Source organism: Elephas maximus, chromosome 2 (assembly GCF_024166365.1).
Source record: "Elephas maximus indicus isolate mEleMax1 chromosome 2, mEleMax1 primary haplotype, whole genome shotgun sequence".
Lineage (NCBI taxonomy): Eukaryota > Metazoa > Chordata > Mammalia > Proboscidea > Elephantidae > Elephas > Elephas maximus.
This window is the reverse complement of record NC_064820.1, coordinates 12645542-12717630: the sequence shown is the minus strand read 5'-3', so window position 1 is coordinate 12717630 and position 72089 is coordinate 12645542. Positions and strand designations below refer to the sequence as shown.

General features: G+C 46.4%; 1 protein-coding gene across 1 annotated transcript; it reads left to right on the top strand.

Annotated features, from left to right (window-relative positions):
- The first annotated feature begins 30971 nt into the window (after window positions 1-30971).
- ZDHHC11 (zinc finger DHHC-type containing 11) lies at window positions 30972-58634 on the top strand. Its single transcript, XM_049859063.1, has 8 exons — window positions 30972-31004; window positions 31144-31356; window positions 36723-36898; window positions 38682-38783; window positions 45849-45973; window positions 47583-47738; window positions 58245-58297; window positions 58506-58634. Exons 1-8 carry the CDS (start codon window positions 30972-30974, stop codon window positions 58632-58634), a joined length of 987 nt encoding a protein of 328 aa, XP_049715020.1.
- Window positions 58635-72089: the final 13455 nt, after the last annotated feature.

Here is a 72089-nt window from a genome sequence, read left to right as displayed (position 1 = left end):
TGGCGTAGTTCTGCTCTGTCCTGTAGGGTCACTGTGAGTCAGAATCAACTTGATGGCAACGGGTTCGGTTTTGGGTTTTTTATAAATAGAAATGAAGTTCTGATACATGTCACATGGGCAAATGTTAAAAACATCATACTGAGCAAAATAAGTCAGCTGCAAAAGGAGTAAAACTATTTGCTCTCCCTTATTTGAAATAAGCCAATATATTATCAGTGGTTACCAGGGATGGGAGGAGGGAGAAGGAGAGTTTTTGCTTAGCAGGCGTTGAAGTTATGTTAATGGTGGTAGAACGTTTTGGAAAACGGTAACAAAATGGTTGCACGACATGAACAATGTAACCAATGTCACTGAATTATAGATGTAGAAATTGTTGAATTGTGTATATTTTCATCACAATTTTTAAAAAATCTAGGGAATGTTTTCTTCGCCCAAATCACTGGGGAGGCATCAACATAAACCTGTTGGCATAGAGTTGATTGCGATGCATAGGGAACCTACGTTGTTTTTGTCAGGTGCCATCGAGTTGGTTCCAACTCACAGTGACCCAATGTACAACAGAACGAAACCCTGCCCAGTCCTGCGCCATCCTCATAATCCTTGTTATGCTTCAGCCCATTGATGCAGCCACCGTGTCAATCCATCTCACTGAGGGTCTTCCCTTTTTTTGCTGACCCTCTACTATACCAAGCATCATGTCCTTCTCCAGGGACTGGTCCCTCCTGATAACATTTCTAAAGTATGTAAGATGAAGTCTCGGCATCCTTGCTTCTAATGAGCATTCTGGCTGTACTTCTTCCAAGACAGATTTGTTTGTTTTTCTGGCAGTCCATGGTATATTCAGTGTTTTTTTTGCCAACACCATTATATAATTCGAAGGCATTGAGTCTTCTTCAGTTTTCCTTATTCAATTGTCCAGCTTTCACATGCATATGAGGGTTTCCAAGGCTGTAAATCTTTATAGAAGCAGGCTGTCACATCTTTCTCCCGAGGACTGGCTGGTGGATTTGAACTGCTAACCTTTTAGTTAGCAGCGAAGCACTTAACCACTACACCACTAGGGCTCTTTATCAACATAAAAACCCAAACCAAACCAAACCCATTGCTGTTGAGTTGATTCCAACTCATAGCGGGTCTATACTAGAGTAGAACTGCCCCATACGGTTTCCAAGGAGCCCTTCGTGGATGTGAACTGCCAAGCTTTTGGTTAGCAGCGAAGCACTTAACCACTACACCACTAGGGCTCTTTATCAACATAAAAACCAAAACCAAACCAAACCCATTGCTGTCGAGTTGATTCCAACTCATAGCGGCCCTATAGGACAGAGTAGAGCTGCCCCATACGGTTTCCAAGGAGTGCTTTGTGGGTGTGAACTGCCAACCTTTTTGTTAGCAGCCGTAGCTCTTAACCACTACACCACCAGGGTTTCCTATCAACGTCAGGTGAACATTGAATACATGTGTTCACTTGTAGGAATGACACTGAAGGAAGGTTATAAGAGAGTGAGTGTAGTATGCAACCACTGCATATACGTAGATACAATCGAAGTATCAAAACCAGGAGAGACACACGCTGGCCCTGCTGAAAAGAAAGGAGAGAGAACTCAGCCTGGAGTCCCCACCACCTGTGGCTTAGACAGGGCAGGTTTTCTCAAGACCTGAGGACAGAGGAAGGGGGATTGGACTGAGACCCCCTTTGGACCTGCAGGTACCTCCTCTGGCCTTGGAGGAAGGCTCTCTCTCTCTCTCTGAGGCCCCTTGGGCTTGCTCTAGCCTGGCTGAACAAGAGACCATGAAAGGTGGGCAAAGGGAGGGTCCTCATCTCCTTAGAGCAGGGAGAAAGAATGTGCTCTACTCTTTGCAGGACTCAGAGGGTGAAACTCATCCTCGGATCCCGACCCTCTCTTCTGGACCATACAGGATCCCCATGGGAACCAAACACACGGGGTGGAGAGGCCGAGCAGAGTGACTCCTGGCCCCCATTAGCCCTGCCTGAGTTCCTCAGGGTCCTGCCTGAATTCCTCAGAGCCCTGCCCGAATCCCTCAGGGTCCTGCCCTCTGAGCCTGGAGGGGATCAGGTCACAGCCTCTGTCCAAGGCCAGGCTGCTCAGCAGCCGCCCATCCCAGAAGATGACAGGGCACCTTCCAGAGTGTGGCCTGGGTCCCCTCTTGCAGGATCTCTGGAGAAGGAAAGGCAAGCAGCTGACTCCTTGCAGGCCAGGTTCCAAAGCGTCCCTCCCAGGGTGATGTCTGCATATTCAGGGTTCAGACTTGGCTCAGAACTCACCCAGAAGCTCACCCTGACCAAAGGAGGGTCCCATCAAAGATGCCCAACAACAGACAAGCAACCATGAGTCTGATCTGGCTCTACAGAAGCAGGACACAGGCCACCAGCCACATGGGGGTGTGTCTTGCTTTTATCCCTTCATCCATCCATTTGCTCCTCCATTTTCCAGGTCCCAAGCATAAACCCAGCATCCTGGGTGCCAGGCGTGGGCGGGAGCTGGGCAGCAGAGGATGGAGCAGAGCCAGGCAGGGTAACCAAGGATGCCCAGCAGAGAGTAAGCAGACCCCACGAGCCGAGTCTCAGACCAGGAAGTCTGCGTGCAGGACTAGAGGGGGTGGGCACCTTGGCGGCAACTTCTGACTCCAGCAAGAGCCTCCTGACCCATTTGTCCCTCACAGGTACCCCCACCCCCAGACTTGAGGGGCATCTTGTCGACTGCTTTGAGGGGCTTGGTCTTACTCTGGTCCCATTGCTGGGAGGAAGAAGAAAAAAAAAATGCATCCTGCTTCATAAAGCTCCAGGCCGCTTCCCCGCTGGCAGGTTTATAGGACAGGAGAGACACAATGCCAGCACACATGTCCCTGCCGGCCCTTGGAATGTGGCAGGAGCCAGAGACAAAGGAAGCAGGCAGATCTCTCCTGGGAGCCCATAAGCCAAGTCCTTCCCCTCCGCCCGCACTTCCTCCAGGCTGAGCCCCCTGCTCAGCAGGTGGACGAAGAGCCCACTGCCCAGGGGTCAGAAGTTGCAGAACAGTGCGGTCCTCCTGCTGCCCAACAGCAGGCCCGGAGAGAGGCCGAGTGAGGCGCTCTGCCTCTCGGAGGCCCCAGCACTCTCAGCAGCCCACCAGCCCCGCAGATGCAGCGGGAGCACTACTGAGCCACTTGGGGGCCCCAGTCCCGGGCGGCTCAGGCTCTGACCTGGTAATGAACACCTCCTGCACCCCCACTGGCTCTAGGTATTCCCGCCCATCCCTGGGCCACAGCTTTTCTGACCCGCCGACCCAAGGGATCCCTTCACGCCCTGACCCCGGCTCGCCACTGGCCTGAGACCCATTCCCATCGGGCGAACTCAAAGGTCCCGCAGCCTGGCCGCCGCCCCGGCATGGCAGCCAGGGTGCACGGGGACCATTACGCCTCCTCTGCCTTACAAGGGAGGGTCCCCGCAGGAGCGCGGCCCGGGCTCACGAGCGGCGTGGAGGCCCCACGGCGGGTGGCGCGGGCAGTGGTTGGCGGCATCCTAACACTGGGGCCACGGGACAGCTGGAACCCCCAATTCGCCGACCCCGCAGGACGCCCAGGGAATGTGCGCTGCGCGAGAAGCAGCAACGAGCAGCCGCAGGCTCCCGGGCCTGGCGGGGCTGGGTCTTGCCGCCCTCCGACGCGGACCTCTCGGTGGCCTCCCTTCGGTGCCGAAGGAAGCAGCCTCGCAAGCAGGGCGGATCTGGCTGGTCTGGCGCGGCTCGACCCCGGGCAGGACCAAAGGAAAGCTGCGGGAGACCCGGACCGACAGACCCAGAGCGCGGAGAAGAGCCCGGCAGCCGGCTGCCCGAGGGACTTCGCGGGGGCGGCCGACCCAACCCGCTGCTTGAGGGGCTCAGCCCGCGCGCGGGGCGGTCCGGGTGGGGGTGGGCCGCGCAGGGGCGGGAGCAGCCGCGTCCGGACCGGGGGGCAGGGGGTTCGGCCCGAGCGCCGGACGGGCCGGGTGGGGTGGGCCACGCAGGGGCGGGAGCAGCCGAGTCCGGACCCGGGCGGCAGGGGATTCGGCCCGAGCGCCGGACGGGCCGGGTGGGGAGTGGGCAGGGGAGGAGCGGGAGCAGCCGAGTCCGGACCCAGGCGGCAGGGGGTTCGGCCCGAGCGCGGGGCCGTCCGGGTGGGGAGTGGCTTCGAAGGGCACCGGCGGGTGTGGCTGACGTCGGGTCGCTGGGAGGAGGCCCGAGTTCATCGGTCCCGGGCACCGTCCCTCTTGCCACCGAGGGTCGAAGCCTCATGGCTGCGCCCTCCCTGGGACGGTCATAGGCTGCGGCGTCCTCCTCCCCCGCGCGGCCGCGGCTCCCTGACCCCTCCCTGCCCCACGCGGGCCTCCCTGTCACCAGTGTGAAAAGCCCGACAGAAAAGTTCTAGTTCTCCTTTCTCTTCCTTCTCGAGGACCCCTGCTGTCCCTCCCAGCCCGCAGGCTCTATGGTGGGTGGGCTTTGCAGGGGGGTGGTCGCAGCCTTCAGCCCGGAGGCCGCGGGGCTGGGGGGTCTCGGAGTACTGCAGTGCCTGCCCACAGGGAAGGCCTGGATTTGGGGTGCAGGGGGGGCTCGGAGGGAAAACAAACAAGCCCATCAGTGGCGCTCATCCTCCAGACCCGCTAGGGGAGGTCTCCGGGCGCCAGAGGCACAGCCCAGGGGGGAAGGTCGGCCTTCAGGCTCTTGTAGCTTCACTGCCAGCTCCTGCGAGCTGACCGGGACCCCCACCCCTCCTCCAGCTGTCGGGCCGGGGGCTGCAGACCCCCTCCTCCCACACCCCAGGCTCCAGGCTCCGTCTGGCCGTAGGCGCATCCGCCTCAGAGGAGCCCAGCGAGGATTGTGGGAAGATGGCGGAGGAGGAGGCCCTCGGACTGACAACCACTGAACTGGCGGAAACTCTTTGAAACAACTGTTTATGAACTCGGGTCTAGTGTACCACTTGAGCATCCAGGGAAGAACTCTTCCATGCAGAGGCTGGTAAACTTCGGTAACTTTCGCCTTTTCGGTAGCGGTTACCATCCCCCACCCCCATCCCAGTGACAGGCAGCCATGGGGACAGGGCCCTTGTTCCTGGGGCGGCTTGCTGGTGTCAGGGTGGGCAAATAAGGACCTTGTCCTCCAAAAACTGGGATTGCGCGTTGATGGTTGATGGCAACTTGTGATCCCTGAGGGGCAGCACAGAGGGCATTCATCCTTTCAATTCCCACAAACTGAAGTCTTCACGTCCCTTGAGAAAGTTAAAGAGACGGTACCTCCCTCCCTTTGCGTCTTTTTGGGAGCCAGGCATTTAAGAAAATATTTGTCAGGTCACTGCCTGACGCGGAGATAAGGGAACTGAAACTTTAGTGACCATACACAACAAAGAATACACATGTACTCATGTTGCAAAAATAATTTGGAAATATCACAAACCCATGGCTCCAAACCTCACCAAGCAAACATCAGGAATCCCTAAGGAATGGAAGAATTAGATTTCAGTAGTTACCATGACATAATAATGTCCAATTCTCAATCAACAAAAATATTATAAAACATACTGTTGTTGATACCTGCTGTTGAATAGACTCTGACTCCCGGTGACCTTGTTGTTAGGTGCCATCTAGCCGGTTTTGACTTATAGCGAACTTGTGTGCACACTACCTGGTCCTGCGCCATCCTTGAAATTGTTATGTTTGAGCCCATTTTGGCAGCCACTGTGTCAATCCATCTCGTTGAGGTTCTTCCTCTTTTTCAGTGACCCTCTACTTGTGCACTAGGTTTCTACTTGACAGATAGTGAGGATGGTGCGTAAGGTTTTCACTGGCTGATGTTTGGAAGTGGATTGCCAGACTTTTCTTCTTAGTCTGTCTTATTCTGGAATCTCTGCTGAAACTGACGCTGCTGGTATTTGAAGTACTGATGACATAGCTTCCAGCATCATAACAACATGCAAGCTCCCACAGTTCAACAAACTGACAAGTGGGTGGTGGCAAAAAGTATCACCTGGTCACAGGAAAAAAAATATGTATCTGACAAAACCACTCCTGAGAAAACTCAGATATTGAAGTTATTAGTCAAAGATGTAAATCAACCATCTTAAATGTTTATTGAGCTAAAGGAACCACAACAAAGAACTAAAGGAAATCAGGAAAACAATGTCAACTAAATGAGATTATTAATAAAGGGACAGAAATTATTAAAAAGATCCAAACAAATTCTGGAGCTGAAAAGTACAATAATTGAAATGTAAATCTCACAGGATGGGTTCAACAGCAGATATGAACAGGCAGAATAAACACACAAACAGATCCTGGGTGAACTGTGGAAAACTGCCAGACCCACCAACATACACATATAGGAATCCCAGAAGGAGATGAGAGAAAGGGGCATGAAAATACCTGAAGAAATAATGGCCCAATATGTCCCAAATCTGATGAAAGGCATGAATATATGCATCCAAGAAGCTCAATAAACTCCAAGCAAGATAAACCCAAAGAGATCTGCACTGCGACACATAGTTAAATTGTCAAAATCCAAAGACAAAGAGAATTTTGAAAGCATCAAGAGAAAGTGACTCGACACGTACAAAGGAACCTCAGTAAGCTAATAGTTGACACCTTCTCAGAAACCATGAAGACCAGAAGGCTGTAGGCTAACATTTAAAGTCCTGGGAAGGGGGACAACTCAATCAAGAATTCTATATTTGGCAAAACTATCCTTCAAGAATGAAGGAGAGATTAAGACTTCCCAGATAAACTAATGCTAAGGAAGTTCATAACCAGTAGAGTTGCCCTACAAGAAATGCTAAAAGGAGTTTTTTTAGGCTGAAATGAAAAGACACTAGACACTAGTAACTCAAAACCATAAGAAAAAATAGACTCATAAAGGTAACTTTATAGGTAAATATAAAAGCCAACGTTATTATACTTTTGGTTTGTACCTTGTCTATTTTTCTTATGACTTAAAAAAACAAATGCATAAAATATTTATAAATATGTTAATAGCATAAAATATATAAAAACATAATCTGTGACAACTGTATAAAAGCAGAGGGACAGAAATGAATCAGAGCAGAGGGCTTGCATACTATTGAAGCTAAGTTGGTATTATTAATGTTATATGTTTAACAAGTTATTTGTAATCAGATAGATAACCACTACGAAAATAATGAAAAACTACATAGAAAAGGAAAGAAGAAGAGAATTGAAATGGTACACTACAAAAAATTAAATAAATACAAAAAAAGAAAAAGGACAGAAATGGAGGAATTGAGGAACAACAACAACAACAACAAAAATAAGCTGTACAGAAAACAAACAGATAAATGGCAGAAGTGTTGTTGTTGTTAGGTGCCATTGAGTCAGTTCTGACTCATAGCAACCCTATGTACCACAGAATGAAACACTGCCCCGTCTTGTGCCACGCTCACAATCATTGTTATGCTTGAGCCCATTGTTGCAGCCACTGTGTCAGTCCATCTCGTTGAGGGTCTTTCTCTTTTCTGCTGACCCCGTACTTTGCCAAGCATGATGTGCTTCTCCAGGGACTGAGCCCTCCTGACGACATGTCCAAAGTATGTAAGACTCAGTCTCACCATGCTTGTTTCTAAAGAGCATTCTGGTTGTACTTCTTCCAAGACGGATTTGTTCGTTCTTTTGGCAGTCCACGGTATCTTCAGTATTCATGGCATATTCAGTATTATAGCAGAAGTAAATCTTTATCAGTAATCACATTAAATGTAAATGGATAAAACTCTCCTAATAACAGGCAGAGATTGACAGATTAGATTTAAAAAAACAGGATCCATCTATAAGCTATGTACAAGACACTCACTTTAGATATATGAGTACAAAGAGGTTGAAAGTAAAAGAAGGGAAAAAAGGTATTTCATGCAAATAGTAAGCAAAGAGAGAAGGGGTCTCTATATTATTGTCAGACAAAATGGACTTTAGATAGACTTAAGTCATAAAAGTTTACAAGAAACAGAAGGGTGTAATATATTGGAAAAAGTTTCAGTCCAGCGAGAAGACATAACAAGTATAAAACATACGCACCTAACAATAAAAAAAAAAAAATAGAGTCCCAAAATTATGAAGCAAAAATTGACAAAATTGAACAGAGAAATAGTTCTGCAATAATAATAATAATTATTATTATATAATAATTAGAGACTTCAATACCTCACTTTCAGCAATGGATAAAACAACCAGCTGGGAGATCAGTTAGGAAATTGATGCTTTGAACAACACTATAACCTCTTAGACTTAATAGACGTATACAGAACACTTCTCCCAACAACCACAGAGTATGCATTCTTCACAATGTGCATGTGGAACAGTCTCCAGGATAACCCATATATTAGGCTACAAAGCAAGTATTAATAAATTTAAAAACATTGAAATCATACAAAGTATGCTTTCTGATCACAAAGAAATGAAACTAGAAATAACAAAGAAAATTGGAAAATTCACAAATATTTTGAAAGTAAACAACACACTCTTATACAACCAATGGGTCAAAGTCACAAGAGAAATTACAAAATACATTGAGATGAATTAAAACAAAAACACAACATACCAAAACTTATGAGATGCAACCAAAGAAGTGCTAAGAGAGAAATTTATAGCTGTGAACACAACTTAAGAAAAGGAAGATCCAAAATCAATAACCTAACTGTATACTTTAGAGAACTAGAAAAACAAGAACAAGCTAAAAGTAAAACTATCAGAAGATGGGAAATAATAAAGATTAAAACTGAGATAAATAAAATAGTAAACAGAAAAATAGTAGAGAAAATCAGCGAAACCAAAAGCTGGTTCTGGGAAAAGATCAATAAAATTGGCGAAACTTTAGATAGGTTGACTAAGAAAAAGAGAAGTTTCACAACTTAGTAAAATCACAAATGAAAGTGAGGACATAACTACTGATCTTATAGAAATAAAAAGGATTATATAAGAATACCATGAACGATTGTACACCAAAAAGTTATTAATTTAAATGAAATGGATATATTCCTAGAAACACACAAACTACTAATTGATTCGACTTATAGCAAGTAAAAAGATTGAATCACTAACCAAAAACCTCCCAACAACGAGAGCCCAGGACTGTATGGCTTCACTGGAGAATTTTATCAAATATTTAAGAAGGAATCAACACCAATCCATCCCAAACTCTTCCAGAAAACTGAAGAGGCAAAAATCCTTTCTAACTCATTCTATGAGACTGGAATTACCCTGATACCAAAGCTAGACAAAGACACTACAAGAAAACTACACACCAATATCCTTTATGAATATAGTTGCAAAACTCCTCAAAAATGCTAGCAAACTGAATTCAGCAGCATATAAAAAGGATTATCAACCACAACCAAATGAGATTTCTACCTCCAATGAAAGAGTTGTTCAACACACAGAGATCAATCAATGTAATACACCCCATTAATATGATGAAGGGGGAAAATGCATACGATTGCCTGAATTGATGCAGAAAAGCATTTTACAAAACCCCACATTCTTTCATTATCGTGATGGTTAAATGTTATGTGTCAACTTGGCTAGGGCAGGATTCCCGAGTATTGTGTAATTGTCCTCTATTTTGTGATCTGATGTAATTGTTCTCCATTTTGTGGTATTGTGTAATTATATATTGTAAATCCTAAACATTTATATGTTAATGAGGCAGGATTAATGTGGGGTGTATCTTGAGTCATGCCCTTACTAAGCAGCCTAACTCAAGTCACAACCTTACTCAAGTCATGCTCTTACTCAGGTCACCACCTTGTTCAAGTAAGGGGAGTTTCCTTGAGGGTGTGGCCCGCATCCAGTATGTATGAATGCTCTAGCAAAGCTCTCTCTCACTCTGGATTCCGCATACCCCTCATCATCATCTGACCTCTGGTTCTTGGGACTTGAGCCAGCAGCCTATTGTCTGACTTGATTCAACAGCTTCTGCAACCCTCTGAGCCAGCAGCCTGCCATCTGACCTGATTTGCCAGCTTCCACAGCCATGTGGGCCAGCAGCCTGTTGTCTGATCTGCCTATTTGGGTTCATCAGCCCCTGCAACGATGTGAGTCGGGAGAAGCCTCCAACCAGACACCTGACTCATGGATTTGGGACTTGGCAGCCTCCACAGTGACCTAAGCCATTTCCTTGAGATAAATCTCTTTACATATATACACGTGTGTGTGTGTGTGTGTGTGTGTGTGTGTGCATACTCACTCTTCAGAAACCCTGGTGATGTAATGGTTAAGTGCTATGGCTGCTAACCAAAAGGTCGACAGTTCAAATCCACCAGGCGCTCCTTGGAAACTCTATGGGGCGTTCTACTCTGTCCTATAGGGTCACTATGAGTAGGAATTGACTCGACAGCAACTGGTTTGGTTTTTATATACACTTCATTGGTTTTGCTTCTCTAGAGAATCTGGTCTAAGACATTTGGTCCTGGGAATGGGGTTCTAGAGAAACAAAATTGTCTGGCCAGTCTTAAAGGTGCTGTTGACTCTGCCTTGAGTAGTAAAGGGTGCTGCTAATCCATAGCATGAAGTGGCAATAGAAATAAGCAAAATATCACTATGATTAGATCAAATATTTATGAGAAACAAGGCTCTGGGTGATTGCATGTTGAATACTTTTGCACAACTTTGTCAGAATAAGAAGTATAAGGAAGCTGACTGGTTGGTCCAACTTTCACTAGACAAAGTAGTGAAAGAAAGAGATGAGCTCAGGGCTTCAGAGTCACAGATCAAGCGCCACATAAAAAGACCTGGAAGCCAATTGTGCCCTGAAAGAAAGCATTATTTTATACAGTAACAGAGCTGATACTGCCAAAAATCAAACCCAGAGTCTTATTGTAAGAGTGGTTGAATTACAATGCCAAATGAATTCCCAACCTTCAATGGTGTCTGAAGTTAACATGAGGGCATTGATGGGGAAGAAATGGGATCCTGAAATTTGGAATGGGGACATATGGGTAGATAATCCGGAAACTGGGGATACTGGACCCCTAAATTCCACTGGATCACTCCTGCCAGCAGTACCATCCTTCCCATCTAAAGAGATAACTCCGTCTTTGTCTGCTAAGCCACTCTCCCTGAGAATACTATTATCCCTTCCAGCCCCATTCGATGAGATTGACCCAGCTGTGCCTGAAGCTGAGCTATCACCTGGGGTGGTCTGGGGAGTTGCCTGGGGCATACATTGCTGAATGTTCCTAGGGCCCACCTCCACCACCCATTTTTGTTTCTCTACCTATAAACCAAAAAAAAAAAAAAAAACCAAACCCATTGCCATTGAGTCGATTCTGACTATAGCGACCCTATAGAACAGAGTAGAACTGCCTCATAGGGTTTCCAAGGAGTGGCTGGTGGATTCAAATTGCCAACCTTTTGGTTAGCAGCCAAACACCTAACTGCCAGGACTCCTCTAGACCTATAACTAGACCCAAATCTAAGCGAGCCCAAAAGGTGAAGTGCAAAGTATGATCCAGTAGGAGTTACACTACACTCCAAAAGAACTGCTTGACTTTTCTAATATGTACAAACATAAACCTGGGGAATATGTGTGGTAGTGACTATTAAGGATGTGGGAAAATGATGCCAGGAGCATAATGTTGGATCAGTCCAAATTTATTGATATGGGCCCACTAAGTACAGATCCTTTATTCATTGTTTCAGCTCAAGAGGCTAGAAAATATCTAATAGTTTATTTGGTTGGTTCACTGTAGCATGAATTAAGTGGTGGCCTACACTAAATCAGGGTGAAGTGCCAAACCTGCCTTGGTATACTGTAGAAGAAGGTATACAAAGGCTTATGGAAATTGGCGTGTGTCTTAGCCATCTAGTACCGCTATAACAGAAATACCACAAATGGATGGCTTTAACATTAAAAAAAAAAAAAAAAACAAACCCAGTGCCATGGAGTCGATTCCAACTCATAGCGACCCTATAGGACAGAGTAGAACTGCCCCATAGAGCTTCCAGGGAGTGCCTGGCGAATTCAAACTGCTGACCCTTTGGTTAGCAGCCGTAGCACTTAACCACTATGCCACCAGGGTTTCCGGCTTTAACATAGAGAGGTTTATTCTCTCTCAGTCTAGTAGGCTAGAAGTCTGAATGCAGGGTGTCAGCTCCAGGGTAAGGCGTTCTCTCTCTGTTGGCTCTGGAAGAAGGTCCTTTTCATTAGTCATCCATTGGTCTGGGAGCATCTGAGCACAGGACCTTAAGGTCCCAAAAGAGGATGTGCTCTGCTCCCGGTGCTGCTTTCTTGGTAGTGTGAGGTTACCATGTCTCTCTGCTTGCTTTTCTCTTTTATATCTCAAAAGAGATTGGCTTAAGACACTACCTAATCTTGTAGACCTCATCAGTATAATTGCCTCTGATCCCTCTTATTACATCATAGTGACAGGGTTTACAATATATAGGGAAATCACATCAGAAGATGAAATGGTAGACGATCATACAAGGGAATCATGACCTAGCCCGGTTGACAAATATTGTGGGGGGACACAGTTCAATCCATGATAGCATGTTAGAGTGGATTTATCAGGTTGGACCCACAGACACATCCATAGAGTGTCTACAGGACACAGCTTTTACCATAACAGTGAGGAACAAATTTGTGAAAAGAATTCCAGCATCCTTGAAGACTACTGTGATTGCTGTTTTTATGTAAGACAGATTTGACCATGGGAACTGCCCTAACGGAATTCAGACACCTTACTATAATGGTAAAGTAGGGCATCAGTGAATAAAAAAAGAAGACACTCAACGAGATGAATTGACACAGTGGCTGCAACAATGGGCTCAAACATAGCACCAATTGTGAGGATGGTGCAGGACTGGATAGTATTTCGTTCTGTTGTACAAAGTGTTGCTATGAGTCAGAAATGGCTCCATGGCACCTAACAACAACAACTACAACGGGGCTGATAGGACCCATGGTGGTAGAGGCCAAGTGTTGTTGTTAGGTGCCATCGAGTCAGTTCTGACTCGTAGCAAGCCTTCGTACAACAGAATGAAACACTGCCTGGTCCCTCACCATCCTCACAATCATTGTTATACCTGAACACACTGTTGCACCAAAGTGTCAGTCCATCTCATTGAGGGCTTACTCTTTTTTGCTCACTCTCTGCTTTACCAAGCATGATGTCCTTCTCCAGGGACTGATCCCTCTTGATTACAGGTCTAAAGTATGTAAGATAAAGTATTGCCATCCTCACTTCCAATGAGTGTTCTGGCTGTACTTCTTCCAAGACGGATTTGTTCGTTTTTCCGGCAGTTTGTGGTATATTCGATATTTTTCGCCAATACCCTAATTCAAAGGCATTGATTCTTCTTCAGTCTTTCTTATTCATTGTCCAGCTTTCACATGCATGTCAGGCAATTGGAAATACTATGGCTTGGGTGAGGCGCACCTTAGTCCTTAAAGTGACATCTTTTAACACTTTAAAGAGATCTTTTACACCAGATTTGCCCAATGCAATGCATCTTTTGATTTCTTGACTGCTAGACGGCACTGGGCTGGGTTACGTTCATGGGCATTGATTCCGGATCCAAGTAAAATGAAATCCTTGACAATTTCAGTCTTTCCTCCCTTTATCGTGATGTTGCTTATTGGTCCAGTTGTGAGGATTTTTGTTTTCTTTGCGTTGAAGTGTAATCCATACTGAGGCTGTGGTTTTTGACCTTCATCAGTAAGAGCTTCAAGTCCTCTTCACTTTCAGCAAGCAAGGTTGTGTCATCTGCATATCACAGGTTGTTAATGAGTCTTCCTCCAATCCTGATGCCCATTCTTCTTCATATAGTCCAGCACCTTGGATTATTTGCTCAGCATACAGATTGAAGAAGTATGGAGAAAGGATACAACTCTGACACACACCTTTCCTAACTTTAAACCACTTAGTATCCCATTGTTCTATTCAAAAGACTATCTCTTGGTCTAAGTACTGGTTCCTCATGAGCACAATTAAGTGTTCTGGAATTTCTGCTCTTTGCAATGTTATCCATAATTTGCTATGACCCACGCAGTCAAATGCCTTTGCATAGTCAATAAAACACAGATACATATCTTTCTGGTATTCTTTGCTTTCAGCCATGATTCATCTGACATTAGCAATGATACCCCTTGTTCCACATTCTCTTCTGAATCTGGCTTGAATTTCTGGCAGTTCCCTGTCTATGTACTGCTGCAACTGCTTTTGAATGATCTTCAGCAAAATTTTACTTGTGTGTGGTATTAATGATATTGATAATTTCTGCATTCTGTTGGATCACCTTTCTTTGGAATGGATACAAATATGAATCTCTTCCAGTCTGTTGGCCAGGTAGCTGTCTTCCAAATTTCTTGGCATAGACCGGTGAGCACTTCCATCTCTGCATCTGTTTGTTGAAACATGTCAGTTGGTATTCAGTCAATTTCTGGGGCCTTGTTTTTCACCAGTGCCTTTAGTGCAGCTTGGACCTCTTCCTTCAGTACCATTGATCATATGCTGCCTCCTGAAATGGTTGAACATCAACCAATTCTTTTTGATATAGTGACTCTGTGTATTCTTTCCATCTTCTTTTGACACCTCCTGCATCATTTAGCATTTTCCCCATGGAGTCCTTCAATATTGTAACTCGAGGCTTGAATTTTTTCTTTAATTCTTTCAGCTTGAGAAATGTCAAATGCATTCTTCCCTTTTGATGTTCTCTCTCCAGGTCTTTGCATATACCGTTGTAATACTGTCTTAGTTATCTAATGCTGCTATAACAGAAATACCACAAATGAATGGCTTTAACAAAGAAATTTATTCTCTCACAGTCTAGTAGGCTAGATGTCGAAATTCAGGGCGTCAACTCCAGGGGAAACCCTTCTCTGTCTGTGACCTCTGGTGGAAAGTCCTTCTCATCAGTCTTCCACTGCACCAGGAGCTTCTCGGCGGAGGAACCTCAGGTCCAAAAGAAGTGCTCTGCTCCCAGAGCTTGCTTTCTTGGTGGTATGAGGTTCCCATGTTTCTCTGCTCCCTTCTCTCTTTTTTATCTCAAAAGAGATTGGATCAAGACACTCTCTATCTTGTAGACCTCATCAATATAACTGCCTCTGATCCATCTCATTAACATCATAGCGATAGGATTTACAGCACATGGGGAAATCACATCAGATGACAAAATGGTAGACAATCATACAATACTGAGTATCATGACATAGCCAAGTTGACAGATATTTGGGGGGGACAAAATTCAATCCATGACAAATACTTTTCTTCTCAACCTGCCATTTGAAATCTTCTGCTCTTTTACTTCATCATTTCTTCCTTTGACTTTAGCTACTCTACATTCAAGAGCAACTGTCAGAGTCTGTTCTGACATCCGTTTTGATCTTTTCTTTCTTTCTCGTTTTTTTAATGACCTATTGGCTTTCTTCAGGTATGATATCCTTGATGTCATTACACAGCTTGTCTGGTCTTCAGACATTAGTGTTCATATGTCAAATCTGTTCTCGAGTTGGTCCCTAAATTCAGGTGGGATATACTCAAGGTAATACTTTGGCTTTCATAGATTTGTTCTAATTTTCTTCAACTTCAACTTGAACTTGCATATGAGCAATTGAGGGTCTGTTCCACAGTGGGCCCCTGGCCTTGTTTTTACTAATGATATTGAGTTTTTCCATCATCTCTTTCCACAGATGTAGTTGATTTGATACCTGTGTAGTCCATCGCCGAGGTCTGTGTGTAGCCAAAAACCAAACCCCATTGCCTTCAAGTCGATTCTGACTCATAGCAACCCTATAGGACAGAGTGGAACTGCCCCATAGGGTTTCCAAGGAGCACCTGGTGGATTTGAACTGCCAACCTTTTGGTTAGCAGCTGAACTCTTAACCACTACACCAGGGTTTCCTTCATGTGTATAGTTGCCATTTATGTTGTTGAAAAATAGTATTTGTAATGAAGAAGTTGTTAGTCTTGCTAAATTCTATCATGCAATCTCCAGTGTCGTTTCTATCACCAAGGCCATATTTTCTAACTCCCAAAACTTCTTGTTTCCAACTTACACATTCCAATTTCCAGTAATTATCAATGCATCTTGATTGCATGTTTGATCAATTTCTGACTGCAGAGGTTGATTAAATTCTTCAATTCATCTCTGGCCTTAGTGGTTGGTGTGTAAATTTGAATAGTGGTGGCACTTAACTGACAAAAGCAGGATGGGCATGGTTACTGTAATGGACAGCAGAATCAAAGCAGTATAGTCTGAATTGTATGGACTAATGGCATTGGCTACTTAGTCATGGTGTCCCTAGGAGTGAAATAGGTAGAAAATCTACTAAATATTTACTTGATCTGCAGAAGAATTCTAGGTCAAGTGAATGGCAGTCTAACTTGATTCATCAGAATAGACTGTGACAGCCCCTCAATCAATTCCCAGACTTGAACCAGTTTACAGTCCCACAACCCCTTGAATAAAGGAGAAGCCAGTTTTCCTTGAGGAAGGACCCTACTGCAGTGCCAAAAATTTCCCAGCCTTCCCCAAAGGAGTCTACAGCCTATTTTATGAGAGTGACTATTCCTTGGGAAAAAGGAAATAGTCAGACTTTTAGAGGATTACTGGATACTTGCTCTGAACTGACACTGACTCCAAGAGACCCAAAATGTCAGTGTGGCCCACCAGTCAGAGTAGGGGTGTGTGGAGGTCAGAGCCTTAGCTGAGGTTCATCTCACAGTCTGTTCAGTGGGTCCCAAGCCCATCCTGTAGTGATTTCCCTAGTTCCAGAATGCATAATTGGAATAGCTACACTCAGCAGCTGGCAGAATCTCCACATTGGATCTGTGACAAGTGAAGCAAGGGATATTATGGTAGTAAAAGCCAAGTGAAAGCCACTAGAACTATCTCTAGGAAAAAGGTAAACCAAAAGCTATACTGCATTCCTGGAGGGATTGCAGCGATTACTGCAGCCATCAAGGACTTGACGGATGCAGAGGTGGTGGTTCCCACCACATCCCCATCCAACTTGCCTATTTGGCCTGTGCAAAAAACAGATGGGTCTTGAAGAACGACAGTGGATTATCGTAAACTTAACCAGGTTGTGACTGAAATTGCAGCTGCTGTTTCAGATGTGGTTTCATTGCTTTAAAGAATTAATACATCTCCTGGTACCTGGAATGCAGCTGTTGATCTGACCAATGCCTTTTTCTGGATTCCATTTTTAAAGCATCACCAGAAGCAGTTTACCTTCAACTGGCATGGCCGGAAATACACCTGCACTGTCCTAACTGAGAAATATATCAACCTTCCAGCCCTATGTCATAATATAGTCCTCAGGGACCTTGATCACTTTTCCCTTCCACAAGACATCATGCTGGTTCGTTACATTGATGACATTATGCTGATTGGACCTAGTAATGAAGAAGTATCAATGACTGTAGACTTATTGATAAGACATTTGCATGCTAAACCAAAACCAAACACATTGCCATTGAGTTGATTCCCACTCATAGTGACCTTGGAGGGTGGAAAATTAACCCAACAGAAATTCAGATGCCTTCTACCTCAGTGAAATTTCTAGGGGGTTCAGTGGTGTTGGCCATGTTGAGATATTCCTTCCAAAGTAAAGGATAAGTTACTGCATCTGGCCCCTCCTACAACTAAAAAGGAGGCACAGTGCCTGGTGGGCCTCTCTGAATTTTGGAGGCAGCATATCCTTCATTGGGTGTGCTACTCTAGCCTATTTATCAAGTGTCTCGAAAAGCTGCTAGTTTTGAGTGGGGCCCAGAATAAGAGAAGGCTCTACAACAGGTTCACAGCAGCCACTCTGCCATTTTGGCCATATAATATGGCTGATCCAATGGTGCTTGAAGTGTTAGTGGCAGATAGAGATACTGTTTGGAGTCTCTGGCAGGCCCCTATTGGTGAATCACAGTGCAGACTCTTAGGATTTTAGAGCAAAGCCCTGTTATCCTTTGCAGATATTTCCTCTTCTTTTCAGAAACAGCTTTTTGGTTGCTACTGGGCCTTTGTAGAGACTGAGCACTTAGCCATGGGCCAACAATTTACCATGCAGCCTGAGCTGTTTATCACGAACTTAGTGTTTCTGACCCACAGAGCCATAATGTCAGACATGCGTAGCGGTACTCCATCATTAAATGGAAATGATATATATGTGATGGGGCTCAAGTAGACCTGAAGTTACAGGTAGGTTCCATGAGGAAGTGGCCCAAATGCCCATGGTCTCCACTCCTGTCACATTACCTGCCTCTCCTAGTCTACACCTATGGCCTCGTGGAGAGTTCCTTATGATCAGTTGACTGAGGGAGAGAAAACTCGTGCCTGGTTTACAGATGGTTCTGCATGATATGTAGACATCTCTTTAAAGTAGACAGTGACAGAATTGCAGCCCTTTTCTGGGGCCACCCTGAAGGCCAGTGGCGAAGGGAAATCCTTCAATAGACAGAACTTTGAACAGTGCACCTGGTTGTTCACTTTGGTTGGAAGGGTAAATGGCCAGGTGTATGATTGTATACTGATTCATGGGCTGTGGCCAGTGGTTTGGCTGAATGATCAGGGTCTTGGAAGGAACATGATTGGAAAATTGGTGGCAAGGAAGCATGGGGAAGAGGTAAGTGGATAGACCTCTCTGAATGGGACAAAGAAGTAGATACTTGTCTCGTGTGAATGTTCAGCAAAGGGTGACCTCAACAGAGTAGGATTTTAACAATCAAATGAATAAGATGACATGTTCTGTGGAAATGAGTCATCTTTTTCCCCCAGCCACTCCTGTCATTTCCCAATGGGCTCATGAACAAAGTGGACATGGTAGCAGGAATGGAGGTTATACATGGGCTCAGAAACATGGACTTGTACTCACCAAAGCTGATTTGGCTATAGCCACTGTTGAGCAACCAATCTGCCAGCACCAGAGACCAACCCTGAGTCCCCAGTATGGCACCATTCCTTGGGGTGATCACCCAGCAACCTGGTGGCAAGTTGATTTCATTGGACTGTGTCTTAGTCATCTAGCTACTATAAGAGGAATGTCACAACTGAATGGCTTTAACAGAGAAATTTATTTTCTCACAGTCTAGTAGGCTAGAAGTCCAAAATCAGGGCATCAGCTCAGGGGGAAGGCTTTCTTTCTCTGTTGGCTCTGGAGGAAGGTCCTTCTCATCAATCTTCCCCTGGACTTGGATCTTCTCCACACAAGAGCCCTGGGTCCAAAGGACCCACTCTGTTCCCGGTGCTTCTTTCTTGGTTATGTGTGGTCCCCCCTTCCCCATGCCTGCTTGCTCCCCTTTCCTTTTATCTCTTGTAAGATACAAGGTGGTGCAGGTCACACCCCCGGGAAATTCCCTTTACATTGAATTAGGGATGGGACCTTAGTAAGGGTGTTAAAATTCCACCCTAATCTTTAACGTAAAATTACAATCACAAAATGGAAGACAACCACACAATACCGGGAATCGTGGCCTAAAAAAGTTGACACGTACTTTGGGGGAGCAATTCAACTCATGACATTCCACCCTTTGGCCCCCCCAAAATTCACGTCCTTGCTACATGTAAGACAAATTCACCCCATTATATCATAGCAGAAGTATTAAATCAATGCCAGGTCCAAAATCCAAAAATTCCACTTCATCTATGAAATCTAGAATACAAGTACAATGGCAGAATAGGCACAAGCTAGGCATTTCCATTACAAATGGGAGAAATTAGAGGGAAAGAATGTGTAACAGTCACCAAGCAAGTCAGAAGAACACATTATATTAGCCCTCGAGGCTTTGCAAATAATTCTCTGTTCTCTGAGACCATTTATACAGTGGCCTTGTCCTCCAGACTCTAGGTATTGGCCACATTCTCCAAATTCTGAGTGGAGGTCCCTCAGCCCTGGGCTTCAACTCCACCTTCCAGGCCCACTGGGACAGCAACTCTGCTCCCTCAGTTTTAGGTGCACCATTCTCCTAGTCTTACTGAGTGGTGACTCCACCATTAGAAACACCAGAGGCCATGGCTCCACACTTTGAAACCCCAGAGGTCAAGGCCATAATTTTTGAGACTGAGGCAGCTTGGATTCCTGTGTTGCTTGTCTTTCCAGCTTCTGCATCCTGGTTCCTTGGCCTTTCAGCCCTCGGGCCTCACGCCCGCTTCTGCCCTGCTGGGGCAAATGTTCCAAAGCTCTGTAGCTCCACCAATAAGTGCCTTGAGGCACCCCACTCTCCCAGTAAACCTCGGCTGGAAGGCACTCAGCTCTTTTGTCCACTGGGTTGACTCCAGAACTGTCTGGCACTGGTCTCCTGGTTCTGCTGCTGCCAATTCTCTGCCACTTCCAGTCCTCTGCTACTGCCAGTCATCTGCTGCTACTGGCCGTCTATCCATTCACAGTTTCAAAAGTGCTTCCACATTTTACGTATCTGTTAGAGCAGTACCCCACTGTTGGTACTAAATGTCTTAGGCTGGGTTCTCTAGAGAAGCAAAACCAGTAAAGCATATACATAGAGAGAGAGAGAGAGAGAGAGATTTATATCAAGGAACAGCTCATGTGATTGTAGAGGCTGGAACATCCCAAGTCAGTGGATCAAGATAGAGGTTCCTCCTGATTCACGTAGCCACAGGGGCTGGTGAACCCAAGATCGGCAAGTTGCAGAACAGGACTCTTGCTCACAGGCTGTGAAGACTGAGGAATCCCAAGATCGGCAGGTAAGCTGCTGGCTCAAGTCCCAAGAACTGGAAGTCAGATGAACAAGGGGTAGCTGAAGGATCCAGAGAGGGCAAAACCAGAATGTCCACTTATATTTGGATGTAGGCTACACACCCAAGGAAAATCCCTTTCAACCGATTGGCTACTCACAGCAGATCCCATCATGGGGGTGATCACATATAAACACTGAGAATTATGGCCCAGCCAAGCTGACGCATAATCTTAACCATCACAGATTGCTTCCACTATGGAAAAGGCAGCCTTTTTGTTCTTACTGGGACAGACCTTAATGCTGGATATGGATTTGCCTTCCTTGCATGCAATGATTCTGCCAAATTCTATCCTTGGACTTACAGAATGCCTTATCTGCTGTCATGATATCCCACACAGCATTGCCTTCAACCAAGGGACTCACTTCATAGCAAATGAAGTGTGGCAGTGGGTTCATGCTCATGGAATTCACTGGTCTTACCACGTTTGCCATCATCCTGAAGCAGCTGGCTTGACAGAATGATGGAACGGCCTTCTAAAGATATGATTATGGCACCAACTGCGTAGCAGTACTTTGCAGGATTGGGGCAGTGTTCTCCAGGAGGCTGTATATGCTCTAAACCAGTGTCCAATATACGGTGGTTTCTCCCATAGCCAGAATCCACAGGTCCAGTAATCAAGGGGTAAAAATGGGAATGGCACCACTCACTATTGCCCCTAGTGACCTTCTCAAAATTTTTACTTCCTGCCCCCAACCCTATGCTCTGTGGGTCTAGAGGTCTTAGTTCCAAAGGGAGGAATGCTCCCACCTGAAGACACAACACTGATTCCACTGAACTGAAAGTTAAGAATGTCACTTGGCCGCTTTGGACTCCTCATGCCTCTGGATCAATAGGCAAAGAAAGGAGTTACCATATTGACTGGTGTGACTGATCCTGATTACCAAGGGGAAATTGGACTGACATTACATAATTGAGGTAAAGACGAGTATGTCTGGAATATAGGAGATCCCTTAGGGTATTTTTTATTAATACCATGCCCTGTGATTAAAGTCAATAGAAAACTCCAGCAACCCAATTCTGACATGACTACTAATGACCCAGACCCTTCAGGAATGATGTTTTGGGTCACCTCACTAGGCAAAGAATCACTACCAGCTGAGGGTAAAGAGAATACAGAATGAGTGGTGGAAGAATGTAGTTCTAAATACTAGCTATGACCACGTGACCAGTTACAGGAATAAGGACTGTAATTGTTAAGAGTATTTCTTCCTTGTTTTATTATGTGCATATGTGTGCATATTTATATATAGCAAATATTTTTCTCTCCTCCCTTATATAAAGTAAGGGGGGCTAGTACATTTTCAGTTGTATGCCTGCCAGTTGTATTATGTTAGATGACAACATGACCTTATAATTATTTAGAGATGATGATTATGTATGGTTTAAGATGTATACGGGTACCACGTTGACAGGGGGTGGACTGTGATGGTTAATGTTATGTGTCTGCTTGGCTAGGTCATGATTCCCAGTATTGTGAGTTGTCCTCCATTTTGTAATCTGATGTAATTGTACTCCATTTTGTGGTAATGTGTAATTATGTGTTGTAAATTCTAAATCTTTATGTATTAATGAGGCAGAATTAGTGTAGGGTGTATCTTGAGTCACAGCTTTACTCAAGTCACACCCTTACTCAAGTCACCACCTTGCTCAAGTAAGGGGAGTTTCCTTGAGGTTGTAGCCTGCATCCACAATATATGAACACTCTGGCAAAGTTCTCTCTCACTATGGATTCTGCATCCAACTCATAATCATCTGACCTCTGGTTCTTGGGACTTGAGCCAGCAGCCTACCATCTGACCTGATTCACCGGTCCACAGCCATGTGGACCAGCAGCCTGTTTTCTGACCTGCTGATTTGGTTTCATCAGCCCTACAACCACGTGATTCAGAAGAAGCCTCCAGCTTCTTAGATTCATAGATTTGGGACTTGCCAGCCTCTACAACCATGTGAGCCATTTCCTTCAGATAAATCTCTTTATGTTGTTGTCAGGTGCCGTTGAGTTGGTTCCTGCTCATAGCGACTGTCATGGATTGAATTATGTCCCCCCAAAAATGTGTGTATCAACTTGGTTAGGCCATGATTCCCAGCATTGTGTGGTTGTCCTCCATTTTGTGATTGTAATTTTATGTTAAGAGGTTTAGGGATTGTAATACCACCCTTACTCAGGTCACCTCCCTGATCTAATGTAAAGGGAGTTTCCCTGGGGTGTGGCCTGTACCACCTTTTATTTCTCAAGAGATAAAAGGAAAAGGAAACAAGCAGAGAGTTGGGGACCTCATACCACCAAGAAAACAGTGCCAGGAGCAGACTGCATTCTTTGGACCTGAGGTTCCTGTGCCGAGATGCTCCAAGACCAAGAGGAGACTGACGAGAAGGATCTTCTTCCTGAGCCGACAGAGAGAGAAAGCCTTTCCCTGGAGCTGATTCCCTGAATTTGGACCTGCAGCATATTAGACTTTGAGAGAATCAATTTCTCTTTGTTAAAGCTATCCACTTGTGGTATTTCTTTATAGCAGCACTAGATGACTAAGACAGCGATCCTATGTACAACAGAGTGAAACACTGCCCGGTTCTGTGCCATCCTCATAATCATTGTTATGGTTGAGCCCATCATTGTAGCCACTGTGTCAGTCCACCTTGTTGAAGGTCTTCCTCTTCTTTGCTGACCTTGTACCTTACCAAACATGATGTCCTTCCCTAGGGACCGATCCCTCCTAATAATACGGCCAAAGTATGTGAGATGAAGTCTCAACATCCTCGCTTCTAAAGAGTGTTCTGGCTGTACTTCTTCCAAGAAAGATTTGTTGTTTCTTTTGGCAGTTCATGGTATATTCAGTATTCTTTGCCAACACCATAATTCGAAGGGATCAGCTCTTCTTTGGTCTTCCTTATTCATAGTGCAGCTTTTGCACGCATACGAGGTGATTGAAAACACCATGGCTTGGGTCAGGCTCACCTTAGTCCTTATATATCTCTTTTATATGTTTATATACCTGTCTATGTAAGTTTTTGTTAGGTACCTTCGAGTTGGTCCCAAGTCATAGAGACCCTACGTACAATAAAACGAAACAGTGCCCCGTCCTGCGCTATCTTCACAGTCATTGCCGTATCTGAGCCCATTGTTGCAGCCACTGTTTCAGTCCCTCTCATCGAGGGTCTTCCTGTTTTTCACTGACCCTCTATTTTACCAACCATGATGTCCTTCTCCAGGGACTAGTCCCTCCTGATAACATGTCCAAAGTACATGAGACAAAATCTTGCCATTCTTACTTCCAAGGAGCACTCTGGCTGTGCTTCTTCCAAGACAGAGTTGCTCATTTTTCCGGTAGTCCATTTATATTCAGCATTATTTGCCAAGACCAGAATTCAAAGGCCAATTCTTTTTCAATCAGATATACATACATACGTACATACATATATCTGTATATTTCACTGGTTTTGTTTCTCTAGAGAAGCCTAAGGCAATGGTTAATAACAACAAAAAACTCGGTACACTAGGAAGGAAACATGATAAAACCATATATGAAAAACCCACAGCTAACACCATACTCAATATTGACAGACTCAAGCTGTTTTCCTAGGATCAGGAACAAGACAAAGATGCCCACTTTTGTCGCCTCTGTTCAACATAGTAATGATGTTCAAGCCAGACCAATTTTTAAGAAAAAGAACTAAAAGTATTCAAACAAGAAAGGAAGAAGAAAAATGATCTCTTTCACAAATGACATGATTTTCTATAGAGAAAACCCTAATGAATCCACCAAAAACAATACTGTTAGAGCTAATCAGTAAGTTTAGGAAAGTTGTAACAAACAAAAGCAACATACAAAAATTATTTACTATTTCTATATACTAACAATGAACAATCCGGAAGGAAATTAAGAAAACAGTTTAATTTACAACAGAACCCTAGATAATAAAATGATTAGGAATAAATGTAACCAAGGAGGTGAAAGACTTGTACCTTTACAATTGCAAAACATCGATGAGAGAAATTAAAGAAAAGACCTAAATAATTGGAAAGAGAGCCCACGTTCATGAATTGGAAGACTTCACATTGATAACATTCAATGCAATCCCTATCAAATTCTCAGTGGCATTTTTGCAGGAATTAAAAACAAACCCATCCAAAAATCCATATGGAATTTCAAGGGACCCTGAATAGCATAACAACATTGAAAAAGAAAAACAAAGAGGACTCACTTTCCAACTTCAAAATTTGCTACAAAAGTACAGTAATCAGAGCAATTTGATACTGCCATAAGGATAGCCGTATAGACCAAATGGACTAGAATAGAGATCCCATTAGGATTCCTATTATTTTTTTTAAAAACCTGCCAGAATGGGGATGGATGATCCCCTCCCTCCAGCATCTGTGGGTTTCGTTTCGAATGGCATTCCATGTGGCCTGGGGCTGCTGTCGGTGGAAGGTCCAGGGTCACATACAGCCGAGGTGAATTGGGGCATCCCTCCTCAACCTCTCTTGGAGCAGCTCTCATTGCATCTCTGTGAGGGGGGGCAGTAGCCACACCTCTCATCTTCTGCAGAGTCAGGGCCAGGGACCTTTGCCCTCAAAATTAACCCTTCGGTTTTGGCTATGGTTGGAGTGGTTGTCATGCACCAGGAATTCAAAGGAGATGACAGTGAGCAAAAAACCAAGCACCTTTTTGGAGACATGGCGTACAGGTCTGTGGGGGCACAGACAGACAGATGGGGCCCACATGGCATATGTGCAGGCATGTGATAATTATAAATCAAGCTATCATACTGTTCAACAAAACAAGCTCTATCTTCCTACCATGACAAATATGCCATTAGTGAAGAGGGTAACTATGCTTATAATCTTAAGACCTGTGCATTTCAATGAGTTCTGGGGAATGCGTATGCATTTATATGGCCAATACCTCACTCAATATCTAGAATAGTTCCATCAGCCCAGGAAGCTCCCTCATCCTCCCTCAGTTTATCCCCACCTCTCACAAGCAACCACTGTTCCGATTTCAGTCACCACACCAAAACCAAACCAAACCTGTTGCCATGGGTTAAATTCCAACTCATAGCGACCCCATGTGACAAAGTAGAACTGCCCTATAGGGCTTCCAAGGCAGTAAATCTTTATAGAAGCAGATGGCCACATCTTTCTCCCATGAAGCAGCTGTTGGGTTCAAACCGCTGAACTTCTGGTTAGCAACTAAAAGCTTAACCACTGCGCCATAAGGGCTCCTTCCATATCACCACAGGTAGATAATATCTGTTCTTGAACTTCGTGTAAATGAAATCATAACTTATGAACTTTTGCACTCAACACAATGCCTGTGATATTTATCCATGTCTTTACGTGTATTAGTAGGTCATCCTTTCATGTGGATGGCTGCTGTTACATTTATGAATACGTACTGATTAATCATTCTCCTGTTGTACATTTAGGTTGATTCCAGTTCTGGGCCATTAAGAATAAAACTGATATAAATATTCTTGTACAATTCTTTTTGTGAGTATATGTTCTTATTTGTCTTTGTTAAATCCCCAGGAGTGGAATTATAGGGTCACAGGGTAGGTGTATCTTTATAAACCCATTGCCGTTGAGTCGATTCCAACTGATAGGGACTCTAGGAGAGAGTAGAACTGCCCCCATAGGGTTTCCAAGGCTGTAAATCTTTATGGAAGCAGACTGCCACATCTTTCTCCTGCAGAGCGGCTGGTGGCTTCAAGCCACCAGTCTTTTGGTTAGGAGTCAAGGGTTTTAACCATTGTACCACCAGACTTCCATAGTTTTATAAGAAACTGCCAAAATCTTTCCAAATTGATGGTGGCATTTTACGCCTCCACCAGAAGTGCGTGCACGATCCAGTTTCTCCACATTTAGGCTGACATCTGGTGTTGTTAGCCTTTTTAATTGTAGATGTATTACTGGGAGGGCTATTGTTGTTAGTTGCTGTTGATCCAGCTTTGAGTCATGGCGACCTTACGTATAACAGAACGAAACATTGTCTTTTCCTGTGCCCTCTTCATGATAATTGGTAGGGTTTAGCCCATTGTGGCTATCGTGTCAATGCATCTCCTGAATGTTTCTCTCCTTTTCATTGGCCCTCTGCTTCACTAAACATGATGTCCCTTTCTAGTGACTGGTTTTCCAATCTGGGAAGTAGAGGGGAAGGAGGAGAAGAAGGGCAGTGGAGTATCACTGTGGTTTTAATTTGCACTTATCTGATGACTAGTGGTGTTGGCACTATTTCATGTTCCCATCAGCCACTCGTGTAACTTCTTTTGTGAAGTGTCTGTTCAAGTCTCTGGTCCATTTATTTTGTTGGGTTATTTGTCTTTTTATTACTGATATATACAAATTCTTGAAGTACTTACAAGACCATTATCATATATGTGTATTGTGAATATTTTCTACCAGTTTGTGGGTCATCTGTACATTTCTTAACTGTGTTTTTGATGAGTAGAAGTTTCTGTTGTTTGTTTTGGGGGATAAAACCATCAGTTTATTATTAAGCCATTATCACCTTTGGGTAAAAAAATCATTAAGTATACATTGGCCTGATCTGTTGTCATCCACGCAGAGCTACTTAATCAGGGATGTCTGGGATCTAGGAGTGTATAATCTTGCAGCCCCTGCGCTGCGTGTGAGTCCATAGTGCACACACAAGCAAAGAAATATCACCAGTCATGGAATTTTGTATCTGGAAAGATTGTTATGAGATGGCGAAAGTGAGGTTGGGGTGACTGGCCCAATGTCACATACATAGCAAGGTAGTGACAGATTCAGGATCAGAACCTAGAGGCCATGGCTCTGCCTCTGTAATAAATGCAGTATCTCAGTATCGGCCTTCTCCCCGATGCAAGGACTACCTTCCTTTAAAGTATTTGGGAAAGAGGAGTGTATTAGTCAGGATAGCCTAGGTGATGCTGCAGTAATAAGCACCCCCCAAGTTTCAGAGGTTTAGATGAACACAGGTCTACTTCTCTTTCATGATACATGTCTGCAACCCTCTGAGACTGCCTGCTGGAACAGCCCCTCTCTGGAATGCTACTAATCACCATGTCTGTGAAAGAGAGCTGGTGGCAGGGTGGGGGGTCGCCTCCTGGCATTTAAATGGTCCACCCCCAAAGGGGCCCACAACCCTTCTAATGAGCAAAAAATTTTAATTTTGATAAAGCCCAGTTTATCATTGTTTTTCTTTTACGGTTACTTTTTATATCCTAAGAAATCTTTATCTATCATATAGTCTTGAGGATATTTTTCTATGTTTTTTTTAAATTATTTATTAGTTGACTTTTTTTTTTTACTGATATTTAATTCATATACCATACAATTCACTCCTTTAAAGTGTACATTTCACTGGTTTTCTGTGCATTCACAGAGTTGCACACTTGTCACCTCTGTCTAAATTCCAGAACATTTTTATCAGCCCCCAAAGAAACCAGTGCTCTTTAGCAGTCACTCCCCATTGCCCTCCTCCCCCCAGCTCCTGGGAGGCTTCGCTCTCATTGCTTCATGTTGAATAACTCACAGGACGCCCACCCATCCTCTGAGGGGATGACATCCTTCCCATTTTACTGATTAGGAAATGGGCCCAGACAGGTTATACTCTGGCCACATGAGGAAAACAGGGTGGGTGCAGGGTTGAACCCCGGCAGCCCGACTCCACAGCTGCACTCTGAACCTTTCCATGGGTACCCTTCTAAATGTGCCGCATTCCATCCCCAGAAGGAAACAGCATCTTACTTTGAAATAAGGAAGCAGTATAGTGAATAGTCCATTTGGTGAAGAGCCCAGGGTTTTGTTCCAGTTTATCGGAACTGTTCTGACCTCCCAAGAGATATGAATTTGAACTAGAAAGTTCCACATTTTTCTTTTTAATGTAATTCAAATGAGGCAAAAATAATATTTGCATTTTATTGATGAAAATGTCTGAGATAAGATTAGACCATAAGGAGATGAAGGGCGGAACTAGGAATGTGCACGGCCCTCTTTCCTGTGAGTGGAAATGAAGCTCCATTAGTGCCATTTCACTTGTCCTCTCTGGTCTCTCCCAGGTGCCCTTTTTAGTTTCTGAAGACACTGAATCCCCAGCCTAGACGCAGTAGCCGTGTGAGGACCACGTGAGTGAGAAGAATACCTGATCCTGTCTGCCAGGTACTGTATTTGTCTGGTATAATGCCAGGCGTTATTACTGATATGATGTGCCTATGGACAACTAATTCACAGCTCTGTTATTAGCAGGTGGAAACCCTGGTGGCGCAGTGGTTAAGAGCGACGGTAGTTTGAATCCACCAGGTGCTCCTTGGAAACTCTACGGGGCAGTTCTACTCTGTCCTATAGCGTCGTGACTTGATGGCAACAGGTTCAATGGTGATTATCAGCAGCTGACTTTTGGGTCTAGATTTTATTTTATTTTAGTTCAGTATCAATTTAATTTATATTTCATTTTAGATGAATTTGCTCACCACTGTTTTGTACTGCATGCCTTCCATTGTATCGGGGTAATTTTCAGATTTGATGGGGTGGATCTTTGAGTAATTCTTTTCTGGAAAGATTAATTGGTGGTACACTTTGAGTCTTCACATCCCAAAATCTCCATTTGGCTCTCATACTTTAGTTATAGTTTGGCTGGGTCTATTTTTTTTAGGTACAAAACACATTTGAATTTGAAGAATTGCTCCATATTGTATATTTAAAGATCTGATGCCAATTAGAATTCTTAGGTACCCACATTTTGTAGGTAATCTCATTTTTTCCCCCCTCTCGGGACACTTGTGGAATTGTCCCTTTATCATTGCGGCTTACATTTCACACCAGCAGATGGATATCTCCTTTCAATATTCTTGGAGGGCACTTGGAGCACTCTGTTAGATCTAAAGCCTTAAAGGTTCTTTGAGTATGGGGAAATTTTCTTCATTTTTCTCTTTGATTGCTTCTTCTTTTAGATCTGCTCCATTTTTTTTTTTCTTCTGGAAATCCTAAAAGATGAATATTGTGTCTTCAGGTTCTACTCTTCATGCCACTTAACTATTCTCTCATAGTTATCACTTCTTTACCTCTCTGTTCTAAGCTTTGGAATCCTTGTCTCAGAATTATCACCTCTTTACCTCTCCCTTCTAAGACCCGAGATAATCCCCGCATCTGACCGTCCAGATTCCTAATTTGATTTTTGCCAATGTGTTTGCCATTATTTAGTTCTTTGATTTGGATTTGATTTGGGAACCGTGTTTTTAATCCACAATATCCCCTTTGTGTGTGCTAATTCCTTCTTTGGGACCTCACTCTTGTTAGGTAAATGTGACAGTTTCTCAAGTCTCCCTGAGGGTTCTCCTGTAACCCAGATATACCCGGGGGCTCCCTGTGGCCCCATAGACACCTGATGTCACATTCAAAGAACCCTGCATAGCCACCCAAAGTCACCAAAAGCAGCTGAAACCTTCGCTCTATTTTTCACGAAAATTCCTAAGGGGTACAGTCACAACTCAAAAAAGCATTCCTAAGATATTTTCCATCAGCTCTTTTCCATCTCACATTTGTGTCAGCTACATTTTCTGTAAGTTTTTCTGAAGAGGCAACAAAAGGGCTTTGCACAACTTAGAATGTGGCAACATTTTGTAAAACTCCTCTGTAGATCTCTTCCAGTCTCCTCAGAGTTCCACCCTTGTAGCAGCCGTGGAACATCCCCCCACCCAACCCCCAGATGCTCCACATAGGCTCCTCCACACCAGGTTCCTGCCCCATTCCAGTCTTTGCCCCTCCAGCAACCTCTTCCCACCTGACTGGCTAGAAGTGGCCCGTAGGCTTCTTCCTCCCAGTCACTATCCTTCCTGAGCAACTCTAGGAAGGCCGGAGGTCCCAGGAGCTCTATGGTCGACAGGCTTTACTTGTCCTGGTGAAGGAATAACAGAGGACCTGTTCTTTGGGCAACACAGACCTTTCATTCTGTTCTGAGGAGAAATTTGCAGGAAGAATTCTTAGGGAGGCCTTCTGGTGGCTAAAAGTACAGTGAAACCTGTGAGAGCCGGAACTCGATGGGACTGCCTTGTTTTTCTAGGTCTCACAGGTTTTCCATCTTTGACAGGTCTTACCACTTCTCTGTTGCTCACTTTAGTGGAAAATATTTGTGTTTTGCTTCTCTGACAGGTTTCTGCCTTACTCAGGTTCTGGCTTGACTTGACCCAGATCTCACTGGGTAGGGGCTGAGGGGCTCTGAGCCAGCTTGCCTGTCTCCAAAGCCTGTGTAGCCTCCAGGAGTGAACAGCCATGAAGGGGAAGCACAGAAGGGAGACCGGGAAGGTGCTACACCTGGGGGATTGTGCTGGGGGGCTGTGGGCAGAGCCCCCATGGTGGGGCCCAGCCTGGCCTCCATGGTCTGTGCCGGCTGAGAACAGCTCTCTGTGATGGCTCTCCGTCCCTCTCCCACCTCCTCTTGCAGATGAACCTCTGTGGGAGGAACCTGCGACGGGTCACCCCGGAGGCTGGCACCTGCAAGGAGAAGCCCCCTCTGCTGTCCAGAGTAAATGGCTGGTCCCTGCCGCTCAACACCTTGCAGGTGGTGGCCTGGACCACATTCCTGGCTATGACCTTCACCAGCTTTGGCATCTTCATCCCCCTGCTGCCCGGGGTCTGGAGGTATGTGGCATACAGCGTATCCTTTGTTCTGTGGATGTTCACAAAGTCCTGCCGGGGTATCAGGTGACGGGGAGGTGCTGAGGGCTGCTTCTAATAGAGCTGGTTCTATGGCCCACATCTCCCTGCCCAGCCCAGGGGAGGTTCTGCAGGTGTGGCCATGCCCCTGCCTGCTGTAACCACATCCCTGCCTGATGTGGCCTTGTTACTGCCAAGAGCGGTCATGTCACTCTGGTGCAGCCATGTCCCTGCCAGTTGTAGCCATTTCCCTGCCTGCTGTAACCATGTCCCTGTTGATGTGGTCCTGTCCCTCTGGTGTGACCATCTCCCTCTGGTGTGTCTGTGTCCCTCTGGTGTGGCCGTGTCCCTCTGGTGTGTGTGTGTTCTTCTGGTGTGGCTGTGTCCCTCTGGTGTGTCTGTGTCCCTTTGGTGTGTCCATGTTCTGCTGGTGTGGCATGTCCCTCTGGTGTGTCTGTGTCTCTCTGGTGTGGCCCTGTCCCTCTGGTGTGTCTATGTGCCTCTGGTGTGTCTGTGTCCCTCTGATATGTCTGTGTCCCTCTGGTGTGGCTTTGTCCCTCTGGTGTGGCCATGTCCTTCTGGCTTGGCCATGTCCCTCTGGTGTGGCTGTGTCCTTCTGGTGTGGCCTTGTCCCTCTGGTGTGGCCATGTCCTTCTGGCTTAGCCATGTCCCTCTGGTGTGACTGTGTCCCTGCCTGGACCGCAGTGCTCCTAGCCATCTGTCCTGGATCACGCCATGTCCCACTGCTGCCGTGGGGCTCACTGTTTCATTGTCTGTGCTCTGAGTCACTCTGCAGGTGAGATTTGGCCTGCCCTCTGACCCTAGCTCCCTCTCCCTCACTCCAGATGCCCCCACTGTCACAGAGCTGGAATGCCACAATCATCCATTCCTTCTTGACACAGCTTGTGGGCTTGGGTCCTTGTTAAAAATGCCAACACTTTCCCGTGTTATGTGGGCCCCTCAGTCTCAGCGAATCAGATCCCTTACCGTTGATGAAGGGAGAAAACCTGCTTGATGGTGTGGTGGTGGGGACTGTGAGCCCCGTGTGGAGGAGGCGCTCCGAGGACAGGGAAGGAGATTGCAGACTTTCTGACAATAGACCTCGCACTAAGGGGCCAATCTGTATCATCTGTGAAAGAGTAACGACAACAACAAAGACTAGTTGCCAACCAGTTGACTCCGACACCTGACGATCCCATGTGTGTCAGAGTGGATAGAACCGTGCTCCGTACGGTTTTCGGTGGCTGATTTTTTGGAGCTACCTCATCAGGCCTTTCTTCTGAGGTGCCCCTGGGTGGACTCAACCTCCAACTTCACGGTTAGCAGCCAAGTGTGCTAACCGTTTGCACCACCCAGGGACTTCTTCATCTAAAGGAGCGTTGCCGTGAAGCCCCGGGGTTTTAATTACTTACTATGTTTGTGTTGTGTGCTTCCGAGTCGGTTTCTACTCACAGCGACCTCATATGGCAGAGTAGAACTGCGCCATAGTGTCTTCAAGGCTATGATCTTCATGGAAGTAGATTGCCAGGTCTTTCTTCTGCAGAGTCACTGGGTGGGTTTGAACCACTGACCTTCCTATTAGCCGCTGAGTGCTTAACCACTGGGTGACCAGGGCTCCAAGTTATCGTCGTCCTCCTTTTGTCTTGTAACCTAGCCCCCTTTGGCCTGTGAGGTCTCCTTGAGTGGCCCCCACGGTCCTTGGGCATCACTCTTTGAGCTCTTACCTGCTTCCTGACACAACAAGATATCCTGGGCTCACCTGTACTTTCTGCTGTGCACCTGGAATCTGCCATTGCTTCCAGATCCCTGGCCCCTGAGAGTTCTTTGAGCCCTAGGGGGCTCAGGCCAAGTCTGTGGGGCACTCTGTGCCCATGATTCAAATCCCACTTGTCCTGCTTTGTTAGTTCAGTCACTGTTCCCAACAGAACAATGCCCACACTGCCCAGGGCTCCAGATGCCAGCAACACTCAGCCAGAGACTATCCGTGAGGGGGCATTGCCACTTGCCCCAGGCCCAGATGGCAGAAAGCAGTGGCAGAATCCAGGCCCTCTTTTGCTTGAGCATTCCCTGACGGGTTCTGTCCAATGTTGGGATGAACCCACAGGCTGCAGCCTGATGTTGGGGCATCCCCATGAGGTCAGGTCCAGTGTCACCCTGTGCTGTCTGGCCTTTGGTGGGGAGCAGATGGGTCTCAGAAGAACAGACTCACAGGCCCTACTCTCCCTGGGCCCACAATGGCCCCAACCATTCACGGAAACCACAGACACAGTCTCCCCACTGCAGTGCAGGGATGGGCAGACCTCTCCCAGCAGAGCACAGCAGAGCAGAGACGGACACCTCCTCTAGCAGGCACAGCAGAGCAGGGACAGGCACCTCCCCCATCAGGGCACAGCAGAGCAGGGACGGGCACCTCCTCTAGCAGGCACAGCAGAGCAGAGACGGGCACCTCCTCTAGCAGGCACAGCAGAGCAGAGACGGGCACCTCCCCCATCAGGGCACAGCAGAGCAGGGATGAGCACCTCCTCTAGCAGGCACAGCAGAGCAGGGATGGGCACCTCCCCAGCAGGGCACAGCAGAGCAGGGATGGGCACCTCGTACATCAGGGCACAGCAGAGCAGGGACAGGCATCTCTCCCATCAGGGCACAGAAGAGCAGGGAAGGGCACCTCCTCTAGTAGGCACAGCAGAGCAGGGATGGGCACCTCCCCACCAGGGCACAGCAGAGCAGGGACAGACACCTCCCCCAGCAGGGCACAGCAGAGCAGGGACGGGCACCTCCCCTAGCAGGCACAGCAGAGCAGGGACGGGCACCTCCTCTAGCAGGCACAGCAAAGCAGGGATGGGCACCTCCTATATCAGGGCACAGCAGAGCAGGGACAGGCAGACCTCCCCAATCAGGGCACAGCAGAGCAGGGACAGGCACCTCCCCAGCAGGGCACAGCAGAGCAGGGATGGGCACCTCCTACATCAGGGCACAGCAGAGGAGGGATAGGCACCTCGTACATCAGGGCACAGCAGAGCAGGGATGGGCACCTCCCCTAGCAGGCACAGCAGAGCAGAGATGGACACCTCCTCTAGCAGGCACAGCAGAGCAGGGACAGGCACCTCCCCCATCAGGGCACAGCAGAGCAGGGATGGGCACCTCCTCTAGCAGGCACAGCAGAGCAGAGACGGGCACCTCCCCCATCAGGGCACAGCAGAGCAGGGACGAGCACCTCCTCTAGCAGGCACAGCAGAGCAGGGACGGGCACCTCCTCTAGCAGGCACAGCAGAGCAGGGACAGGCACCTCCCCCATCAGGGCACAGCAGAGCAGGGATGGGCACCTCCTCTAGCAGGCACAGCAGAGCAGAGACGGGCACCTCCCCCATCAGGGCACAGCAGAGCAGGGACGAGCACCTCCTCTAGCAGGCACAGCAGAGCAGGGACGGGCACCTCCCCAGCAGGGCACAACAGAGCAGGGACGGGCATCTCCTCTAGCAGGCACAGCAAAGCAGGGATGGGCACCTCCTACATCAGGGCACAGCAGAGCAGGGACAGGCATCTCTCCCATCAGGGCACAGAAGAGCAGGGAAGGGCACCTCCTCTAGCAGGCACAGCAGAACAGAGACGGGCACCTCCCCCATCAGGGCACAGCAGAGCAGGGATGAGCACCTCCTCTAGCAGGCACAGCAGAGCAGGGACGGGCACCTCTCATAGCAGGCACAGCAGAACAGGGATGGGCACCTCCCCAGCAGGGCACAGCAGAGCAGGGACAGACACCTCCCCCAGCAGGGCACAGCAGAGCAGGGATGGGCACCTCCCCTAGCAGGCACAGCAGAGCAGGGACGGGCACCTCCTCTAGCAGGCACAGCAGAGCAGGGATGGGCAGACCTCCCCCATCAGGGCACAGCAGAGCAGGGACAGGCACCTCCCCAGCAGGGCACAGCAGAGCAGGGATGGGCACCTCCTACATCAGGGCACAGCAGAGGAGGGATAGGCACCTCGTACATCAGGGCACAGCAGAGCAGGGATGGGCACCCCCCCCATCAGGGCACAGCAGAGCAGGGACAGGCACCTCCCCCATCAGGACACAGCAGAGCAGGGACTGAGGCCAACCCTCCATCATCTGTGCGTCTGCTGGTTATGAAGCCCATGGCCCTGGCAGAGGGGCCACGTGGGGAGCCAAAGTGGGGCCATGGAAGGTGGGCTATGGATGGGTGGAGGGTGGAGAAGCCTCTACTCAGTGTGTCCCCACTGGAGGATGGCCAGGCTGAGGACACACAGGAAATGTGCTCTCCAGGGAAACAGCCTCAGGTTCAGACCAGGAGAAACACACAGAACGGGCTGGTGGCTGGGGGCCAGGTTGACCCCACTCTTCTGAGCCGTGGCCGCACCAGGCAGTCCCCACAGGTGTCCCCAGTCCTTAAAACTCATTCCCCTAAAAGTCCTCATTGTGCTGGTGTGTCAGTCCTTTCTTTCATCCATTTATTTTTTCTTTGAAATGCTTTTCTTCCTAACCTGGTTAGGCAGCGTGTTGTCTGTCTCAGTCACCTAGCGCTGCTGTAACACAGATGCTGCCGTGGGTGGTTGTAAAGAGCATTCATTTGTTTTCTCACCATTCTGAAGGCTGAGACTCAAAGTCAGCTTTCGGCCGTGTCTGTTGTCCGGGGCCTCCCTTCGTTCCTTGTTTGTGGACCATCCTCACATGGCATCTGTCTTCCGCTGTTCGGATCTCTGTGTCTAATGTGCTCTTTTAAAAACCCCGGAGTGATTAGATTTAGAACCACCTTACTCGGGTTTGACCTCAGTCACCTAACAAAGAAAACCCTATTTCCAAACATAGTCACATCCACCGGGTCAGGGGTTAGGACTCAAACACATATTTTAGGGGGGACACAATTTAATCCGTAACATCGCTGCTTCGAAAAGCAACCCCCGACAACACCCCACCACCTGCCAGACGTGGACACGTCTGTCGGGGCCGCTGTGTTCACTAAAACAGGTGAAGTCTTAACAACCTTTGATCGTCTCAGAGCTGGTTGTTTTTTTGTTTAAAACGCCCCATTTTCAGCACCCGCCCTTTGTCATTTGTCATACGTGGGGGTGTCTGTTCGTGTTGGTCGCGAGCTCTCTGGAGGTTCCTGAAGACGAGAGCCTGTTTCTGGGCTGACAGTTTGCCCTCCATTGCCTAGTGCCAGTCAGATGGTCATGGGGACTCCTGACCGGGGAAGGCTGTCCTCCATCCATGTCACGGGGGTGTCCACACGCCTGGTAGCACTGGACAGCACAGGCAGGGCTGGCAGCACCGCTGGCCACTCTTTCGGGCCCAGACCCTTGCATCCGTGCTGACAACGTCCAGAGGCCCTGCTTCCTTGACACACCCCTCAGGTGACCAGCGGGCTATTCCTCTTCCACTTTGTGGTCCACCTAGTGGCCATCTCGACCGACCCCGCAGAACCCAACGTGCGGATCAAGAACTACAACAAGCCCGTGCCCGTCTTCGACCGGTCCAAGCACGCACATGTCATTCAGAACCAGTACTGCCACCTGTGCAAGGTCACCGTGTGAGTCCCCCCCAGCCCCCACCTCCCACCACGGATGTCCTGTCACCTGTGTGAGGTCACCCTGTGAGTCCCCCTGCCCAACCCCCCCCACCGTGGATGTCTTGCCACCTATGTGAGGTCACTGTGTGAGTCCCCCCCACCCCCCTACCGTGGATGTCCTGCCACCTGTGCAAGGTCACCGTGTGAGTCCCCCCCAGCCCCCACCTCCCACCACGGATGTCCTGTCACCTGTGTGAGGTCACCCTGTGAGTCCCCCTGCCCATACCCCCCCACCGTGGATGTCCTGCCACCTATGTGTGGTCACTGTGTGAGTCCCCCCCACCCCCCTACCGTGGATGTCCTGCCACCTGTGCAAGGTCACCGTGTGAGTCCCCCCCAGCCCCCACCTCCCACCACGGATGTCCTGTCACCTGTGTGAGGTCACCCTGTGAGTCCCCCTGCCCAACCCCCCCCCCACCGTGGATGTCTTGCCACCTATGTGAGGTCACTGTGTGAGTCCCCCCCACCCCCCTACCGTGGATGTCCTGCCACCTGTGCAAGGTCACCGTGTGAGTCCCCCCCAGCCCCCACCTCCCACCACGGATGTCCTGTCACCTGTGTGAGGTCACCCTGTGAGTCCCCCTGCCCAACCCCCCCCCACCGTGGATGTCTTGCCACCTATGTGAGGTCACTGTGTGAGTCCCCCCCACCCCCCTACCGTGGATGTCCTGCCACCTGTGCGAGGTCACCGTGTGAGTCCCCCCCCACCCCCACCTCCCCCACCACAGATGTCCTGCCACCTATGCAAGGTCACCAAGTGAGTGCTCCTCCCAGCCCTCACACTCCCAGTCCCTGTGGGCCGCCTCTGGGCACCAACCCTGTAGATGTCTGGAGACAAGAGTCCAGAAGTTCTGGCAGGACTCAGGGCCCAGCTGATTGTCATGCAGTGGCCCTGGGGTGACAGAGGTGACGTTTAGGGAGCAGGTGCTGGGCACTATGTCCTGTACTCTGCTGGACTCTCCCATGTAAAGCCTCACAGCTGCCTATGAAGTGGATACTATGTTATCCGCATTTTACAGATGCAGGAACTAAGGTTCTGAGAAGTTAAGGGGCTGGACCACGAGGGCTGGGTGTCATTTCCCACGTACTTCTGGAGGTGTTCTCCTTCTGAGAGAAGGCAGTGACCTCAGGCACAGTCATTCCACCCTGGTGGGCTCTTGTGACCGACAGGCTGCTCCTCTTCATCCAGTGCTGAGGAGTTGGGGGCTGTCCTCAGGCTTCTAGAGCCATCCTCTGTCCCCATGGGGAGGAGATGGAGGGAACCACCAGCTGGTGGTCTGGCTGGATCCCAGGGTGTCCAGATGTCCTGGGGTATCTTGGGAAGCGTGGGGCTCAGCAAGGCTGCTTTGGGCTGTGGGAGCCCAGTGGGTTCGGGTTGGGATCCGAGCAACCTCAGTCCCTGGAGCCACATGGAGCTTCATGTCCACTGGGGCACAGGGCTGCCTAGAGCCTCACTGGCCCCCTCTGGACCCTGAAGGCTCATGGGGCCCTCACCATGGCAGCCCAGCCACCCCAGGCCCCATGGCCACTGCTGCCTGATTATCCTCTGTCTCCTCCAGAGTGTTCCCCCTGCCCACCCTGGGCCTGGAGGACATGGAGCTGACTGTGCCCCGGCTGCGTGAATGGGGAGAGAGGTGGCCAGGTCCCCTGCCCGGCTGCAGAGCCCCTGCTGGCAGGACCCTGGGCTGGATCCCAGCCGGCCTAACGTGGCTGACAGGCTGCTTCCCCGAATCCTTCCTCCCAGGAGTGCGAAAGCCAAACACTGCAGTGCCTGCAACAAGTGTGTTGCCGACTTCGACCACCACTGCAAGTGGCTCAACAACTGCGTGGGCAGCAGGAACTACTGGTGAGCCTGGGCCCTGGAGGGAGAGGGGGGCCTCGGCCCTGACCCCAGCATGGCAGAAGCTCAGCCCTCATGCCTGGCTGGCCTCCTTCCTGTGACTTGAAACTTGCCTCGGGTGGAATCATTCCTGGACGTGTCCAGTCAAGCTCCTGAGTGACAATGGTCTTTGTGTTCATCCCAAAGAGCAAAAGAAACCCACCTGACTCCTGTCAGGGATGATTAGGGAGCGGCCCTAGTCCCATGTGCCACGGTGTCCTCTTTGGTGGAGTCACAGATGAGATAGGAGCTGTGTAGTGTTGAGCTCAATGTCACAAGCATGCCTGCCTTCTCTATACTGAGGCCAGTGGCCTCACTAGAACCACAGTTAACAGAGGGTTGAAGCAGCCAGTCAGAGAGCAGGGACAGTGGGAGCAAGTGAAGGTGGGGGAGGCAGGGCCTGGCAGGGGGCCGTGGTTGTATAGGGTTGGACTGAGAACATCGAGCTGAGGTGAGTCCTCTCTGAAGACAGGGTGAGAGTCTGTCGGGTCACCATGATCCCTGATGTTCTGGCCCCAGATGGTGCTTATCTCTCTCTGGGCATCAAAGAGCTGCAAGAAACCCAAAAGAAGTGGCCAGCGCTCTCTCTGTTACTTTACTCCATGCCCACCTTGCAAAGAGGGGGGTCCTTGCCTGCCAAGATGCCTGTGTGGTGGAGCACGCGCCTCCTGAGGGCCACGTATTGCGACACATACCACAGAGACATGATTCCATTTGCTCCCCCGCCATCCTGCAGTAAACGTGCCAGATGCGTGCAGTGACTAGAAGCCGACAAGACTCACAGAGGACCTTATGAGTAAATACACTCCTTCTCTCTGCATGAGAAGGCGTTGTGCTCCTCTCCAGCAGTAATAAACCCAGGGTCAAGTCACTGAAATAACACAATCACTTCACAGTGGCGAACCTGGCGATCCCCCACCCAATCTCTCACTCTGCAGCGGGGAGCCCCAGCACCCTGTGGTCAGGGCTGAGCGCGGCCTTCACTCACTGCTCACTGGTCCTTGACGCCATCTCTCCTGCCTGCGCCTCTCTCCTTAAACTTCTGCCTTGTGCTGGCTTCTCACATCTAGGTTCAGTCCCTCAGCCACCAGACACCTCTTGGGGAGGCTCTGTGGGAGAGCAAGGTAGGTGGGTGTGGCCCCCGCCCATGAGGAGAGCGGGTGAGTGCCCAGCCCCTGGAAAGGCCAAGCTCAGCCAGGCCTGGCAAGGGGCGCAGACAGCTGCCCCTCCACCACCACCACCCCCCCCCCCACCCCCGCCCAGGTGTCAGAGGAGGCAGCGCGGGCCAAGGGCAGCAGCAGACTGAGCTGGGCTTTTCCAGTGGGAGCCAAGAAGGCCAGCTTGACCCCAGGGTGAGTCCTGGGAGCCGTCACTGTGTCCCCTGATGACGGCCAGGTGGCAGGAAGAAGTGTGTGCCTGGCACAGGGAGAGGGTCTCCTGTCCTCAGAGAAAGACAGATGGAAGGGGGGTATGGAACAGACACCTCTCTGTGTGGAAGATGTGAGGTGGCCAGGAGAGAGCAAAGGGGTGAGGGCCGGCCTGTGCGGGGTCTGTCCAGGGGGCCTGTGCCAGGAGCCTGTGCAGAGGCCTTTGGTGGGGGGCCTGTGGAGGGGGCCTGTGTGGAAGCCTGTGGGGGGAGTTTGTGGAGGCCTATAGGGGGGCCTTGCAGGGACCTGTTGTGGGGGGGCCGTGTGGGAGGCCTGTGTGGCATGGAACAGCCAGCTTGTTGGCAGTGAAGGGGTGAGAGCAGAGGGCCTGGTATCTGCCCAGTTCACTCTGAGGGCCACAGGCAGTGTCTGTCCTCTCACCCCTCAGAGGTGGGGAAGGCAAAAGAGAAAAATGGCATTTGAGAATAGAATCCAGCCAAAAGGAGTTGACAAAACATGTAACAGAGAGCTTGAAAGAAAGGTCACTGTCTGTTAGGAGGTGAATTGTTTTCCCCCCAAAATATGTGCTGAAATTCTAGCCCTTGTATCTCTGCATGTGACCCTGTTTGGAAATAGGGTTTTTTTGTTTTGTTTTGTTTTGTTTTTGGTTAGGTTAATGAGGGCAGGCCACTGTAGGGTGGGTCCTAAGCCTAATCACTTCTGATTATGAAAAGACCAGAACAGGCCAGGAAGACAGACACGAAGGGACTCTTAGAGCTACCAACCAGGAAGGCTCTCTCCCTGGAGCCACATCCTAAGTTTGGACTTCAGCCTCCTGAGCCATGAGAAAATGAACTCTTATTCTTTAAAGTCACCTTGTGGTATTTGTGTTACAGCAGCTCTATGTAACTTAGTCCTCCTAGGGTTGTCTTAACACAAATACCACAAGGTGGGTGGCTTTAAAGGACAAAAATGTATTCTGTCACAGTTCTGGAGGCTGGAAGTCTGAGTTCAGGGCGTCGGCAGGGCGGTGCTCTCTCTGCTGTAGGGGAAAACCCTCTTCCGGCTTCTGGAGCCCCGGGCGTTCCTTGACACTCCTTGGCTTACAGAGGTTTCCTCACATGGTGTCTCCTCCTGTGTGACTCTGTCTCCCTGTTTATTCTCCCCTTTTTTAAGACTCCACTCACAGAGGATTAGGACCCACCTTACTCTGGTTTGACCTCATTTAACTAAGCTGATAACGTCAAAGGAAACCCTGGTTCCCCAGACAAGGTCACGTTCGCTGACACAGAGGTTAGAACTTGAACGTATCTTTTGGAAGGACACATTCAGTTCACAACCGTCACAGCTTCCATCCTAGTGAGAAAAGAAGAAGGATGCAAAGTCGCAAATGTGCAGAGGAGAAAGGAAAACTGCACGAAACTTTGAGGAATACATAAAAGCTAGCGTGAGCGCAGGTGCCTGACAGACGCTGATAAGGAACCGCATGCTCCTTCGCGGGTGTGTGAAGGGAGAAGAAGAAGACAGGTGTGGATGGTTGCCTGGAGGAAGGCCGCTCAGCCCCACTCTGCTTGGCTGGGCCTTGCCCAGTCCTGCCCTTCGCCCCCACTCCCCAGTTTATCACTGCATCAGGTGGGCATTTCTGCCCCAGACGGAAAGGACAGGGAGAAAGGGTCCTTAGTCCTCTGCAGGAAAAATTGCACTGTAGATGGTCCTAGCCCAGCAGGGAAAGGAGGTGCCTCTTTGCCCTCACCATTGGGCCACCATGGATGGCAGAGCCAGGAAAACCGCATGGCATAGGCCTCTACCTACGGCCATGTTCAGTTCCCTGCCCAGCCTTCACAACAGGCCTTCACAAATGAGCGCACCTAAATGGTAGAACCAGGACAACAGCTGGGAAAGGGACATTCGGGCCTGCAGGGTCGTCCAATGCAGGGGGAGCCCAAGATGCAGTTTATGGAAGTGTGGAGGTCAGGGAGGCCCACTCCAGCTCCATGAGAACACACCGAGGTCACAGAGCCATCCTCCACAGAGCCGCACTCCGCTGAACCATCCTCCACAAAGCCTTCCTCCACAGAGCCAACCACCACAGAGCCAACCACCATAGAGCCGTCCTCCACAGACCTGGCCTCTACAGAGCTGTCCTCCACAGAGCTGTCCTCCACAGAGCTGTGCTCCACATAGCCATCCTCCACAGAGCCTTCCTCTCCAGCCCTGGCCTCTATGGAGCTGTCCTCCACAGAGCTGTCCTCCACTGAGCCTTCCTCCACAGAGCCGTCCTCCATAGCCCCATCCTCCGCAGAGCCGTCCTTCACAGAGCTGTCCTCCACAAAAGGGACCTCCACAGAGCTATCCTCCACAGAGCCAACTTCTACAGAGCTGACCTCCACAGAGCCGTCCTCCATAGTCCCATCCTCAGCCACCGCTTGAGCAGGGGGCTGAGGTAGCAGGATTCTCCAGAAGAGACTCCCCAGTGAGGATCCCAGATGGGGACCAGGACACAGTGGCCTCCACACACTCCCTTCTTCCTGAGGGTCTAGGACTGTGTCCAGAATCCATCTGACCCTTAGCAGAACACCTACAGTTTGTTGTTGTTAGGTGCCGTTGAGTCCATTCTGACTCATAGCGACCCTATGTACCACAGAACGAAACACTGGTCCTGCGCCAAGCTCACAATCGTTGTTATGCTTGAGCCCCTTTCTGCCGCCACTGTGTCAGTCTATGTCGTTGAGGGCCTTCCTCTTTTCCGATGACCCTCTACCAAGCATAATGTCCTTCTCCAGGGACTGACCCCTCCTGACAACATGTCCAAAGTATGTAAAGTGCAGTTTCGCCATCCTTGCTTCTAAGGAGCGTTCTGATTGTACTTCTTCCAAGGCAGATTTGTCTGTTCTTTTGGTGGTCCTTGGTATATTCACCAACACCAGAATTCAAAGGCATCAATTCTTCAGTCTTCCTTATTCAGTGTCCACCTTCTGCATGCATATGATGCCATTGAAAATACCATGGCTTGGGTCAGGTGCACCTTAGTCTTCAAGGTGACATCTTTGCTCTTCAACACTTTAAAGAGGTCCTTTGCAGCAGATTTACTCAGTGCAGTGCTTCTTTTGATTTTTTGACTAATGTTTTATGGGTGTTGATTGTGGATCCAAGTAAAATGAAATCCTTGACAACTTCAGTCTTTTTTCCTTTATCATGATGTGGCTTATTGGTCCAATTGTGAGGATTTTTGTTTTCTTTATGTTGAGATGTAATCCATACCGAAGGCTGTGGTTTTTGATCTTCATCAGTAAGTGCTTCAAGTTCTCTTCCTTTTCGGCAAGCAGGGTTGTGTCATCTGCGTATCACAGGCTGTTGATGAGTCTTCCTCCAATCTTTATGCCCTGTTCTTCTTCGTATAGCCCAGCTTCTTGGATTATTTGCTCAGCATACAGATTGAATAGGTATGGTGAAAGAATACAACCCTGGCGCACACCTTTCCTGACTTTAAACCAATCAGTATCCCCTTGTTCTGTCCAAACAACTGCCTCTTGATCTATGTAAAGGTTCCTCATGAGCACAATTAAGTGTTCTGGAATTCCCATTCTTCTCAACGTTATCCATAATTTGTTATGATCCACACAGTAGAGTGCTTTTGCATAGTCAATAAAACACAGGTAAACATCCTTCTGGTATTCTCTGCTTTCAGCCAGGATCCATCTGACATCAGCAATGATATCCCTGGTTCCACATCCTCTTTTGAATCTGGCCTGAATTTCTGGCAGTTCCCTGTTGATATACTGCTGCAGTCACTTTTGAATGATCTTCAGGAAAATTTTGCTTGGGTGATAATGATATTGTTTGATAATTTCTGTGTTCGGTTGGATTACCTTTCTTGGGAATAGGCATAAATATGGATCTCTTCCAGTTGGTTGGCCAGGTAGCTGTTTTCCAGATTTCTTGGCATAGATGAGTGAGCACTTCCAGTGCTGCATCCATTTCGTTTGTTGAAACATCTCAATTGATATTCCATCAATTCCTGGAGCCTTGTTTTTCACCAATGCCTTCAGAGTGGCTTGGACTTCTTCCTTCAGTACCATCAGTTCCCGATCATATGCCACCTCTTGAAATGGTTGAAAGGTTGACCAATTCTTTTTGGTATAATGACTCTGTATATTCCTTCCATCTTCGTTTGATGCTTCCTGCATCGTTTAGTATTTTCCCCGTGGAGTCCTTCACTATTGCAACTCAAGGCTTGAATTTTTTCTTCAGTTCTTTTAGCTTGGGAAATGCAGAGCATGTTCTTCCCTTTTGGTTTGCTATCTCCAGCTCCGTGCACATGTCATCATAGTACTTTACTTTGTCTTCTCAAGCTGCCCTTTGAAATCTTCTGTTCAGCTGTTTTACTTCATCATTTCTTCCTTTTGCTTTAGCAGCTGGACCTTCAAGAGCAGGTTTCAGAAAGTATTATAATATTCCAAGAATTGCTGCCCCTAATTTTTTTGAATGGATTGTTCTCTATATCCTTTGAGTACAGACAAGCCTATCGGAGTGATTTTATTCTATATGTAAAGCGTGTGACATCCATTTCTGCACAAATTTATGGGTGAACCTTCAGAGGGTGTCAGGTCAGCAGGCACAGAGGTGGTCAGGCCTCCCACAGAGAGTCCCTTGGGCCTAGGCCTCCCCTTGGGTGCCAAACTCAACGACTCTATGTCTGTACACCCTCCTAGGCACTGATCAGGAGGAAGCAGCCTTCCCTTCCCTGGCTGCTGTGCCCTGAGGACAGGACAGTACCATGGAGTCCTCCCCCCATGTGTTCACACACAAATTATGTTCATGAGCTCTTTATTCCAGGAAAGAGTCCAGAAGGAGTCATTTCTGGCTGTAGAATATGGGTGTGACTGAGGGTACGCCTTTGTGACTGGGGAGCAGCCTGGTCCATACAAAACACAGGTGGGCAGATGTAGCTTCGGGATCAGAAGCCCCAGCCTAGCAGTTCTCTATGGGGTGAGTCAGCTCCGGCAGGTCAAACACCTCTCTGAGCCACAGTTTCCCTGCGAGTAAGGTGAGGCTCTACCCTCCTCACAGCCTCGTGCGGGGATCCAATGAGATCACGTGTGTCAGATGGATTTTATAGATCGTAAAGCAATTTAACCATTCTAGGTATAAAACCCACCCAGTGCTGTCGAGTCGATTCCAACTCATAATAATCTGTGATAATCACAAGTCAGACATGTACTTAAGAAATGACTGAAAAATAGGAAACAAGAGAAAGAAGGAAGCATGGCATAGATGGAGATGGAAAGGGGCCCTGAGAGGAAGCCAGTGGAGGTGGCAGGACAGCCTGTCTTCTAACCGGCCTTCTGGCATAGGGCCATGCCCCATTTTATGGCCTCCACCTTAGCTCAGGTAGGGAGACCCTGGTGGCGTAGTGGTTAAGTGCTACGGCTGCTAACCAAAGGGTCAGCAGTTCATATCCGTCAGGCGCTCCTTGGAAACTCTATGGGGCAGTTCTACTTTGTCCTATAGGGTCGCTATGAGTCAGAATCGAGTCCATGGCACTGGGGTTTACCTTAGCTCAGCTCAGGGCTCTGGGGTGTGCATGTTTTGTCAGTTAGATTTGTAACTGGGTTTACCCTCGAGTTTGCTGTGTCTTAGAGCTCTTTCTCTGGCTCTCGTGCAGGTGTTTTTTCAGCTCTGTGGCCTCGGCGGTGGCAGGCCTCTTCTGCCTGGTGGTGGTGCTCCTGTACATCTTAATCCAGTACATCATGGACCAGGAGGAGCTCCGTACCGACCCCCACTTTGAAAGTACGCTGTGGCCCTGCTCTGGCATTGCTTCTCCTCCGATAATCCCTGTGTTCGGGTTAAGAGACATACTGTACAGCTACCTGTCTGGGGATTGCATCTCTAGTGCAGAGCTGAGCAGCCTGAGCAGCCCATTGTCCTCCCACCAGAGAGTGGAGCAGGCATGGCCAAAGAGACACCCTGGGGTCTGCTCCAGTGGCCCCAGCAGGCTCCCCCTGGGCCAAGGGCAACAGTGTCCGAACTTTATCCCAGCAGCTTCCCTAGTGTCCAGGAGGTGGCTCAGCTGGGAGGGTGGGGGTGCTGGCCGTGCCTGCTCTGAGGCCGGGTTGTCAAAGTGTGTCTGCATTTGAAAGTGGGGTTCATTACCAGCCCACTCTCTGTCCACCTCCCATTCACTCCCCATCCACTCTCTCTCCACTTCCCACCCACGCCTCACCCACTCACTCACCCCCAACTTGTCAGGATGTGTATGCCCACTTCCCATCCACTCCCAGCCCACCTCCCATCAACTCCCCATTCGCTCCACTCCCCATCTACTCCAATCCTCATAAACTTTCTGCCCACTTCCCAAATGCACTGCCCATCCACTTCCCACCCACTCCCAACCCACTCTCATCACACTCCCCACCCACCTCCAACCCACTCCTATCCCACTAACCACCCACTCCCCACCGACTCTGATCCCACTCTCATCCCACTCCCTACCCACTCCCCCCCATCCCCCTACTTCTAACCCACTCCCAGCCCACTCCCCACCCATTCCCCATCCAATCCCAGGCCACTCCCAGCCCACTCCTCGCCTGCTCCCCACCCACTCCCTAACCACTCTCATCCCACTCCCCACCCACTCTCCATCCAGTGCCTGTCTACTCCACACCAACTCTCCACCCACTCCCAACCCACTCACCATCCACGCCCCATCCATTCCCAGCACACTCACAGCCCACTCCCCACCCACTCCCCACCCACTCCCCACCCACTCCCAGCACACTCACAGCCCACTCCCCACCCACTCCCCATCCACTCCCCACCCACTCCGCGCCCACTCCCCAACCACTCCTATCCCACTCCCAACCCACTCCACACCCACTCCCCACCCACTCCCAGCACACTCACGGCCCACTCCCCACCCACTCCCCATGCACTCCCCACCCACTCCCTGGCCACTCCCCTGTTTACATTGATTCCACCCACACACACATCTCTTTCAGTTATAGAATGCCTGTGGGGAGAGTTGGAGGGTGATGGGCTGAGCCTGGGGGAGGGGGCGGATCCAGAAGTTGCAGGGAGAACCTGGGACAGACATGGATGCAGTGCTCAGGTTCCCAGGTCTGGCAACTTTCTGTTAGCCGGCTCTGGTCTGTTACTCAGGTAGCTCTCTGACCTGGGCCAGCAGGCCAGCATCTCTGAGCTGCAGCTTTCAGACCTCCAAGGTGGGAACCAAAACAGTGAATCTCCCCTGCAATTCGCAGGGCCCTGAGAACATACAGGTACAGCAGGGCGCACACCTGGGCCTGGGCTCCCTCATGCTTGGTCTGTGGGCGCCCGCCTCATGAGAGCCTCTGGCCATGCTGGACACCCACCCACGTGGGTCTCTCCCTGTCTCTGACAGAGATCACGGACGAGAATACCTGGCTGCTCTTCCTCCCCTTCTTCCCTGTCAGGACGAAGGCCCCAGTGCTTCTGATCATTGGGGCAGCCATGCTAGTGCTGGACCTCGTCAGCCTCCTGATGCTGGGACACCTGCTCCTGTTCCACCTTTATCTCTGTAAGTACCCCATCCCCACCCCCCTACGAGCCCCCACCCTCTCCTGTTTACACTGCCCTGGGGCAGGCAGGCTCTTGGGTCCCTCGATCCCACTGCACCCACCACCAGCCCGGGGGCTGGGCACCATTCTGGTGCAGCATGACTTGGCAAGAAGATGCCCGTGATAACTGCTTGTGTTCACAGCCCCTTGGGGATGGGAGGAAGGGGCACAGGACTGACGACTGTTGCTTTGGGAAGCTTGTTGGACTTGCAAGTGTGAAGAAATTTGCTATGACCCCAAATGCAGCCTTTTCCCACTGAGTCCCTGGGGCCCTGCTCACACTGTCCTTGCCACTGGATCAGAGCACCCCCTTTCAAAATGCAGAGGGAAGTGGAGATGAGGTTTCACATACCGTGTGCAGGAGCAAGGCACGTGGACACTCCACATTCAGCAAACAGCCTCCTCCCTTCTGAAGAGAGTTTTCTGTTCTTTAAACTTATCCATGGAGAGTTTGCTAGAATTTTATTTCCTTCCTGTCTTAACAGAGTTCAAGTTGACAATGAACTCTTTTATTTTAACCATTTTCTACTCTGTATGTCCAGATTAGCAAAGTCAAACCCAGGGGGAGATCGGAAGACACAAGGCCAATCTTCCTTTTGCCCGAGAGCATGGGCAAATGTGGGCCTGCCTGAGAAAGAAGGAAGGGAGAGTGTTGTTACTATGAGGGTCGGGGGCTTCTAAGCAAACCTCCATATCCTCTCTTTAACCTTTTATCCTCTTGTTGTTTGTTCCCCAGGGGTATTTTGAGTGCCTTGCAACCTAAGGGGCTCATCTTCTAGCACCATACCAGACAATGTTCCACTGCTATTCATAAGGTTTTCACTGGCCCAGTTTTTTCAGAAGTAGACTGTCGGGTCCTTCTTCCTAGCCTGTCTTACTCTGAAAGCTCCACTGAAACCTGTTCACCACAGGTGACGGTGCTGGTATTTGAAATACTGGTGGCATAGCTATAGAAGTTGCAAGGATTTCATTTTACTTGGATCCACAATCAACGCCCATGGAAGCAGCAGTCAAGAAATCAGAAGACGCATTGCACTGGGCAAATCTGCTGCCAAAGACCTATTTAAAGTGTTCAAAAGCAAAGATGTTACTTTAAGGACTAAGGTGTTTCTGATCCAAGCCATGGTGTTTTCAATTGCCTCCTATGCATGTTTAAGGTGAACAATGAGTAAGAAAGATCAAAGAAGAATTGGCACCTTTGAATTATGGTGTTGGCAGATAAATGTGGAATATGCCATGGACTGCCAAAAGAATGAACAAATCTGTCTTGGAAGAATTACAGCCAGAATGCTCCTTAGAAGCAAGTATAGCTAGACTCTGTCTCATATACTTGGGACATGTTATCAGGAGGGATCAGTCCCTGGAGAAGGACATCATGCTTGGTAAAGTAGAGGGTCAGCGAAAAAGAAGAAAACCTTCAATGAGATGGATTGACACGGTGGCTACAGCAATGGGCTCAAGCATAACAATGATCATGATGATGGCGCAGGACTGGACTATGTTTCCTTCTGTTGTACATAGGATTGCTATGAGTCTTGGAACAGACTCGGTGGCACCTAACAACAACTACCTACCTACCTACCAACCAACCTACCTACCTACCTGTCTATCCATCTGTCTATCGCATGTTGGTATCCAGGTCTCATGTCCATGCACTTCCTCTGTGTCACCCTGAATCCTCTTTCATGTGGAGCAGTCAGCAGAGATGTGTGGAATCCAAGGGTGCATTTAAGAAAGGGTACATGTGAACAGATGATGGGGAATCCAAAGAAGATGCTCTTGGCCACTTCAGTCCTCATGTGCATTTCAGACTGGAGTGCTTAACTGTCAGAGACCACAATGGGTCAGGCAGAACTTCACCTGCTTCTTGAGGGCCAGGGAAACAGCTGAGTCTAAGCCAGCAGTGCAATTCCACTACTGTTCCAGTTCTGCAAGGAGAGGTCTGGGTGGCTTACAAAGAACTGAGAGCTGGGAAAGTCCTCAAACCTGGTTCCCCAGCCCAGAAGTCCTCTCAAAGCCCTGTAAAAGGAAACAGAAGTGAGTTTAATTTGACTGTGACTCAAGAGAGGGCATTCCAGGCTCTGGTCAGCCAGCTCCAGGCATAAATCAACCCTTGAAGCTGGGCCTCAGACCACAGTGGTAGGGGCTAGAAACAAACTCATTGCAAGTAGCCATGAGGAACTGCCCCATCTGCAGAGCAGGCACTGGAAGACATCCGCCCACTGCCCAGGGAGCAGCACAGAGCTGGCCATGCACCAAAAAAACCAAGTTTGCAAGCCTGGGTTACGCAGTGTGGGACTGAATTTGCATCGTCACAGCATAAAACTAACACAGAAAACGGTTTGGAGCTGGGCAAACTCAGGGTAAGAACAAAACTGCTCCGAGAGATCCCTCCTTAACCTGGAACTCTCATGGAAAACAGCCTTTGCTGAAAATCATCTCATGGGCCAAAAGAACAAAGCACAGTAAGAAAAGAAACATCGAAATATATCAGCAGGTCCAGAAAGAAGCTGGACTCACATTCTAAGACCTGCAGAAATAAAACAACAGAATTTTTTTTTTTTTTTTAATTAGTAAGTTTGAAATGTTCAAAGAGATTAAGGAATAGAATTTAGTAGGCAGGAACAGGACATTATGAAAAAAGAACAGGTGAATTTCAAAAGCACCAAATAGATATTCTTGCAATAAAAAATGGAAAACTTAATTGACAGATTATCCATTAACCAAACACAGCTGAAGAGAACTGGTAATTGTGTGGTGTGTGGTACAATGGCTCTGTGTGGCCAGCCTTTAATCTGTGCTGTTGAATAGGAGAGGGTGACATTTCCTTCACCCTATGAAGCCTTTTGAAGCCCCTGGGTGGTACAAAGCTTGGCTGCTAACCACAAGGTCAGCAGTTCGAATCCACCAGTCACTCCTCAGAAACTCTCTGGGGCAGTTCTACTCTGTCCTATGGGGTTGCTATGAGTTAGAATGGACTCCATGGCTTTGGTTTTGGGGTGTTACAAATGGTTAATGCTCTTGACTGCTAACCAAAAGACTGGAGGTTTGAGTCCACTGAAGGACTTCAGAAGAAAGGCCTGGCAGTTTACTTCTAAGATATCAGCCACTGAAGACCTTGTGGAACACAGATCTATGCCGACACACATGAGTTGACTCTGTAGCAGCTGTTCAGTTTTTTCTTTTTTAGTTGAACTTTAGATGAAGGTTTACAGAACAAACTAGTTTCTCATCAGACAGTACACACATTGTTGTATGACATTGGTTAACAACCCCACGACATGTCAACACTCTCCCTTCTCAACGCTAGGTTGCCTGTTACCAGCTTTCCTTTTCTCTCCTACCTTCCAGTCCCTGCCCCAGGGCTGGCACGCCCCTTTAGCTTTGTTTTGTCCCATGGGCCTGTTCAATCTTTGGTTGAAGGGTCAACCTCAGGAGTGGCCTCATTACTGAGCTGAAAGGGTGTCCAGGGGCCACACTCTCGGGATTTCTTCAGTCTCTGTCAGGCCAGCAAGTCCGGTCTTTCTTTTTGAGTTAGAATTTTGTTCTACATTTTTCTCCACCTCTGCCTGGGACCCTCTATTGTGATCCCTGTCAGAGCAGTCAGTGGTGGTAGCAGGGCACCAACTAGTGGTACTGGACTCAGTCTGGTGGAGGCCGTGGTAGATGTGGCCCGTTAGTCCTTTGGACTAATCTTTCCCTTGCGTCTTTAGTTTTCTTCATTCTTCCTTGCACCTGAAGGAGTGAGACCAGTGGAGTATCCTAGATGGCCGCTCACAGGCTTTTAAGATCCCAGACACTACTCACCAAAGTAGAAAGTAGAATATTTTCTTTATAAACTCTATTATGCCAGTTGAGCTAGATGTTCCCTGAGACCATGGTCCCCAGAGCCATCAGTCCAGCAATTACGTCCCTCAAGGAGTTTGGATGTGTCTATGGAGCTACCATGGCCTTGCCTTGTATAGGCTGTGCTGGCTTCCCCAGCATTGTGCACTATCTTACCCTTCACCAAAGTTACCACTTATCTATTAAGTGTTTTTCCATTCCCACCCCTCCCCTCCCTTGTAACCATCAAAGATTGTTTTTGTATATAAACCTTTTTTTGTGAGTTTTTACAGTCATGGCCTCATACAATATTTGTCCTTTTGAGACTGACTTATTTCACTCAGCATAATGTCCTCCAGATGCATCCATGTTATGTGATACTTCACAGATTCATCGTTGTTGTTTAGCGTTGCGTAATAGTCCATTGTGTGTATGTACCAGAGGTTGTTTATCCATTCATCCGTTGACGGTCATCTAGGTTGTTTCCATCTTTTTGCTACTGTGAACAATGCTGCAATGAACATCGGTGTACATGGATCTATTGATGTGACAACTCTTATTTCTCTAGGATAATTTCCTAGGACTGGGATTGCTGGATCATATGGTATTTCTATTTCTAGCTTTCTAAGGAAGCGCCATATTATCTTCCAGAATGGTTGTATCATTTTGCATTCCCATCAGCAGTGTATAAGAGTTTCTATCTCCCCACAGCCTCTCCAACATTTGTTATTTTCTGTTTTATTGATTTGTGCCAGTAATGCTGGGATGAGATGGTATCTCATTGTGGTTTTGTGTTTTTCTGATGGCTAGAGATTATGAGCATTTCCTCATGTGTCTGTTGGCCGCTTGAATGTCTTCTATGGTGAAATGTCTGTTCATTTCCTTTGCCCATTTTTTAATTGGATTATTTGTCTTTTTCTTGTAGAGGTGTTGGATTTTCTTGTAGATTTTAGAGATTAGACCTTTGTCTGATTTGTAATAGCCAAAAATTTCTTCCCAATCTGTAGGCTCTCTTTTAACTCTTTTGGTGAAGTTTTTTGATGAGCGTAAGTGTTTAATTTTTAAAAGATCCCAGTTATCTAGCTTATCCTCTGGAGCTTCTGTTTGTTGGTCGTCATTTATATTCTGTAACGCCATGTTTTAGGGCCTCTAGCGTTGATGCTATATTTTCTTCTATGAACTTCATAGTTTTTGGCTTTATATTTAGGTCTTTGATCCATTTTGAGTTAGCTTTTGTATATGGTGTGAGATATGGGTACTGTTTCAATTTTTTGCAGTTGGATTGCATTGTATTTGTAAATGGCTTTGGGAAGAACTGTCATTTTCACAAAGTTGAGTCTACCTATCCATGAGCATGGTATGTTTTTCCATTAATGCAGATCGATTTTGGTTTCTTGCAGTAGCTTTTTGTAGTTTTCTTTGTATAGGTTTTTTACATCACTGGTTAGATTTATTCCCAAGTATTTTAAATTTTTAGGGGCTGTTAAATGGTATTGTTTTCCTGATTTCCTTTTCATCATTCTCTTTACTGGTATATAGGAATCCAACTGATTTTTGTATGTTTGCCTTATATCTTGCTACTCTGCTGAATCTTTCTATTTGTTCCAGGAGTTCTCTCACGGAGTCTTTAGATTTTCTTAGTATCATATCATCTGCAAATAGGGACAGTTTAACTTCTTCATTACCAGTTTGGATGCCCTTTGTTTCTGTTTCTTGGCTTATTGCTCTAGCTAAGATTTCCAACACGATGTTAAATAGGAGTGGTGATAAAGGGCATCCTTGTCTTGTTCCTGTTATCAAGGGGAATGTTTTCAGTCTCTCCCATTGAGAATGATGTTGGCCATTGGTTTTGCATAGATGCCCTTTATTATGTTGAGAAATTTCCCTTCTGTATCTATTTTATTGAGAGTTTTTATCAGGAATGGGTGCTGGACTTTGTCAAATGCCCTTTCTGTATCGATTGAGATGATCATGTGATTTTTTTTCTTTCCTTTTATTTATGTGGTGGATTACATTGATTGATTTTTCTAATGTTGAACCATCCTTATATATCTAAACCCAGTGCCATCCTTACATACCTGGTATGAATCCTACTTGGTCATGGTGTGTTATTTTTTTGATATGATGCTGAATTTTATTGGCTAGAATTTTGTTGAGAATTTTTGCATCTATATTCATGAGAGATATTGGTCTGTGATTTTCTCTTTTTTGTGGTGTCTTTGCCTGGTTTTGGTATCAGGGTTATGCTGGCTTCATAGAATGAATTTGGTAGTATTGCTTACTTTTCTATTTTCTGAAATAGTTTGAGTAGTACTGGTGTAAGCTCGTCTCTGAATGTTTGGTAGAATTCTCTAGTGAAGCCATCTGGGCCAGGGCTTTTTTTTGTTGGAATTCTCTAGTGAAACCATCTGGGCCAGGGCTTTTTTTTGTTGGGAGTTTTCTTTATTACCTTTTCAATCTCTTTTCTTGTTATGGGTCTGTTCAGATTTTCAAGTCATTTTGTGTTAGTTTTGGTAGGTAGTGTGTTTCTAGAAATTTGTCCATTTTCTCTATGTTTTCAAATTTGTTGAAGTATAATTTTTCATAATACCTCATTATGATCCTTTTTATTTCATTAGGTCTGCTGTAATGTCCCCCATTTCATTTCTTATTTGGGCTATTTGCATTGTCTCCTGTTTTTCTTTTGTCAGTATGGCCAGTGATTTGTCAATTTTGTTGATCCTTTCAAAGAAACGACTCTTGGTTTTGTTGATTATTTCTATTGTTTTTCGATTTCATTTATTTCTGCTCTGATCTTTATTATTTCCTTTCTTCTGGTAGCTGTGGACTTCTTTTGTTGTTCTGTTTCTGTTTGTTCAAGTTCTGTAACAAATGTTTTGGTTTTGTCCCTTTTTTCTTTTTTGATGTGTGCACCTAGTGCTATAAATTGACCTCTGAGGACTGCCTTTGCTGTGTCCAAAAGGTTTTGGTATGATGTGTTTTCATTCTCGTTTGATTCTGAGAACTTTTTGATTCCATCTTTGATTTCTTCTATTACCCAGTGGTTTTTAAGCAGGGTGTTATTCAGTTTTCATGTAATTGATTTTTTTTTTCCTTACTCTTCGTGTTGTTAATTTCTACTTTGATGGCATTGTGATCAGAGAAGATACTTTGTATTATCTCAATGTTTTGAATTTTGTTGAGGGTTGCTCTGTGGCCTAAGATATGGTCTATTTTGGAGAACATTCCACGTGTGTTGAAAAAGAATGTGTACTTTGCAACTGTTGGGTGGAGTGTTCTATATATGTCTACGAGGTCAAGTTGGCTGATTGTACTCTTTAACTGTTCTGTATCATTGCTGAGTTTCTTTCTAGATGTTCTGTCCTTTGCCGAGAGGGGTGTGTTGAAATCTACTATTATTGTGGAATTGTCAATTTCTGTTTTCAGTGTTGTTGGAGTTTGTTTTATGTATTTTGGAGCTCTGTCACTGGGTGCATAGATGTTTATTATGGTTAAGTCTTCATGATGGATCGTCCCTTTAATCATTATATAGTGCCCTTTGTCTTTTATTGTGGATTTTGTTTTATTCTATCTTATCTGAGATTAGTATTGCCACTCCTGCTCTTTTTTGGTAGTTATTCACTTGATATATTTTTTTCCCATCCTTTGATTTTTAAATTTATGTCTTTGTTTCTAAGGTGTGTCTCTTGTAGAGAGCATATTGATGGATCCTATTTTTTTTAATCCATTCTGTCACTCTGTGTCTCTTTATGGGTGCATTTAGGCCATTTACATTTGGTGTAATTACTGATAGGGTGAGTTTATTGCTGTCATTTTGTAGTGCTTTTTTTTTTTTTTTTTTTTTTTTTTTGGTGCTAACATTTTCTTTGTACCTCTTACTCACCTGTGCTGAGTTCATTTTGTTTGAGGATTTCTTTTGTTTTTGTAGATTTTGTTTTTATTGAGACTTTATGTTTTCCTTCTTTATTTTGATGAGTAGGTTTGTTAACTTTCTTTGTGGTTACCTTGAAATTTACCCTTATCTTCCTAGGTTTGAACCAGTCTATTATTACTTGATATCACTTTGCCTTCCTCTCCATTAGAAAGTTCTATACCTATACCGTTTATTCCCTTTTATTGTTCTGATGTTGTTGTCATTTATAGATTAACCTCTCTGGTTCCCTGTTGCAATTCTTTTGGTTTTGGATAGTCCTTGAGAGTTCATTTCCTGGGTTGGTATCTGGCTGGTACAATCTTGTGTCCTAGATTCAGGCTGTGGTCTGATGTTGTTTGTTCTCAGACAGAAGGACTCCCTTTAATAATTCTTGTAAGTTTGGTTTGGTTTTTACATATTCTCTTAATTTCTGTTTATCCAGAAATGTCCTAATTTCACCATCGTATTTGAACAAAAGTTTTGCAGGATATATTATTCTTGGTTGGCAATCTTTTTCTATCAAGGTTTTATACATGTCATCCCATTACCTTCTTGACTGCATGATTTCTGCCAGATAATCAGAGCTTAGTTTTATTGTTTCTCCTCTATGTTTGACGTTTTGTTTTTCTCGAGCTGCTCACAAGATTTTTTTTTTTTTTGTCTTTGGTTTTGGCGAATGTAATTATGACATACCTTGATGTTTTTCTTTTGAGGTCTGTCCTTTATGGGGTTCATTGAGTTTCTTGGATGGTCAGCTTTTTATCATTCATGATATTAGGGAAGTTTTCTGTCAGCAATTGTTCAATGATCCTCTCTGTGTTTTCTGTTTTCTCTCTCTGTTCTGGAACTTCAACTACTGGCAAATTTTTACTTTTGATTGTATCCCATGTAATTCTCAGGGTCTCTTCATTTTTCTTAGTTATCTTTTCTGATCTTTTTCTCAAACAGTGTTGTATCCAAGTGTTTGTCTTCAATTTCACTGATTCTGTCTTCCACTGTTTCAAACCTGCTCCTCAGACCTTCTACGACACTGTCCATTTCTGAAACCTTGTTGTTTATCTTTTGGATTTCTAATTGTTGTTTTTCTATGATTTCTAGTTGTGAATTTATTTTGGCATTTTGTTCCTGTATTACTTTCCTGAATTGTTCCATTTTTTTTTGCCTGTATTTTCCATGAATTTGTATGTCTTTTCCATAAATTTGTCTATTTTTTCCTCATATTTGTCTGCTTTTTGCTTCAACTCTTGGATTGCTCTGAGTGCTAGAGATTTGAATTCCCTGTCACGTAGTTCTAGTCCCTTTTCTTCAACTGGAAAGTCATCTGGTGTTTTATTTTCGACACCTACTGGAACCATCTTATCCTGTTTTTTTTTTTAATATGTTTTGATGTTGTCTACTGTCTTTGGGACATTCAGTAGTTATTTTCTTTGTTTCTTGATTGTAGATTTGTTTGTTTTGCCCTTCTTTTTTGTTTTATTTAGTTAAGCCTGAGCAGGCAGGTTTTGTGTTCTTTGTTGTTTGCTCATCTGTAGTCATGATACCTTTCACTTTCTTGTCCAATGGGCAGGGCCAGTAAATCAGCTATGGTGAAGCAGGGTAGGTCCAGCTGAAGGGAAGGGGCTGGGATGGGTCATTTGTGGCACGTACCAAGGCTGACATGGCAGGCCATGAGTCAGTGCTGGGCAGGTTCCAGTAGCCTGTGCCTGTGCGGCTCAGGGGTGTGATGTTCAGTGCACAGTGCATGTAGGCAGGAAAGAGGGGGGATGTTGTGATGTGTGGAGCTAATAGGGGTATGGGAAATCGGAGAGAGAGGAGACAGAAACAGGAGCCAAAAACAAACAGGCAAAAAAAAAAAAAAAAAAAGAAAAAAGCACTAAGGGGGCTTGCTTTTGGAGTGGAGAGATGAGAAACTGAGAAATGGAGAAAAGCAGAAAGGGAAAAAGGAAGAAAAAAAATAGGTAAAAATTTGGAAAAGAAAAGCCCCCGGGAGTCCCATAGTCCCACTGGTGGGGCTGCTAAGACCAGGGAAGTAGCTCTCAGGCTACACAGTACAGCCTGGTTAGAGAGCGCATAGATGTCACACAGTGCCAGGTATTCAGGAGACAAAAAAGAAGTGCAGAGAGACAAGAACTGAGAAATGAAGGACAGAAAGGGAAAAAGAGAGAGAAAAGAAAAAAGAAAAAAAGGAATGCACCCAGGGATCCCACCTAAGCAGCTGTGCAGATTGAGGGAGTGACTCCCAAGCCATGCAATTCAGCCTGGCTAGAAGTGGCGCCCAAGCTTCAAAAAGAAAAAGAAAACAAACAAACAAAACAGAACAAAGCAAAACAAGGCAAAAAAAAAGCCCCAGGGATCCCACCAGCATAGTGTCACAGGCCAGGGGAGTGGTTCCCCAGTTGAGCATGGCTTCATAGCCTTTCAAGAAGAAGCAAAGATGGCACATAGAGACAGGTGTTCCAGAGAAAGGAGGGGAAAGTGGTAGGAGGCACAGACGAAACCCAAAGTACCCAAAAGGAGCAATACCAGCTCAGGAGCCAGTCCAGCATGGGCAGGGCGAATCCAAGCAGCCTGAGGCCAAAGCATTGCCTCCCAGCCAAGAGACTGCGGCTGGAGGGAAGTAAAGGAGGTCCAAGCGGGAGAGGAGAAGGCGGGGGGAGGGGGGGCTCGGAAAAACGTTTATCGCTCTTTACTGGGTGCTCTGTCTCCTGCTGGGACTTTTGTGAAGCAGTTTTCCCGTACTCCCTGTCCACCGATCTCCGATCGATCTCCGACGTGGTTGCGGTGAATCCAAACGGCACGGACGCTGCAGTTCCCAGCTGGCCGACCCACCACAGCCAGCCAGGAAGCTCGGAGATACAGCAGCGGGGGGGGGGGGGGGGGAGAACGGGGGGTGGGAAAGCTTGTAACGCTGGTTACCAGGTGCTCTGTCTCTTGCTGGGAGTTCTGTAAAGCTGCTTTCACATGCTCCCTGTCTGCCAATCCCCTAAAGGAGTCCAAGACGGTGGACATGCTGCGTGAGCTGATGGTGCCCTCTGCACTTATTCCTCCTCGCTCCCTGGCCTCTGTCAATTTCTTATTCCGTTCAGTGCTTGTGCTGAGTTCTTCATTCTTCATTTAACACTTCGGATTCTAAGAATGACGTTTGTCTCTGTTTTACTTGGTGTTTTGGGTCTTTGGTGTAGAGGGACGGCGTGGCGCTTCTGTCTGTGGTGCCAAGTTGGCTGGAAGTCTCCGTTTTTCTTTTCTAATGAAGCCTTTCTTCAGTAACAATCATCTTATTCCTCATATTGCATATTGTACCAGGCTATGGTGATATTTCCGAGTGGTATGCCAGGTGCTTGGTGGGGGTGGGGAGGGCAGAGGGGTAATGGGTCAGATGTGTCTCTGCGAGCGAGCCCTCCAGCAGCAGCGAACGCAGTAACCTGGAGATAGCAGGCCAGGCAGGCAGGCCAGTCTGGAGCTTATGGCAGTCATTCACAACGCCCTTGACAGATCCTCAGGGGAGTGGGGGGATCGTGGAGAAATGTTAAGAACCCAAAATCAACAGGAATTAATGGCCAACTGGAGGCAGGCAGTGAGGGCAGGAAGATACAGGGGAAGATACTCCTCTGACAGCGAAGAAGCATACTGAGGTTAGGACTGAACATGTCAATTTTAGTGTATTTTGACATCAGAGAATAGATTTCCAGGAAGAGTTGGGTGTATTAGTTAATCATTGCTGGATAATAAATTACCCCCAAAACGTAGCTGCTTAAAACAATACACATTTATGACCTCACAGTTTCTGTGGTTCAGGAGTCCAGCATGGCGTATGGGTGCTCTGGCTCTGGGTCTCTCATGAGTGTTCAATCAATGAGTCAGCAGGAGCTGAGCTCTCATCTGGAGGCTCAACCGAGGGAGGGCCCACTTTCAGGTTCACTAATGAGGTTGTTAGAAGGGTCCAGGGAGGCTAGGCCACCCTGGTGAATTACTGAATTGACACTGTCCAGATGACATGGGCTGGCGATTCTGCTGTTTTACTTCTTTCTCCTTTCTAGTGTTCAAGAGGTTGAGCACATTTGATTATATGACTCAAGGACGACAACTGAGTTGGAAAACCTCAGAAAAGAAGAAAGAGTCATCCATACAAATGGGGGAAAAAAATCTGCAGGTACCATGTGTTCCTCTGCGGCACCGTCCATGTTGATTGTGGGCTGGGGATGCTGCCCAAGGTGGCAGTGTGGCTACGCTGCCTTTTCACCATTCATTGCTTCATTTTTGGCATGGTCCTTTGGCTGTGTGTGTGTGTGTGTGGTATATGGTTCCCATGTCCATTCTTCATAGGATGGAACCAGGGGGCTGACTCCTTTGTTCCAGAGGACAGCTGCCAGTCATTTTCCGGTTGTTTGTTTTTAAGCAAGGTTTTGACTATGAGAATTTCTGAAGGTGACAGATGACATCATTTTCTCTGTGGTAGGGATTTCATCTCACCACAATCCTTATGGGCATCAGAGAGAGTTCCTTATAATCACTTAAGAAATGGGGATGGGGGTTGACACCACTTTAATAGCAGTGGCATTGTGAGCAAAGTCTTTCCCCACATTGTACTTGTATTGATGCTTTGGAGACACATTTAGTGTAGACTTTCTGTTATGCCCCCCAGCCTGCCCCACCCTGACTCAGGCTCTAAAAGTTGCCCCTCATTCCAAGCCATGAGCAAGAGATCACTATTTTTTGTTTTTTTCCTTGCTTCCATTTAACCAGGGTCACCTTATGTTCTGATTTGCCTGAGACAGTCTCAGTCAACACCTGCTTCCCTGGAGTAACTATTACCAAACCCAAACCCATTGCTGTCGAGTTGATTCCGACTCACAGCAACTTTATGGGACAAAGTAGAACTGCCCCATAGCATTTCCAAGAAGCAGCTGGTAGATTCAAACTGCCAACCTTCTGGTTAGCAGCCAAGCTCTAACCATTAAGTGTCCCCTTTATCTCTTAAAAGTGTCTTGGCCTGGATGATAAATTGCGTAAAAATTATTACCCTGATTTTAACCTACCATGATTCCTAGTCTGACTCAGAAAAATGAGGTCATGTCATATTAAATTCCCATCCAAAATTGTTGTGGACTTCAGGGCAACATTATGGAAAGGACACTTAGTTCAATTATTTACAAATTTGAAAAAGGCTATGTCTGAAAACATGCAGGACTTTGGTGACCAAAGCCTCTCATATCAGAGAGCACTCCCTTATCTCCACAAACCCTAGAATCAGTTGTCTACTCCTAACACATGCCAATTCTACAGACAACTTTGTTCAAATAAGCCATCATGCATTTTCCTGGAGGTCATGGTGAAAGACATTTGAGTAGCAAAAAGAAGGTTTTCAAAACCAAGTAATGAGTTTTATAATCCTGAATTGTTAACTGAATACAAGCTGCGGAAAAGGTGGGGAACCAGGTGTCTACATGAGAGACCCTTGGCTCAGCCTACCTAATGAAATCGTTGCATCGTCAACAGGCTGGTGGACACAATCTCAATCAATGGTGGACAAATCTTCCATGTAGTAATGTGCACGTTCTTGATGGCACCAGACACAGTCCAAACCAGAATTCTGTCCAGTAGGGTCTGTGTGTGTCCTACACCAACTCAGAACCACCTTTGTATCACAGCAGGGAAGCTTCTGTGAGGGTTTCCCAGGTCTGAAAGGAGGGACAAGATTCCATCTATGAAAGGGACGTGCCTGGCGCAATGACGTTTACTCTGAGTCATCCAGAGCTGAGCCCAGTGTGAGAGTTCAGTGTCAGAGATACAGGGTGTGACCGACCACGACACAGCTTAAAACCATGGCCAGCCTGATTCTGGTATGACATCACCCACCCCTATGCACCTCCCCGCCACCTAGGCTTGCCTTTTTGTAGGTAGCCCCAGAACTGCCATAAACAGAGCCATAGCCCAGAGCCAGCTCCCAAGGAGTACAAGGACAGCTCTGTGCTGTGGGGTCATAGATGGTGGTCACGGCAGACCCAACATCTACAAGTGCCATGAAAACAGTAGACATGAGACAGAAAGAGTGGCTGTAATAATATCGGACAAAATAGACTTTAAGAGAAAAATATTACTAGAAACAAAGAAAATATTTTAAATTGTGAAATTAGGATTTCATAATTATAAATTGGGTGACATGACAGGAAGACATAATAGTCATAAGTGTGTATACACCTAAGAGCAGAGACCCAATATACATGAAGCAAACACTGACGCCACTAAAAGAAAAAATATACAATTCAATGATTATAGTCGGAAATTTCAGTACTTCCCTTTTAGTAATGGATAGAAAGCGCCTTAGAAAAAAAGTGAGGACATGAAGTATTTAAACAACATCGTTGACGAACTTGATCTAAATACGTATATAAAACGCTTCACTCAACAGCAGCAAAATAAACATTCTTCTCAAGCACACATGGAGCATTCTCCATAACACAGCGTATGCTGAACCATAAAATATGTCTCAGTAGATGCAGATAGACTGCAGTTATACAAAGAACATTCTCCAATAGAAAAAACAAAAAAATTAATTAATTTAGATATCAATAGCAAAAAGCAATTTGGGACATGGCCAAATATTTAGAAATTAAACAACACATTTGTAGATAACACATGGATCAAAGAAAACATCACAAGGGAAATTAAAATCTCTGTCTTGGATTGAGTGAAAATGAAAACACAATGTAGAAAAATTCATAAGATGCACCTAAAGCAGTGGGTAGAGGAAAGTTTATAGCTTTTAAGGCTTATATTAAAAAGGATAAAAAATCTGAAATCAGTAATATAAGCTTCTACCTGGGACCATAGTTTTGGGAGACATCTAGGTCAATTGGCATAACAAAATTTGTAAAGAAAATGTTCTACATCCCACTTTGGTGAGTGGCGTCTGGGGTCTTAAAAGCTTGCAACCAGCCATCTAAGATACATCTATTGGTTCCGTACTACTCAGAACAAAGGAGAATGAAGAAAATCAAAGACACAAGGAAAATACTAGTCCAAAGGACTGAAGGACCAAATGAACCAGAGACTCCACCAGCCTGAGACCAGAACTAGATGGGACCCAACTATAACCAATGACCACCTGTCAGGTAACACAGCAGAGAGTCCAAACAGAGCAGGAGAAAAACATAGAACAGAACTCAAATTCACGTAAAAAGACTAGGCTTAATGGTCTGACAGAGACTAGACGAACCCCTGAAACTGTGGCCTCTGGACACACCGTTAACCCAGAACTGAAACCATTCCCCAGGCCCACTCCTCAGACAAAGATTAGACAGGACTATAAAACAAAAAACAAGACGCATGAAGAATGTGCTTCTTAGTTCAATCAGATATACGAGACTGAATGGGCCGCTCCTGTCCAAAAACAGGACAAGAAGACAGGAAGGGAGAGGAGGATAAAGAGAGAAAACATGAATAGAGAATATAAGCTTCCATCTTGTCTGCTTCCTAATGCTGCTCTAAGAGAAATCACACAAGCAGGCGCCAAACAAACACATGAAAAGATTCCCAAGTTCATTAGACATTAGGGAAGTGCACGTTAAAACCACAATGAGATACCACTCTACACCCATTAGAATGGCCATAATCAAAGAGACTAACAGTACCCAGCCTTGGTTAAGATGTAGAGAAGTTGGAGGTCTCATACATTACTAGCAGGAATGGGAAACAGGAATGGAAGATGACACCACTTTGGAAGACAGTTTGGCAGTTTCTTAAAAAGTTAAATACAGATAATTATCCTATGACCCAGCAATCCTACTCCTGGGTTCTTACTCAGGAGAAATGAAAACACACCTCCACACAAGGGTTGGGAATAAGGGGGGTGTTCCACCAGTGGAATCCTCTCCCAAGACCCAGGAGCCCCTGAGGTAGATACCGTTACGCAAAATCTACTACAAATGGCTTGAACTTTGTGTAGGGGGAAGGTCAATGTCAACAACTTCTTCCTTTCTCATTTTATGAATTTGTACTTACTTCCACAGAAAAGGGATGAGAGCCTGAGCCCGTCCACACATACGTAAGTTTGTAAGTTTGCTGGAACCATTTCATTTATCTGAAAAATAGCTGTATCCTCTTCTTAAATTACTTAGGAAGCAGTTTCATCAATGATGGGATATTTTTAAAATAAGGTGATAATATGACGCATAGAAAATAAAATAGTTTCACCTAACATTATTAACCTTTAACCCGTAAAAAACCTGTGGCTGTCAAGTCAATTCCGACACATAGCGACCCTACGGGACAGAGTACAACTGCCCCATAGGGTTTCCAAGGAGAAGCTGGTGAATTTGAGTTGCCGACCTTTTGGTTAGCAGCCTGAGCTCTTAACCACTGCACCACCAGGGCTCCTATTAACCTTTAGAGCCATTCATTTATCGTATGTGCACTTGTTTTATGTGGAAAAACTACAATAATTCTCTCCCTTCTTCACAACTAACATCTGAATGCATGCACAAAATAAGACGAAGCGCATTTCTTTTCTATGTCTGTCTGTGGAATTAGCAGGTCTGAACTACCTTTCATGGTTGCTCATCGTGTTTGGTTTCTAAGCTCCTGAGAGCTGGGACTCGTCGTTCGGACTCACTCCTTACTCAAGGTGTGCTCAGTAAATATATTCACTGATGGCAGCTACGCTAGGAGCTGCCCAAATGCCACCCAAAGCGCACAAGGCATTTTTTACCTTTACTCAAAACCACAAAGGCAGACAGTGGCCCATGACAAAAAATACATTCTGTTCTGATAGTGAAACTGAGCCATCTTCTCCTAGAATATCAGTTAACAAGAAATATACTCATACCATTGTGTGAACTGTTTGCTTTATGTTTCCTACTGCATTTTCTTCCACATATAAGGTATGCGTGTGTGTATATATATACGTATATAAATATATACCTATGTATCTGTGTAGCCCTGGTGGTGCAGTGGTAAAGTTCTTGGCTGCTAACCAAAAGACTAGCAGTTCAAATCCACCAGCCGCTCCTTGGAAACCCTATGGAGCAGTTCTACTCTGCCCTATAGGGTCGCTATGAGTCAGAATTGACTTGGTGGTAATATATATATAGTTTTATATATATATACCTTTATGTACCTATATACCTTTATATACATACATTACCTTTAAAATAAAAAAAGCTACTTTAAAAAAATTTTTTTATTGTACTTTAGATGAAGGTTTACAGAACAAACTGGTTTCTCATCAAACAGTACACACATTGTTCTATGACATTGGTTAACAACCCCATGACATGTCAACACTCTCCCTTCCCAACCCTGGGTACCCTATTACCAGCTTTCCTGCTCCCTCCTGCCTTCTAGTCCTTGCCCCAGGGCTGGTGTGCCACTTTAGTCTCGTTTTATTTTAGGGGCCTGGCTAATCTTTGGCTGAGGGGGGAAACTCAGGAGTGACTTTATTACTGAGCTAAAAGGGTGTCTGGGGGCCATACTCTCAGGGTTTCCCCAGTCTCTCTCAGGCCAGCTAGTCTGGCCTTTCTTTTAAAAAGCTACTTTTATAAACATTTCTATATGTTTTCAGTGTTTGGGTATTGCACCCTTACCATCTAACCTCAATAATTTTCATGTGTAGCCATTTAAATACAAATTAAAATGAAAAGAAAAAGTCATTTGCTTGAACTTCCCTGGACAAATACACACACACACACACACACACGTACACCCCTCTTTTTCACCCCCTTGTACCCTCGGACAATGTCCCCTTCCTTACCCCACCTACCGCCCACCCCATCTCCCTGCAGGGAGCCCTAGCTGTTGAGCAGGGCTAGAGGAGGCTGCTGTGGGTCTCCCGGGGGAGGCGTCCCGCTCCCTGCCCTGCAAAGCGCATCCCTGTCTTTTTCTGCAACCCCCCACAAGCTGCTGCTCTCCTGGCCGAGGCTCTGGGGGACCTTCCAGTTTAAAATTAACCAAGCGACCCACACCATACCTATATCCCTGGTGTTAGTCTTTCACCAACAGCCTCCCAGTGGCTGCTGGTTTCTGAGGTCCTGCAGATAAAAGGGAAACCACAAGAACAATGCTGGCACTACGCTTGGCAGCCATCCACAGCCATTTATAAGCTCTCTTCCCCAAGCGAGGCTCCTTCTTTGCTGATGTGTGAACCTTTCCTTCCTCCCACCCCACCCAAGCAGAGAGAAGCCCCAGGAGTTATGGCCTCCGCCTGTCAGATGCCCAAGTATGTGCTCCAGCAGCGCTGTCCACCCAGCAAGCACCTCACAGCTGAAGGTAAGCCCAGAGCCGCTGGCACCACACATCCGCAAAAGGTGAATGCAAGGTGGAGGTGTAAGGCTCTCTACAAATTTAAGGTCAGAACAATATGCCGAATTGCTTGTTTATCGCTTTTAAGCAATTAGACGGTACCCCAAAATGCTGCTCAAACTGGAACAATGGCATGTGGGGAGTAGAGGAAAAATAAAGGGAGGGACAGAAAATATTTCTAATTGTGGTGCAGGTATGTGTGCATGTGAGAGAGAGAAATGGGGAACACAAAAGTGGATGTTAGCAAACCTGAGCTGTAGGCAAGACTATGCACGTGTCTACGATGCCCCTGATGCCTGCAGCTTTGCAGTGCACTGAGTGATCATGGACCGGTATGTGATCAAGGGCACAGCACAGTGGTGACAGTTGATCTAGGTGTGGTGTTTGGTGCTCTCCACACCGTTCTTTCAGCTTTTCTGAAAGTCTGAACATCTTCACAATAAAACATTAGGGAATAACCGTGTGTGTCAAAAACAGATGAGGGGTAAGGATGGTGTGTGTATGTTTGTGTGACTGTGTTTGTGTAAGTGCTTGTATATGTGCGTACATGTGTCTGTTTGTGTTGTGTGTTTGTGTGCCTTCGTGCGTGTGTTTGGTGTGTATTTGTATGTGTGTGTGACTGTGTGTGTGTGAGTGTGTGCATGTGTGAGACTGATGGTAAAATGATGAAGCATGTGAGTACATGTGTGGGAAGCACACAGGGATCAAAGGTGGATGGAGGATGAACCCTGCGAACGAGACAGTGTGATAGGACACACTGATAATACACGGAATGGAAGGTGACAGGGAAGAGGTGTCTAGGGCAGGACTCTCACCTTGGATGACGGCTTGGGTAGGACAGAGGAGGGGGCAGATGAATGTGGGACCCACAGAGGAGAGGATAGGAGATGCAACTGCCATAAGGCTAAAGGGGCCACAGGTCCCCAGATCCTTTAGGGTGCTTACTTTCAGAGTGACTTCTGTGGTGATGGGGAGGCTACATGACTAGACCTCAGCCTTCCTGCCCAGACTGAGAGGCCCAGCTGAGCCTCTCTTGAGCAGGGACTCAGGAGGGTGCACTGAAGTCTAGCTTTGTCCTTTAGAACACATGGGGTTGCCATGAGTTAGAATCAACTGGATGGCAACTGGTAGTTTTGTACATACATATACAGTAAAACCCATGAAAGCTAGAACCTATATAAGGCAGAAACCTGTCAGAGAGGGGAAACTCACTGGGTGTTTATGAGGCCAGACTTGTAATAGTGATAGAAAAGCAGTAAGACTGAACACTGTCAAAGGCAGAAAACTTGTGAGACTTGGAAAAACAAGGCAGCCTCATCAAGTTCCGGCTCTCACAAGTTCTACTGTATATTGTTATATTTCAAGTTGATTTTCCAAGGTAAGTAGTCTTTCAATTTGTAGTTTCAAACTTTTTTCTCCAGGAAATTTTTCTTGAATATTAGCTTTTTGTGTCTATTTTCCATTGGTTTGTTTTTGTTCTTCAGGAACTCCTCTTAGCCATATGTTGGATTTTCTTTGCCTATTCTCAGTAGTTATCACTTCTGCTGTTCCCCTTTTTATTCTTTCTTTCTTTTTTTATTTTAATTTTTTCCTCTTTTTCCCTTCTATTTATCTTAGATATTATCTGTTGATTTTATTCCCTTTTTTACTACTTGTACTTAAGTCTGGACTTCTGACATAATTTTTCTTTTATTTCTAATCCTTTCTGAGTCCCAGTATATTATTAAGGAGCCCTGGTGGCACAATGGTTAAGCATTCAACTGCTAACTGAAAGATCAGGGGTTCAAACCTACCCAGTAGTTATTGGACAAAGACCTGCTCCTGTAAATATTACAGTCTAGGAAACCTTATAGGGCAGTTCTACTCTCTCCTGTAGGGTGCTATGAGTCTGAATCAACTTGACGGCACACAACAACAAAACATATCATTGTTTAGCTTTACTGATTCTAATTTATGTTGTTCCTCCATATATTCTATAATATTTTATTTCTTTTATCATGTTTTGAACTATTAGGTTATAGTTTCACCTGTTTTGTAAGGTTGTCTTTTTTGACTTGCTCTCATACTTAGTGAAGACATTATTCTCCTCTTTTTTTTTTTTTGTTCTTAAAATAACTATATGGAATTTCACCACAATCCTTTTCTGTTACCCATTTTTCATGAAATTAATTTTCCTGGATTTTTAATAGGGAGAGATGGCTCGAGATAACTTTTCTTGCTTTATGGGTCTCAGATCAGTCTCCAAAGAATGACCTCATATTTTCTGCAATCTTCAGCTCTGTTCCCTTCTCCCAGTTTTATCTGGACTTTCTCTCCCATTTTCCCTATTGTTCATGTCTTGCTTAATTTGTATTCAACTTGCAGCAGTTTCTCCTCGCTGTGGATCTTTTTCTGGATGGGAGTTCAGCTGGGAGTTTTGTGCAAGTTAAAGGGACCTAGATTATTTGAGCACCTTCAGGCTTTACCACAGACCCTTTGCACACACCCAGAACTTGGAGTGTGAAAAACCCTCCCTGTCTCAGTTTCTGTTCTAATATTGGCCCATCACCCTCTCCAGTGAATACCTGTTAGCAATTTAGGGGTTCACCAGAAGTCCTCCTGCATCTCTTCTTCCTCCCACACAGATGTGGATTTACACAGGTCTCATAGCTGTCCAGGGTTTGTCCCTGTTCCCATGTATTTTGGGGTTCACAGAGTTACTGTGGTAACTGACTTCTTTGCAGATGTTGTTCGTGGGTTTCTGGATTTGCAATTCTAAAAATCAGAAAACCTTACCCATTGATGTCAAGTTGATTCTGACTCACAGTGACCCTCTAAGAAAGAGTAGAACTGTCCCATAGGGTTTCCAAGGAGCGCCTGGTGGATTCGAACTGCCGACCTTTTGGTTAATAGGCATAGCTCTTAACCACAATGCCACCAGGGTTTCCCTTGCAATTCTAGTCACCCTATTTTTATGATGCTTCATGGGGAGTATAGGGGGAAATTTAAAGAACTTTGCTGCCGCTGCTGTCTTCCCAGAATCCTGTCTCTCTGAGAATATTAATGATGTTGTTGTTGTTAGGTGCCGTTGAGTCGGTTCTGACTCATAGCAGCCCCACGCACAACGGAACGAAATACTGCCCTGTCCTGTGTCATCCCTACAATCATTGTTATGCTTGAGCCCATTGTTGCAGCCACTGTGTCAATCCACCTTGTTGAGGGTCTTCCTCTTTTCTGCTGACCCTGTACTTTGCCAAGCGTGATGTCCTTCTCTAGAGACTGACCCCTCCAGACAACATGTCCAAAGTATGTAAGACGCAGTCTCGCCATCCTTGCCTCTAAGGAGCATTCTTGCTGTAGTTCTTCCAAGATAGATTTGTTCGTTCTTTTGGCAGTCCATGGTATATTCAATATTCTTCACCAGCACCACAATTCAAAGGCGTCAGCTCTTCTTCGGTCTTCCTTATTCATTGTCCAGCTTTCACATGCATATGATTTGATTGGAAATACCATAGCTTGGGTCAGGCGCACCTTAGTCTTCAAGGTGACATCTTTGCTCTTCAACACTTTGAAGAGGTCCTTTGCAGCAGATTTGCCCAGTGCAATGCGTCTTTTGATTTCTTGACTGCTGCTTCCATGGCTGTTGATTGTGGATCCAAGTAAAATGAAATCCTTAACAACTTCAATCTTTTCTCCATTTATCATTATGTTGCTCATTGGTCCAGTTGTGAGGATTTTTGTTTTCTTTATGTTGAGGTGCAGTCTGTACTTAAGGCTGTGTGGTCTTTGAGCTTCATTAGTAAGTGCTTCAAGTCCTCTTCACTTTCAGCAAGCAAGGTTGTGTCATCTGCATAACGCAGGTTGTTAATGAGTCTTCCTCCAATCCTGATGCCCCGTTCTTCTTCATATAGTCCGGCTTCTCCGATTGTTTGCTCAGCATACAGATTGAATAGGCATGGTGAAAAAATACAACCCTGCTGCATACCTTTCCTGACTTTAAACCAATCTGTATCCCCTTGTTCTGTCCAAACAACTGCCTCTTGATCTATGTAAAGGTTCCTCATGAGCACAATTAAGTGTTCTGGAATTCCCATTCTTCTCAACGTTATCCATAATTTGTTATGATCCACACAGTCAAAATGCCTTTGCATAGTCAATAAAACACAGGTAAACATCCGTCTGGTGTTCTCTGCTTTCAGCCAGGATCCATCTGACATCAGCAATGATATCCCTGGTTCCACATCCTCTTCTGAAACCGGCCTGAATTTCTGGCAGTTCCCTGTTGATATACTGCTGCCGTCGTTTTTGAATGATCTTCAGCAAAATTTTGCTTGCATGTGATATTAACGATATTGTTCTATAATTTCCACATTTGGTTGGATCACCTTTCTTGGGAATAGGAATAAATATGAATCTCTTCCAGTCAGTTGGCCAAGAAGCTGTCTTCCATATTTCTTGGCATAGACGAGTGAGTACATCCAGTGCTGCATCTGTTTATTGAAACATCTCAATTGATATTGCATCAATTCCTGGAGCCTTGTTTTTCACCAATGCCTTCAGAGCAGCTTGGACTTCTTCCTTCAGTACCATTGGTTCCTGATCATATGCTACCTCTTGAAATAGTTGAACATCGACTAATTCTTTTTGGTATAATGACTCTGTGTATTCCTTCTATCTTCTTTTGATGCTTCCTGTGTCATTTAATATTTTCACCATAGAATCCTTCACTATTGCAACTCAAGCCTTGAATTTCTTCTTCAGTTTTTCACCTTGAGAAACACCGAGCATGTTCTTCCCTTTTGGTTTTCCATTTCCAGCTCTTTGCACATGTCGTTATAATACTTTACTTTGTCTTCTCGAGACACCCTTTGAAATCTTCAGTTCTTTTACTTCATCATTTCTTCCTTTTGCTTTAGCTGCTCGACGTTCGAGAGCAAGTTTCAGAGTCTCCTCTGACATCCATCATGGTCTTTTCTTTCTTTCCTGTCTTTTCAATGACGTCTTGCTTTCTTCACATATGATGTCCTTGATATCATTCCACAACTTGTCCGGTCTTCGGTCACCAATGTGCAATGTGTCAAATCTGTTCTTCAGATGGTCTCTAAATTCAGATGGGATATGCTCAAGGTCATATTTTGGCTCTCATGGACTTGCCGTGATTTTCTTCAGTTTCAGCTTGAACTTGCATATGAGCAATTGATGCTCTGTTCCACAGTTGGCCCCTGGCCTTGTTCTGACTGATGATATTGAGCTTTTCCATCGTCTCTCTCCACAGATGTAGTCAGTTTGATTTCTGTGTGTTCCATCTGGTGTGGTCCATGCGTATAAAAAAAAAATTTTTTTTTTTATTCCATCTGGCGTGGTCCATGTGCGTAGCCACTGTTTATGTTGGTGAAAGAAGGTATTTGCAATGAAGTAGTCGTTGGTCTTGCAAAATTTTATCACTGGATCTCCTGCATTGTTTCTATCACCAAGGCCATATTTTCCAACTACTTATCCTTCTTCTTTGTTTCCAACTTTTGCATTAAAATCACCAGTAATTATCAATGCATCTTGATTGCATGTTCAATCAATTTCAGACTGCAGCAGCTGATAAAAATCTTCTATTTCTTCAACTTTGGCCCTAGTGGTTGGTGCATATATTTGAATAATAGTCATATTAACTGATCTTCCTTGTAGGCGTATGGATATTATCCTATCACTGACAGCATTATACTTCAGGATAGATGGTGAAATGTTCTTTTCGATGATGAGTGCAACACCATTCTTCTTCAAGTTGTCATTCCCAGCATAGTAGACTATATGATTGTCCAATTCAAAATGATAGATTTTTAAATTTAAGTTTTCTGTTATCCCTTGCAACGTCTGCTTCATCCATGTTTTTCTGTGATTGGGTTGATGCTTGGTTGGGTGGCTGGAGTCCTTGTTTTCTATCCTGTAGAATCACCTCACATGCCTGGTGGTCTTCGGCTGTCAATTTGTGTTTAAGCATGTGGCTTTTTGGAGCTGGTAGGGAATTCTGTGTAAGAAGTTGAGACTTGTTAGATGGCAGGCTTCACTATATGACAAATGAATAAAAAACCTGAATGTTCTGCTGTAGAACCCTCAAAATGGTATAGATCTTTTACATGGGGCTGTTCCAATTCTTTGGGGAGAAACCCTTCATATACTATAAATGTGTGTTCTATGGCTCAGAGAGGTGAAGCGTTGCCCATGCACCAGAGCTGACCAATGGGAGAGCCAGGTCTGTGTATCTCTGAAATGCACTTGTGTTGCTACGTCTTGTCCTTTGGGCAGT

What these genes read in the sequence shown, in the direction of transcription:
- ZDHHC11 (XM_049859063.1), top strand. Translation starts at nt 30,972, where the DNA reads ATGAAGGGGAAGCACAGAAGGGAGACCGGGAAG. An exon ending in GGAGGTATGTGGCATACAGC is followed by an intron (nt 31,357 to 36,722) that starts GTATCCTTTGTT and finishes CACACCCCTCAG; the next exon opens with GTGACCAGCGGGCTATTCCT. An exon ending in CACCTGTGCAAGGTCACCGT is followed by an intron (nt 36,899 to 38,681) that starts GTGAGTCCCCCC and finishes CCTTCCTCCCAG; the next exon opens with GAGTGCGAAAGCCAAACACT.